The sequence below is a fragment of the Bubalus bubalis genome, chromosome 5, assembly GCF_019923935.1.
Source record: "Bubalus bubalis isolate 160015118507 breed Murrah chromosome 5, NDDB_SH_1, whole genome shotgun sequence".
Taxonomy (NCBI): domain Eukaryota; kingdom Metazoa; phylum Chordata; class Mammalia; order Artiodactyla; family Bovidae; genus Bubalus; species Bubalus bubalis.
Window position 1 is genome coordinate 5,350,583 of NC_059161.1, and position 50,705 is coordinate 5,401,287.

The following is a 50,705-nucleotide window of genomic DNA, read 5'->3' on the forward strand; positions in this document are numbered from 1 at the left end:
AATTTGGAAAACACAGGAGGAAGATATGAAAATCTGATTAGTTACCTAAATACATTACCTAGTGATAACCACTGTTAATATTTTAATTCATTTTCTGCTAATTTTTCTTCAGATATATTTCTTTATAAACACAGGTATCCTTCTTTTTAAATACCTTCTTTTTCTTTTATAGAGGAGAACCCAATCCATACAGATAGATTGGAGTAAGGTTTATGCTATGCCAGTTTTCACTTTCTCTAGGAAAAAATTAATTTCTGTTTAGTAAAAAGGCATTAAATGATTACAGAGAGTGGGTGAAGGGAAATATCTGTAAGAAAATGAGGAAATTAATATTTCCTAAACTCTAGCTCAAAAGTACTTTGTATTATGTTCTATATAAAAAACACTAATATTTAAATAAAAGAATAATTTTATCATAAAATTAGCTAGCTTACTTTTAAAGGATTCAGAATAAACTAAATTAACTAAGAAAGCATGACTTTTAAGAATTTATCAAATTAATAAACATGTATTGATACTTTCTAAATAAGTGGCCCTGGAGTCTTTTTTTTTTTTTTTTTGTAATCCAAATTGTTTTTATTATTTTTTTAATATAGATTTATTTATTTTAATTGGAGGCTAATTACTTTACAATATTGTATTGGTTTTGCCATACATCACCATGAATCCACCACGGGTGTACATGTGTTCCCCATCCTGAACCCTCCTCCCACCTCCCTCCCCGTACTATCCCTCTGGGTCATCCCAGTGCACCAGCCCCAAGCATCCTGTATCTCACATCAAACCTGGACTGGCGATTCGTTTCATATATGGTATTATACATGTTTCAATGCCATTCTGCCAAATCATCCCTCCCACCCCCTCCCACAGAGTCCAAAAGACTGTTCTATGCATCTGTGTCTCTTTTGCTGTCTCACATACAGGGTTATCATTACCATCTTTCTAAATTCCATATATATGCATTAGAATACTGTATTGGTGTTTTTCTTTCTGGCTTACTTCACTCTGTATAATAGGCTCCAGTTTCATCCACCTCTAAGAACTGATTCAAATGTATTCTTTTTAATGGCTGAGTAATACTCCATTGTGTATATGTACCACAGCTTTCTTATCCATTCATCTGCTGATGGACATCTAGGTTGCTTCCATATCCTGGCTATTATAAACAGTGCTGTGATGAACACTGGGGTACACGTGTCTCTTTCAGTTCTGGTTTCCTTGGTGTGTGTGCCCAGTAGTGGGATTGCTGGGTCATAAGGCAGTTCTATTTCTATGGTCCACATTTTTCTAGATCTAAAATTTATATGGAATGATATTGTGAGACTTGCTAATGACCTCTAGAAAATGTCAGTATATTTCTGAATATTTAACAATAGATCCATGTATGACTACTGCTAACTTCTGTGTAATTCTGGACTTTAACAGTTACTTTTAGAATATACTTCTGCCATATTTACCTTGATAAATATAAAGAATGAACTGGACACCAACTTGAATTTCAATTTGAAATTATGCAACATAGGAAAAAAACTAGCATAAGCAAAGTCAACTGACAAACCGTGACCAAAAAATTGAAATTATATTACAGATAAAGGATAACTGGCTTCTCTAAAGAATTAACTATTCAAAGACCAACCCTTTCCCAACCTCCTAAAGAATGGGTAAATGACATGCAAGCAGGTAACTCAAAAAAGAAAGGCAAGTAGCCCATAAATATAGGAAAAGATGCTCAAACATTCTACTTAGTTGAAATTTAGTAATCTCTGTTTATTCTTGGGTTTCTGAAGCAGTAACATTTAAAGGACCTAGAAATTAAATGCACAGAAATACAACTTCCTTAGAATGAAAATTCTCTATCACAAGAAAAAAATGTTCTGTTTCCCACCCCCCAAAATGGAGTAGGTTGGTGAGCAATTAGATAAACAAATATCTGATACCTGAGACTTTGTAACTGCAGGAATCTGTGTGATTTTTTTCTATTACATCAGCTATCTCTGGGAAATACTGTATATATAAAAGATGTCTAAAATATTATATAGCCTAACTTGCATTATTGAGCAAGTCTTTTCAACCCTGGCCTTACATTTTTCATCTGAAAAGCATGGTCTGGAATAACTGGTCTTGAAAGCTATTCCTAATGTTAGCATTCTAATTTTGTTTTATTTTGCTTGACTTTTTGTACAGTTAAGTGTGAGTTGTAAGTTAGTTTAAGTCTATGATGTCTAAATGTACTATCTCCACTATTATAATGAGAAAGGAATAAAAGATTTTATCTTTGCAAACCTACTTGTGGAATATGGTTTGTAATGTTTACAGTGTGAAGCTTCTGAAAGCCAAGAGGAAACAAAGTGAGTGCATGGTCCTTCTGAGAAATGCCCTCCTCTCTGTGCCTGGCGGGGTTCCGGATCCCTGTGTCTGGTGTGGCTCCACAGTAAAGCTCTTGAGGTCACAGACAAGTAAGGTTAACTGACTGGCAGGTGCCTACCAGGTGCAAGCAGAGATGGCAGAGCTCCCAGGACCAACATCAGAAAAGGTGGTTTAATTATTATCTCCTAATGCACTCAGTATGCCAGCAAATTTGGAAAACTCAGCAGTGGCCACAGGACTGGAAAAGGTCAGTTTTAATTCCAATCCCAAAGAAAGGCAATGCCAAAGAATGCTCAAACTACTGCACAATTGCACTCATCTCATACGCTAGCAAAGTAATGCTCAAAATTCTCCAAGCCAGGCTTCAGCAATATGTGAACCGTGAACTTCCTGATGTTCAAGCTGGTTTTAGAAAAGGCAGAGGAACCAGAGATCAAATTGCCAACATCTGTGGATCATGGAAAAAGCAAGAGAGTTCCAGAAAAACACCTATTTCTGCTTTATTGACTATGCCAAAGACTTTGACTGTGTGGATCACAATAAACTCTGGAAAATTCTGAAAGAGATGCGCATACCAGACCACCTGACTTGCCTCTTGAGAAACCTATATGCAGGTCAGGAAGCAACAGTTAGAACTGGACATGGAACAACAGACTGGTTCCAAATAGGAAAAGGAGTATGTCAAGGCTGTATATTGGCACCCTGCTTATTTAACTTATATGCAGAGTACATCATGAGAAACGCTGGGCTGGAAGAAGCACAAGCTGGAATCAAGATTGCTGGGAGAAATATCAATAACCTCAGATATGCAGATGACATTACCCTTATGGCAGAAGGTGAAGAGGAACTAAAACGCTTCTTGATGAAAGTGAAAGAGGAGAGTGAAAAAGTTGGCTTAAAGCGCAACATTCAGAAAACTAAGATCATGGCATCTGGTCCCATCACTTCATGGGAAATAGATGGGGAAAAAATGGAAACAGTGACGGACTTTATTTTTTTGGGCTCCAAAATCACTGCAGATGGTGACTGCAGCCATGAAATTAAAAGATGCTTGCTCCTTGAAAGTAAACTTATGACAAACTTAGACAGCCTATTAAATAGAAGAGATATCACTTTGCTAACAGAGGTCCATATAGTCAAAGCTATGGTTTTTCCTGCAGTCACATACAGATGTGAGAGTTGGACCGTAAAGAAGGCTGAACACCAAAGAATCAATGCTTTTGAACTGTGGTGCTGGAGAAGACTCTTCAGAGCCCCTTGGACATCAAGGAGATCAAAGCAGTCAGTCCTAAAGAAAATCAACCCTGACTAGTTATTGAAAGGAGTGATGCTGAAGCTGAAGCTCCAATACTTTGGCCACCTGATGGGACGAGCCAACTCACTGGAAAGATTGAAGGCAAAACGAGAATAGTGCATCAGAGGATGAGCTGGTTAGACAGTATCACTCACTCTGCCAACTACAAATCGGCACTTGCCAAGAGCATTTGTCAGCGACTGAACAACAAGGGCATTTTCCATCCACCTCTGCAGAGACTGAACCCTCTGTTGCTGCAGCTGCAGACCTTCAACTCTCCCTGAGGGGAATTCAGGGTGGAGAGTGAGGCACCCTGTGCTCTAGGAAACTGGGGGAACATTTCTTCTGGTAGCTAGATATTTTCAGGAACTGATTTCATGATCCCAATCCTTGCATTTCTTCATGGCTAGAAAATCACTAAATCCCTTCATGGTGACATCAGCTCCTCGTGACTAGCAGAAAACCTTTTGTAAAGTAAGAGTTCCATTTCATTGAACTCCCCCTTCACCAAAATCATACACTGACCTTCTCCCACTGCCTCTTTGGAGCAGTCTCTCAGAGCTAGCTGAGGTACTGTCTCCCAGGCTGAAGTTTTCATTTTGCCCCAAATAAAATTTAACTCAGCTCTCCTGTTATGTATCTTTTTAGTCGATGGACATGAATCTGAGCCAACTCTGGCAGATAGTGAAGGACAGGGGAGCCTGGCATGCTGCAGTCCATGGGTTTGCAAAGAGAAGAGGATAGGACTTAGTGACTGACCACCACCAACAACAACAACAAAAAGAGGGGAAAGCCTCTTCCGAGATCATTTACAGGCCCCTTCATACTGCTACCCCACCTCTGAAAAACAAAACGTAAATAAACCAATTTAGGAGGAAAAGGTAACACTGTTTTATGTACTGACATCCCCAGACACCTCCCTCCATGTTACCGCCATTCCTAAAGCTTACAGGAGAGCTACTACAGAGCTCAAAATCTGGTCTACAAACTATCATACTCTCCATTCTTTCCTCATTTTCTTGCTGGCAGTTTGACAAATCTTTGGGGAATTTGGAGGAACCACTAGTGTTTAAGCCCCTACTTCACTCAAAGCCTGACTCTGAAGTTCTATGCCTCCCAGAACCTTAGGAAGTTCACAGTCAATACTCTCCCTTTGAACTCTCACTAAAATGATCTCTTCAAGGCTAAGTGTTAAACAGTGGATCCACTTCAGAGGTCAGCTCACCATTCCTGATTCAGGAAAGTTTCCTGTGTAGACACTCCTTTCATTCCTTTCAGAGACAAATCCAGCTTTGCTCCCGTCCGGGAGTCAGCAGTGAGGAGCTCCACATGTGGCAAAGGTCATGAGGAAGGAGGCTCGGCATACGCAAAGGTGGGATCGAGCCTCAGGAGTCCCCCTGGAAATTCTCGAGTATCTACCCCCAAAACCAGAGTCTGCCTACTTTCTGCTTTGTGCTCTCACCTACACCTCTGACTTTACGGGGGGCTGTCCCCCACTACCTCTCTCTGAAAAAAAGAGTTAACTTATAGCTCCAGTTAATAAAGTTCCTGGGTGTGATAGTGTTTCAACCTACAAACTCCTTTGGAAGTCCTGTAGCCTGCCTGAATAGGTTTTTCTGGCCACATGTGATTGCTCAGAGCCTCCCAACTGTGAGAGGCATGAGATGTTCTAAACTGTCTATATACAGATTCCTTTGAGCAGTTAAAAGATTGATTAGAAATTGTATTGGTGAAGGGTTTTTCACTTGTTGGGCCAATGTTTGCTGCTAAGTCTCCGTATCCCTTACCTGCTGTGTCCCTGGCAGTGTATTGATTAATATGATTGGTGTAAGTAGTAGCTTTAATGTTTGTAACCTTGGACCCTTGAGTTAATTCTTTTTCTTCTTATAGCCTACCACACCTTTGCCCTATAGGAATGCAACTTTAATGCTTTTGGAGGGTGGCACCTGACTAATCACCTTTAGAGAAAAATAAGTTTTCTGAAGGAAGGGTCTTAAAATGTTAACAGGCCTCCGGGCCAGAAGATGACGCAAATCACTTAAACTTTTGCATATGATAAGTTTGTAGGAAGAAAGCCTGGCTTACTGCATGACTCTACCCCTTACCCCATTATCCTCTATGCATAATATGCCGTCTCCCCTTCGAAACTCCTGACTCCACTGGGGCTGGACCCCGGCAGCTCCAAGTACCTAACATTATTAAAATCAAAATTTCTCAGAATTTTTCCAGCATTTGGTAAATCCTCACTAGGGGAGAAGCAGCAGTAATATGTTAAAAGCACTTGACAGCAACATCCATTTATTTCATTCAGTATGTAATGCGTCTTTGTTAAGCACTTAGTATCGGTCTAGAACTGCCTCAACACTGGAAATACAGCAAGAAAACAATCTCTGCCCCATGGCGCTTGTTCAGAAAAATAGGGAACAAGGCTCAAAAACCTTTCAAATGTAGCATCCCTTGAGTCAAATCAAAATAAGTTAAGAAGTCTATGTAAAACTCTTCATTTATATTAAGAATGACTTGATGAACCCCAGAAATATCACTAACCGAAACAAAATTCCAGCAAAGCCCAATTCTTGGATCTAATATAGCACTTGTAACTAGGAAACCAAACAGTAGTCATATTTTTCTCCTTTTAAATTTTCTCATGAGAAAAGAACTTACTTCTAAGACTAGAAATAGATTGGAAGTGTTTTTCAATTTTATTCAGCTATAACTGACATATAACATTATATACTGATAGCTGCAAAGAACAATGAATAGATCTGTTTTCTTAAGTGCCAACACTGAGCCACAAAACATTTCTGTTGTATCACTGTTTTACAACTATAAGAAATAACAAAAACGACAATTCCCCTTCATTGAGTTTCCTATTCCCTGTCTCCTTAATTATACCTCCTTTAATTGTCATCATGGAGTGTCTGAATTTTATAACCCAGGATGCTAAGGTGTTCATTTTATACATCACCTTCACAATTAGTATCTTGTAGGTTCTGCCAAGAATCCAAACATGTGTTGATCTGGGAGGAAGCAGAAATTCCAAAGTTTGCTGAGCCCAGAAAATCTTTAATACAAACTGTTTAAAATATATACAAAGTTCTATAATTACAGAAGATACATTTGAGGTTTACATGAAGAGCTTTCTTTCCTTACCATTCTCTCATACATTAACCTTATGTCATACAGGTTCTATTTCCACCATCCTGTGAACAAAAGAGTAGTTGATATACAGGTTGGATTTTAAAAAAATATTTTTTTTTTACCTGATTCCAAATGTAATAAAGGGTCAATGCAGAAAACTAAAAAACACACAAAAATGAAATATACATAAGCCTATCAACTGTTAATTTTGATTTATTTTCAAGTAACCTCTTTTTAAAAGTGTGTCAATATACTATTTTAATAAAAGGAATGCCAAAAAGCACACACTGATTTAGAGTTTTCTTTTTCAACTTCTGAATATGTCATAGTTTCTCACTTTTTGTACACTTCTTGCTGTACAAAATACCATTTCAAAAAGATACCTATCAAAAAATCTTCTGCCAAATATTTAAGAGTTTATATTTTCTCCAAAATTATACATCTTTGTTTACAACTCTGATGATTTCCTTGGGGTAAATATCAATAACCTCAGATATGCAGATGACATTACCCTTATGGCAGAAGGTGAAGAGGAACTAAAACGCTTCTTGATGAAAGTGAAAGAGGAGAGTGGAAAAAGTTGGCTTAAAGCTCAACATTCAGAAAACGAAGATCATGGCATCTGGTCCCATCACTTAATGGGAAATAGATGGGGAAACAGTGGAAACAGTGTCAGACTTTATTTTTGGGGGCTCCAAAATCACTGCAGATGGTGATTGCAGCCATGAAATTAAAAGACGCTTACTCCTTGGAAGGAAAGTTATGACCAACCTAGATAGCATATTCAAAAGCAGAGACATTACTTTGCCAACAAAGGTCCATCTAGTCAAGGCTATGGTTTTTCCAGTGGTCATGTATGGATGTGAGAGTTGGACTGTGAAGAAGGCTGAGCGCTGAAGAATTGATGCTTTTGAACTGTGGTGTTGGAGAAGACTCTTGCGAGTCCCTTGGACTGCAAGGAGGTCCAACCAGTCCATCCTAAAGGAGATCAGCCCTGGGTGTTCTTTGGAAGGAATGATGCTAAAGCTGAAACTCCAATACTTTGGCTACCTCATGAGAAGAGTTGACTCATTGGAAAAGACTCTGATGCTGGGAGGGATTGGGGGCAGGAGGAAAAGGGGACGACAGAGGATGAGATGGCTGGATGGCATCACTGACTCGATAGACGTGAGTTTGAGTGAACTCTGGGAGTTGGTAATGGACAGGGAGGCCTGTCGTGCTGCGATTCATGAGGTCGCAAGGAGTCGGACACGACTGAGCGACTGAACTGAACTGAAACTCTAAATGGACCTAGTGGTTTCAAAGTCATGTCCATTTAAACTTTTAAACCAAGCAAAAGTGATGTTAAAAACTAAAAGTTTGAGGGTACTGGTTCCCCCGGCCCGCAATGTTTACACATTGGTTGACATTTTTATTCTTTACCAACTATTACCAAGAAAATGTCAACTCCTTTGTTTGCTGTTTAATAACGGTCACATTACTTTTCTTTCCCATTGCTAGTCATACAGGTTTACTCACAACTCTACAAATAAATTTTACTCATTCTTCATTTTCCAGCATTGAGAGATTGGTTCATCAGAAAAGTTGTCACTCACTAATTCCTACCCATTCCAACTCTAATGACATTCATTGCTTCCAGAAATATGGCGCTTAAGGCACCCTTTATCCTTGATTTTTTCATGCATGTGTATTTCATCTTCAATAAAACATTTAGTTAATTCAAAGGCAAGGCCATAGAGTTGGGGCCTCATATGCTAACGGCCTGGTGTTATTTAATAATTTACCTTCCCAGGGTCCTCTCCTGGGAATTACAGGGGAGACTAATCAACTTTTGGCAAGCTGCAGTCCATGGGGTAGCAAAGGATTGGACATGACTGAGCAACTGAACTGAACTGACTTTAGCAGTTGGGAGAGCAATGGCCAAACCTTTTGTGATTTTGATATCTATCAGGCCAGGAGAAACTTTCAGTAGCAGACGTTCAGCCATGGAAATCTCAATTATTGTCCCAAATTATGACTGATGTCAACTAAAAAAAGATGTACAACTTAAGAGTCGTGAGTTAAGTTTTATTTGGGGCAACATGAGGACTGCAGCCTGGAAGGCAGCACCTCAGCTCTGAGAGACTACTCCAAAGCAGCAGTGGGGGAAAGTCAATATATAAAGTTTTGGTGAAGGGGGAGCTCAATGCCATGAAGCAGTTATTTTACAAAAGTTATTTGTTAGTCATGAGGATCTGATGTCACCATGAAGGGATTCAGTGTTTCTCTAGCCACGAGGAGATGCAAGGATTGAGATGATAAAACCTGTTCCTAAAAACATCCAACTACCCAAAGACCTGTCCCACCAGATTCCCTGGAGAACAGAGAGCCTCACTCCACCCTGAACTCCCTCAGGGGTTGCTGAAGGTCAACAGTTTTAGGAGCATGGGGTTCAATCTCCCTAGAGGCAGGTGGCAAATGCCTTTGCTGTTCAGTAGTCAGCAGGGCTCTTGGTAAGTGCCAACTTATAGTTGACACTGACACATGCCAAAGTCTGAGCAAGGGCAGAGGTGTCCTGACACTCTGGATCCCAGGGTCAAACTGGAGTCTTGAGGGGGTGTCTGCTCCCCTTGCCCGAGCTCTAGGGTTCTATTTTTAGGTCTCTGTCCTTTATTCTTTAATCCAGCCTTCCGGAAAACGGACACCGATGACATCGCTACCGCGAGTTTCCGGTCCACCCTTCCTGCACAGGGCGTTAACAGTCCCTTTTAACAAAGCTCGGCCCGGGGGAACCAGCTATTTCCCGCAAGCCGCAGCGGCTTCCGGGTAGGTCCGCAAGAGGGCGGAGCTAGAGGCAGTCAAGGGGCGGAGCTAGAGGCTGTCAGGGTCCCCGGACGCGCGGCCCTCCCCGATCATGGGCGAGGCCTGAAAGCTTGTGGGAGGGGGCCGCCTGCCCATCGGCCCCGCCCCTTCTCTCGAGTCACTTCCGTCCTGGGTGCGCCACGGGGCTCTGGGTGCGCCGCGGGGTCAGGCTGCCCGCGCCGCCGGTGCGTTCGGGTCTTGTATCGCGAGGAGCTGGACTCAGTAAGGTCTCTGCGGAGCAGTCTTGGGTGTCCCGCTGGTCTCCCCGAAAATGAGGGCGTCTTGCGCCCCGCGGAAGGCGCCGCTCCGCCGCCCTGAAAGACTGGCTTCTTCTGGGCGCTTCGCCTGGGTGCTTCTGCTGGCGCCGCTGCTCCTGCTGCCCACGTCCTCCGGTAGTGTGTGCGCCCTGGCCGGGGAGGGGGACTGGAGCGGGCCCGGGGAGCGTGGGGGCCGGCCGGCTGGGAGCTGCTGGGAGCCTTGGTGGCTCGGGCCGCAGGTGCGGGGCCGGGTCCCCCGCGATCGTCAGGGGTTGGGGTGGAAGGTGTACCCAGGGGTGGGTGGGGTGGGCACCACGGAGACGACTTTCCTTGGTGGTGTGGCTGGCGGGTTTACCTGGGGCCGGGTTGCTCCGCCCCCCCCACCCCACCCCCACTCCGCGAAGCTTCCAGAGTGGTTCTGGGACTGATCCAGTCGGTAAGGCGAGAGCAGACCTGCAGGGTGGTGACGGTGTCCGGTGTTGTTGCTAGGCTGCTGCTGTGTCTGCTGGGAGAGTTGGCCCTGTGTTTTTTTTCCGGGGCGGGGTGATGCCTGGTGCCCCGCGGAGCTTGTCTAGGATTAGGGGAGTCCGGGCCAGGTTTGCCTAGGTATGTGCTTCGAGGAAGTGGCCAGTCCACCTGGGCCAAATGCGGAACAGGAAAGCTTCCTGCCTTTAAAGTGGGGGCCTGCGGAGCCCATGTGGTGCCCGTTGTCTATGCTGAGAGCAGGCCCTGGCTAGGGTTAGAAGGTTTGCAAGGGGAAAAGGCGCTTTTTGTAATTCAGGTTAACAGGCAACTTGGTACCCAGTTAATATAGGTAGCAAGGAAAGAGAGCTTTTCAGGCATGAGGGAGCTAAGAGAATGATCAGTAGCTCCAGATGTACAGGCAGGTTAACTCTTAATTACTGAGGGACAGAGAATGAGGCTGAATTTACCTAGAAGGAGGCTGGCTATTTGCTTGAACCTGGTAGATGTTTTGTTTGTTGTTTGTTTGTTTTATTAAGGTCTAGAAATGAGGAGAATGTGAGATAAAATGGATAGGTATAGATGTTAAAGCCTCAGTTTTGAGGACGCAAAGGAAGGTTAAAAATAGGTTGTGTAGACAGAAAAGGGAGTCTTCCGGTTTCACTGAAGTTCTAGTTTTGGTTAGAGACGGTGATTATCCAAAGGTACCACCTGGGCAGGGATGTGGGCCTATGCTTGACTCAGAGACTTATTTTTATAACTTTGGCAAGCAAGTAGGGAGTGTTTACACAACTTTTGTAAGTGTACGGAGGTGTGCAGTTCTCTTGACCCATAGTAGAGACTATTTCACCTTTCTGAAACTCATCTGGAAAACTGGAGAATTTTCTGAATGCAGCCTATCGAATTATATAATGACACCTGTTAAAGTATAGCATTGTGTGTGCGTACTCAGTGTTTTCCAGCTCTTTTGCGACCCCATGGACTATAACTCATCAGGCAAAGCATAGCACTGCAGCCCGGTAATGTTTACATTGTAAATTCTCTAGGAAAAATTGAGTCAAGATACGATTTTTTGATGCTGGCAGTGTTTGAAAATCCTTATAGGAAAAAGAATTCAGTATTCTGAGAAAGAGAGGAAATTTGATTATAAAACAAATACGATATTGGACTCAGTCATTACAGTGTATGAAGCTTATAATCCACTGATTTCCGAAGCAAACGTTCTAAACTGCGTATTGTTGAAAGCATATTTTTCATGATGCATGTTATTGGGAAGAGATACTTGAAGTTAGTTGAACGGTTTAAAAAAACCAATTGACATTTGTTTTTCCATACACTGTATTTGAGAGTCATATCAGAAATTCTCCCTTCTTTTTATGCTTTCAAGATAGTTACTGAGATTGAATGCATAAAGCAAAGAACACATATATAGTTTAATCATATGCATGGTCACTTGAGTTCTTTCTTGGTGCTTCCAGGATATTCTTGAATGATGATGTGTATTTTTCTCTAAAATGGAATTATATAACATTTCTAGCCCATATTCTTTTCTGTTATAAAAAATAGAATCTGTGCCTCAGAGTATTCAGTAAATTTAATATTAATACCTGTGACTTTTTGATTTTGGTTTGTTATGGGCAGTTAATTGAGGAGAATTCATGTATCATGATTAGCAAAGTAGAAATGTTGAAAAATTTGATAAATGTTGAGACAATTAATTTGACATGATGTAAGACATGTTATAAGTGAAATGTTGGACGAGTATTGAGAGAGAAGTTTAGAATTTAGAATATGATGGAAAAGAATTGAGAGGGAAAGGGAATATAGAATATGAGGGAAAGAAGGGTGATATTTCACTTGTTTGGAATTCTCTCAATCTGAAGTAAGACCTAGATCCAGGGAGTAAGTAAGTAAATGTTCCTCAGGGATCAAAATAGGTCTGTCTCTTGTTTTCCTTGTAAGGGAGGCCTCTGCTTTCCTTTAGCCCTTTAGGACTTGATGAGTCTCCATCACATTATTTTATATAATTTTTCTAACAGATCTGTTAGGTTGTCAAGTGCCCAGGTACTTAAAAGGAAGAGGACTTGCTGAAATAGAAATGACATTATTCTAGGGAGAAAAAATTTTCCCCCAACATTCCCCACAAAAACCCCAGAAGTAAAAAACTCTAAAAGCGTACCAGGAGAGTAGCTTTACGTCAGGATATATTGGATAAACAACCCAGCTACCTTAGGGAGCTTCTGAAGGATTGATCTGTGAAGGAAAATGAAATTATATTTAATATCCAGGAGAGCACTTTTTTTTCATGTAATGCTATCCAAATATTTTGATATTTATAGTGTTTCTATATATCACTTAAAAAATGTTCGGTTCACTAATAGAAAACAAATGAAGTATTTTGAAATACTTTGGTCGCTATTTATTTTGATTTATTAATCCCTCAATGCGTATTTTGTATTCACCTCTTACCACAGCATATCTTGAGTTACAACTGAGTATACAGTTTAGTAGAAAAAGAAGGCATCTGATTCCTGCCCTCTGGGCCCATGTCTTCTGAGAGAAAACAACCTGATATGTTTGTGTTTCAAACTCTGGAAGAATAATCTGAGCATAGTGCTATAGGAGACTTCTTAGAAGAGAGGTGAGTTTTGAGATGATGAATTTAGAAAGAAGTGGGGAAGGATACGGACCTATAAACATATTTACATTTCAGAACCAGGCACATTGATGCTGTCTCTTCCATTTACTGCTGAATTAAAATTCATCTTATTCTCCAACAGGCCAGAAGCTCATAGGTTGTTACTTAAAGTAGGCAAGGCACATATAAAATCTTGCTAAGAACTTTTCCGTTTGTCCTGTACTACCTGTCTGTTGCCAGGCCACAGTCCCTGTCTGGTGAATAAGATAAAACGATTTATTTTCATGCTCTTATTCTCTCTATTCCTAGATGCCTGTGATGATCCACCAAGATTTGTCTCTATGAAGCCCCAGGGTACCCTTAAACCCAGTTATAGTCCTGGGGAGCAGATTCTGTATGAATGTCGTCTGGGTTTCCAGCCAACAACTCCTGGTCAAGTCCCGGCTCTTGTTTGTCAGGATAATAATACATGGTCGTCTCTCCAGGAGGCCTGTAAAAGTAAGTAAACAAATCTTTTTTTAATTCAAAAAACTTTTTATTGCTCTAGAGATTTTCACACATTTTAGAGTATGTATTTTACTACTGAAATGATCGTTTTCTCGTGTGAATGTAGGTTTTTAGATAGCCGTGCATTCAGGCTTTGAAAAATCTCCAGGGAATTGTTTTCGTCACAGTTGGTTGCCTGGGTAATTAAGAATCTTATGTGGCATTATAATAGTTAAAGCAAGAAAATAATAATAAAAGTAATAATATTTCCATGAGTTCAAACAAGCCATATAGAATTTTGAATTTGATTCAGATCTATTTTGAAATGGGTGTAAAACAAGTTTGATCTTTTCTTTTAGGAAGACAGTGTCCTACCCTAGGTGATCCCACAAATGGCCAAGTTATGCTTGTAAATGGAAGTACTGAGTTTGGTTCACAGGCTCACTATGTTTGTAATAATGGGTAAGTAGGCTGCTCCTTAGAGGAAATAAGGTAATGTATGACTAAGTCCATTTTCTTTTTTTTTTTTCAGTGTTACAGCTCCATTTTATTTAGAAGATAGCAGGAGAATCCAAGACTCGAAGAGAAGAGAGTGGAGGAGTGCGTGGGGAGGGAGAAAGAGAGAGAGAAAGAGAGAGAGAGCACGCGCATGCACAAGGGAGAGAGAGTCCCCCGACTAAGTCCATTTTCATTTTGCCTCTCTTAAGCATTGCCATCGGAGAAGGTAGTGGCACCCCACTCCAGTACTCTTGCCTGGAAAACCCATGGACGGAGGAGCCTGGTAGGCTGCAGTCCATGGGATCGCTAAGAGTCAGGCATGACTAAGCAACTTCACTTTCACTTTTCACTTTGATGCATTGGAGAAGGAAATGGCAACCCACTCCAGTGTTCTTGCCTGGAGAATCCCAGGGACAGAGGAGCCTAGTGGGCTGCCATCTATGGGTTGCACAGAGTCGGACACGACTGAAGCGACTTGGCAGCAGCAGCAGCAGCAGCAAGCATTGCTGTAAAGTTGATTTCATTTTGCTTTATATGTAAGTCATACTGTAGCCAAATAACCTTGGGCTTTTTATGAAGCTGAAAAGATGAATAACTAATAGAAATTTAAATTGAAGGAAAGTGAAATAGTATAAAATTTAGTATACAGGTGACTACAGGTGACATTGCTCAGTCGTGTCCGGCTCTTTGCAACCCCATGGACTGTAGCCTACCAGGCTTCTCTGTCCATGGGATTTTCCAGGCAATAGTACTGGAGTGGATTGCCATTTCCTGCTCCAGGGGATCTTCCTGACCCAGGGATCGAACCCAGGTCTCCTGCATTGTAGACAGATGCTTTACCGTCTGAGCCACCAGGGAAGTCCACAAAATTTAGTATATGTATTCAACATTGAAAAATCACGGTGACTGTATCCTTGACAACACAGTGCACTCTCTTTGTCAATAAAATGTCCAATTCTGAGATTTGAAATAGGGTTTATGAAACTGGGAAGTGGAATAGCCAACTGTAGTTGTTCTTATATCAAAGTAATCTGTAAGATGTTACCAGACCAAAGTTGACCTGGCTAGCTTAGACAGTAATCTTCATCAGTATCTTTTAGTTGGAAAACCTTATTGTTGAAACTACTACAAAGGAGTGAAACATCTCAAAGAGGTACCGAGTGTTTAATAACAGCCTTTGTTCTACAGGGCTCTGTTAATAGTATATATTAAGCATACTGAGCCTTTTTTAAAAATGTGAATTTAAAGGATAAATGTGATATCTCTGGAAATACAACTGGTTTTTTATTATTGTCTATGTATCCTGGTACTTTACTGAGTTTATTCAGTCAGTTCAGTTGCTCAGTCGTGTCTGACTCTTTGCAACCCCATGAATCGTAGCATGCCAGGCCTCCCTGTCCATCACCAACTCCCAGAGTTCACTCAAACTCATGTCCATCGAGTCGGTGATGCCATCCAGCCATCTCATCCTCTGTCATCCCCTTCTCCTCCTACCCCCAATCCCTCCCAGCATCAGGGTCTTTTCCAGTGAGTCAGCTCTTCGCATGAGGTAGCCAAAGTATTGGAGTTTCAGCTTTAGCATCATTCCTTCCATTGAACACCCAGGACTGATCTCCTTTAGATGGACTGGTTGGACCTCCTTGCAGTCCAAGGGACTCGCAAGAGTCTTCTCCAACACCGCAGTTCAAAAGCATCAGTTGTCCGGCACTCAGCTTTCTTCACAGTCCAACTCTCACATCCATACATGAACACTGGAAAAACCATAGCCTTCACTAGATGGACCTTTGTTGGCAAAGTAATGTCTCTGCTTTGGAATATGCTATCTAGGTTGGACATAACTTTCCTTCCAAGGAGTAAGTGTCTTTTAATTTCATGGCTGCAGTCACCATCTGCAGTGATTTTGGAGCCCAAAAAAATAAAGTCTGACACTGTTTCCCCATCTCTTCCCCATGAAGTGATGGGACCAGATGCCGTGATCTTCGTTTTCTGAATGTTGAGCTTTAAGCCAACTTTTTCACTCTCCTCTTTTCACTTTCATCAAGAGGCTTTTGAGTTCCTCTTCACTTTCTGCCATAAGGGTGGTGTCATCTGCATATCTGAGGTTATTGATATTTCTCCCGGCAATCTTGATTCCAGCTTGTGCTTCTTCCAGCCTGGCATTTCACTTGATGTACTCTGCATATAAGTTAAATAAGCAGGGTGACAATATACAGCCTTGACATACTCCTTTTCCTATTTGGAACCAGTCTGTTGTTCCATGTCCAGTTCTAACTGTTGCTTCCTGACCTGCATACAGGTTTCTCAAGAGGCAGGTCAGGTGGTCTGGTATTCCCATCTCTTTCAGAATTTCCCACAGTTTATTGTGATCCACACAGTCAAAGGCTTTGGCATAGTCAATAAAGCAGAAATAGGTGTTTTTCTGGAACTCTCTTGCTTTTTCCATGATCCAGCGGATGTTGGCAATTTGATCTCTGGTTCCTCTGCCTTTTCTAAAACCAGATTGAACATCTGGAAGTTCACATAGTCAATAAAGCAGAAATAGGTGTTTTTCTGGAACTCTCTTGCTTTTTCCATGATCCAGCGGATGTTGGCAATTTGATCTCTGGTTCCTCTGCCTTTTCTAAAACCAGATTGAACATCTGGAAGTTCACGGTTCACGTATTGCTGAAGCCTGGCTTGGAGAATTTTGAGCATTACTTTACTAGCGTGTGAGATGAGTGCAATTGTGCGGTAGTTTGAGCATTCTTTGGTATTGCCTTTCTTTGGGATTGGAATGAAAACTGACCTTTTCCAGTCCTGTGGCCACTGCTGAGTTTTCCAAATTTGTTGGCATATTGAATGAAGCACTTTCACAGCATCATCTTTCAGGATTTGAAAGAGCTCAACTGGAATTCCATCACCTCCACTAGCTTTGTTCGTAGTGATGCTTCCTAACGCCCACTTGACTTCACATTCCAGGATGTCTGGCTCTAGGTGAGTGATCACACCATTGTGATTATCTGGGTTGTGAAGCTCTTTTTTGTACAGTTCTTCTGTGTATTCTTGCCACCTCTTCTTAATATCTTCTGCTTCTGTTAGGTCCATACCATTTCTGTCCTTTATGGAGCCCAATAAACTCAATAATAAACTGAGTTTATTAGTTCCCACATTGGTATTTTTGTTTATGTGTGTGTAATCTTTAGGGTTTTCTATGTAGTAGAAATATATATATATATTGTTTCTTGCTTAATTGCTGTAGCTAGAGCTTCCAGTACCATGTTGAATAAAAGTGGTAAAAGTAGTTGTCCATGCCTGTTCTGATCAAATTCTGTCAAGTTTTTTTTCTGCCTCAGTTGAGGTGATCATGTGCTTTTTTTCTCTTTCATTCTTTTGATATGGTTTATTACAATGATTGACTTTTTTATGTGTTGAGCCATATCTTGCACTCTGGGGATAACTCTCACTTGCTCATGATGTTTAATCCTTTCAAGATGCTGTTGAGTTGTTTACTAGTATTGTGTTGAGGTTAATTGCATCGGTGTTTTTGAAGGCTGTTGATCTAACCTGCATTGTGTCTTTGTCAAATTTTGCTATCATGATAATGTTAATCTCATAGAATGAGCTCAGAAGACTTCCCTTCGCTTTAGTTTTTTGAAAAAGTTTGGGAAAGATTGGTGTTACTTCTTTAAATGTTTGTTAGATTCACTAGTGAAACCATCAGATCCAGAATTTTTTTTTATTGAGAGATTTTTGGTTATTGATTCTGTCTCCTTACTGCTGCTCCTGCTGCTAAGTCGCTTCAGTCGTGTCTGAGTCTGTGCGACTCCATAGATGGCAGCCCACCAGGCTCCTCTGTCCCTGAGATTCTCCAGGCAAGAAGACTGGAGTGGGTTGCCATTTCCTTCTCCAATGCATGCATGCATGCTAAGTCGCTTCAGTCATATCTGACTCTGTGCGACCCTGTGGACAGCAGCCCACCAGGCTCCTCTGTCCACGGAATTCTCCAGGCAAGAATACTGGAGTGGGTTGCCATTTCCTTCTCCCATCTCCTTACTAGTTAAGGTTCATTCAGCTTATCTGTTTGGGTGATTAAGTCGTGGTAGGTTTTGTGTTTCTAGGAGTTTGTCTGTTTTATCTAGTGCTTCCATTTGTGGCATAAAATTGTTCATGGCACTCATAGTCACTCATAGTATTTTTTATTTCTGTCAAATCAGTAGTGGTGTTACTACTTTTATTTCTGACTTAGTAATTTGAGTCTAATCACTTTTAGTCTATTTAAAGGTTTTTCAGCTCTTGCAGTTTTTGAAGAACCTACTTTTGGTTTCTTTGATTTTTCTCTGTTGTTTTGCTCTTTTTTTTGTTTGTTTATCTCTGTTCTAATATGGCAACTAAACCATAATAAATGTTTATTATTTACTTCCTTCTGCTAGCCTTGGATTTCTTTCTTTTTCTGGTTCCTTAACTTGTAAACTTAGTTTGAACTTTCAGAGGTACCATTTCTTAATGTAAACATTTATAGGTATAAATTTCCCCTTTGGCACTAAAATCCCATAGGTTTTGATATGTTATATTTTCATTCCCATTTGTCAAGGTATGTTTTAATCACTCTCATTTCTGCTTTTAACCATTGGTTGATTTAAAACATACTGTTTAATTTTCACAGTTTGATGAATTTTCAGTTTTCCTTTTGGTGATGATTTTTAACTTCTTCCTAGTGTGGTCAAAGAATATACTTTGTGTAATATCTACCTTTTAAAATCTATTACTTAAAATTAATTTGTAGCATAAAATAAACATAATATTATTTGTTAAATAATTAATTACGTTTGAATAACATTGTTTCCTTATTTATAGCCTAGCATATTGTCTATCCTGGAGAATGCCCCATGTGCTGCTGGAAAGACTGTAGAGTCTGTTTTTGTTGGCTCGAGTGCTTCGTATGTCTCTGAGATCTGGTTGTTTTCTTATTAAGGTCCTCTGTTTATCTCCTGTGTAGTCGTTCTGTCCATTATTAGGTATTATAGTCTCCAACTAATATTGGAGAAATGCTTATTATGTAGGAATGTTTTTTTGTCCTTTCAGTTCTGTCATTTCTTGCTTCACATGTTTTGATGGCAGGTCATTAGGTGCATAAATGTTTATAACTGTTACGTCTTCTTGCAGTATTGAACCTTTGTTAATATAAAATTTCCTTCTTTGTCTCTTGTAACCTTTTTTTTTTTTTTTATTTAAGGTCTGTTTTGTCAGATTTTAGTATACCTACTCAACTGTGTTACGGTTACTATTATCTTTTTCCAGGCTTTCATTTTCAGTTCATTTATGTCTTCTGTTGTCAAGCGAGTCTCTTGTAGACAGGATTTGGTTGGAGCAAGGAGGGACCTATTTCTATTATTGTGCTATTTGTTTTCTATATACTTTATAGCTTTTTTCCTAGTTCCTCATTTCCTGCATTACTGTCTTCTTTTTTGTGTAGTTGATTTTTGTAGTGAAATATTTAAATTCCTGTCTCATTTCCTTTTACGTATATATCCTATGGCTGTATAGTTTGTTGTTACCCTTGGAAATTTCATTTAACACTGTACATGGAAATTCCCTGGTAGTCCAGGGGTTCAGACTCTTCACCCCCACTTCAGGGGGCACAGGCTCGATCCCTGATTGGGGAGCTAAGATCCAAGCTGTGAATCCAATAAGATTCACAGTGTGACCAAAACAAAGCAAAACAAAAAAACATTGTATAGTTACAACACTCCAGGTTGAATTTATACCAACTTAAATTCGATAAATTACAAAATCAGTCCTTTACCGCCCCATACTTGCCCTTTTTGGTTGTTGATATCATACTGCTGTCTACACAGTTAATTGTAATACTAACTTCTACTTTAATAATCTTATTTATTTTATAATTTAGTCTTTTAAATCACATAGAAAACAAAATTTGTAGTTGCAAACCACTGTTTCAGTAATGCTAGCTTTTATAATTGCTTTTATATTTACCTTTGCTGAGTTTCTATGTTTTTTTAATGCATAAGACTTTGAGACCTTTCATTCCCTTTTCAGTACTCCCTTCACATTTCTTCTTGAGTGTATAGTGGTCACAAACTTCTTAAGTTTTTAATTCTGGGAATGTCTTAAATTCTCCCTCATTTTTGATGCTCAGTTTTGCTGGATAGAGGGGTTTGGGTTGAGTTTTTTTTTTTTTAATTATATCAATAACTTTCTTCTGAACTCTGAATTTCTAATGACAAATCTGCTGATAATCTTATTTACGATGCTTGACATACGATGTTTCTCTCCTCTCCTGCAGTTTTCAGTATTCTTTGTCTTTGTTTTTTGAAAGTTTTATTATGGCTTTGTGCAGGGCTCTTTGTATTCATCTTAGGATTTTGAGCTTTTTGACATATTTATATTCATGCCTTTTATGGAATTTGGCAAGTTCTCAGCTGTTATTTCTATAAGAATTCTTTCTGTCCCTTTTCTGAGAGCCCTATAGTGTATATATTGGTCTCCTTGTTGGTGTCCCACAGATTCCTTAGGCTTTATCCATTTTTCTTCAGTCTTTTTTCTTTCTCAGAGTCAGTAATTTCTGTTACCCTATATCAGTTCTATTAATTCTTTCTTCTCAAATAAGCCTTCAGTTTTTCTAGTTACTTCTTCTTTTCCATTAATGTAAGTTTCAACTCAAGAATTTACTTTTGGGTTCTTTTTAGTTTTCTGTCTCTAATTGATATTTCCACTGGGTTCACATATTGTTCTCTAGACTTTCTACATTTCTTCCTTTAGTTCTTTGTCCATCTTAACGGCTGTTATTTCTTCCCAGTTTCACTGAGGCTCCAGGTCCACGGGGCCAAGGTAGGGGGCCGCCTTGTGGGGCAGAGATGAGCCAGTGAAGAGGCTGTATTTGACTGGCCTTCTTGGGGCACAGGTTGTTGGTCTGGCCTTGCTTCCTGTGGCAGGTGACAACGTGTGTGCACAGCGCTTGCGGAGATTGTTTTCTCACAGTCGTACTTCTGGGAAAAGCTGGCAGAGGAAAGGTTTGATGATGCCACCCAACCAAGGGCAGGGTGGATTCTTTCTGGATATTATAGTCTGAGAGAGCTTGGCCCCCTCAGCTGTCTGTCTGCAAAAGTCAGACTCTTGGTGAGGCAGGATGCCCCATGTCTTTGATTTTGACTTTGACCTTCTTCATGGTGACACTCGCCTTGACCTCAGGAGTGATGGTCTTGTCCGTTAGGCTCTTCACAAAGACATGCATCTGTGGGTCTGCTGTCTGGCTGCTTTGTTGACAAAAAGTGGGGTGGCAGAACCGGCACCCCCCTATTTCCAGAGAGAGTGACTTCACAAGACACCCCCTTTAAGGTCTTTGTTTAATTGATCTGTCATAAGGTCTCCTTCAGAAAAAAAAGCTCTTTTCATTTATCTTTCCATTATATGAGCCATAGATTCTTTTTCTGTTTCTTTGTATGCCTTGTGACTTTTTTGTGGAATCGATACATGAAATCTAACAATGTGGTAACTCTGAAAAATCAGATTCGCCCCTCTTTTGTTTTGATTTTGTTTTTGATTATTGTGTGGCGTCTCAGTGCCGATTCAGGTCTTTTCTGAGCCTTTCTCTGGGCGTACACAGTCGTTTTCTAATTTTTTTTTTCCCACGTGGCAATTATTTTGGAATATCCTAGTATTTAATGTCCAGCTTCTGCTAGTGGCTTCCCTGATAGCTCAGCTGGTAAAGAATCCGCCTGCAATGCAGGAAACCTTGGTTCAATTCCTGGGTCTGGAAGATCCGCTGGAGAAAGGATAGGCTACCCACTCCAGTATTCTTGGACTTCCCTTATGGCTCAGGTGGTAAAGAATCTGCCTGCAGTGTGGGAGACCTGGGTTGGAAGATCCCCTGGAGAAGGGAAAGGCTACCTACTCCAGTATTCAGGCCTGGAGAATTCCATGGACTATATAGTCCTGACATGACTGAGTCACTTTCGCTCACACTTCTGCTAGTGGGGGAAAAAAGTGAAGGAGGCCGCAAGGGGTGCTGGATTTCAAATCTCTTGGAAATCACTCGGCCAGTGTTGAAGGAGCTTGAAAAAGCTGGCAGAGGCGTGACGACAGTGGCTGCCCGTCTCTTTTTTGCTCCTCTGGGATCAGAAGCAGCAGTGATAAGAGCGTAATTCCCTGCTCCTTGGAGGGCAGGCCCCTTTTTTCACCCTAGCTCCTGCAGGCTACTTATAAGCTGCTCCAGCCGCGTGTGCACAGAGGGCTGCTGAGATGGGGGGTGGGGAGCTGCCACTGTGCTGAGAGCTGATTGACTGAAATTAAGTTAACTTACCTGTCCAAGTCTTCTCCTCAAAATTGCAAGCCATGAAGAGATTCTAGATTTCCGAAACAGTGGAAATCAGGCAGATTCTATCAGTGACTCTGTCGTCAAGGTGGGGAGACAGATTCCTGTTGCCACCTGTTTTGCCGTCATCCCAGAGTCCTTTACTTAACGTGTCATAATGTAGAGTCAGTGCGTTAACCCTTGGAGAAAAGTCATCTGGAAGTGGGCACAGGCAGATACACTGGGTATTTTTTAACTTGATCAAGTGAAAATAGTGGGAGATCCAGTGAATAGATAGAAAGAGGCTGCTAGGTACCAGGAGACTCAAGGAAGTTGTAGACTTCTTGAGAAACACTATATAGAGAAGTGTCAAAACAAAATAGTAAATGAAAAGCACCAAATAGATCATTTTCGTGATCTTTACCATGAGAGTCCAGGAGAAGAGTGTAGTATGAATTTAAATGATCAGAGAAAATTTCACTGAGTAGTGTTGCTAAACCACTTTACTACTAGAAAGATATAGGCATACCTTGGAGATAAGCGCAGGTTCACTTCCAGGCCACTGCAGTAAAGCAGATCAAATGAGTTTTTACATGTGTTTACAATACATTATAGTCTGTTAATTGTGCAATAGCATTATGTATGAAAAAAATGTACGTTCCTTAATTTCAGAATACTATGTTACCAAAAAGTGCTAACCATAATCTGAGCCCCAGAGAGTCATAGTAGTAACAAGAAAGACACTAATCATAGGTCACCATAACAAATATAATAATAGCAGTAAAGTTTGAAATCTGTGAGATTTACCAAATGTGACACAGAGACATGAAGTGAGCAAACACTGTTGGAAAATTAACACAAGTAGATTTTTCGGTGCAGGGTTGCCACACATCTTCAGTTTGTTAAAAACTCAATAAAGTGAGCAGCAGTGAAATGAGGTATGCCTATATGTCGAGTATTAATACTCTAAAGACTATTAATAAGAACTAAAACTTACCTAGTACTCACTGTGCCAGATGCTAATTCACACAATCCTTAAAACAGTCTCATGAGATATGTACTATTGTCTCCCTTTTCATATATGAGCAAACTGAAGACGTGAACTTTAATGGACTTTGCCAAGCCCAGGTAACAGGTTGATCTTGGGGCTGGAACTTGAACCCAGGCAGGCATCTGTGCACACCCCGCTAGAGCAGCTTCTGAGTAGCCTGTGGGGGGTAGGGTGGGCGAAACCCAAGCTCTAGGGCCTCATCTGTCTGTCCAGTTCTTACGGAGTAGAAAGGTGTGAGCAAAAGCGTAGATGCGAATGTGTGATGCATTTGCCAGATATGGCAAAGATGCCAGACAGCATGACAGAGCAATTTAGACATTTTGCTGTGGGCCAATGTGTATTCATTCAGATGCAGAGACTTTTATTTGATTAAGTTGCAGATTTAGTGAGCATTTCCATTATATTTTGTTTAAGGAACTTCTTTCTCCAGTTACTCTAGTGCAGAAAAACAGCCATGTGAAATTGTTTTCATTATTATGTTCACCTTGTAACTACTAAAGAACATAGTAACTTTTCTTTTCTCATTTAGTTATTACTTACTGGGGACAAGTATTTCTTATTGTGACATTTCTGGAACTGGTGTGAACTGGAGTGATAATCCTCCAACATGTGAAAGTAAGTATGTTGTCGCAATGTAGAGCAGCAATTCTCAAACTTTTGGCCTCAGGACTCCTTTATACTTTCAAATTAACATAGACACCAGTGAGCTTTTGCTTATATGGGTTATGTCTATTGTCATAACAACAATGTGTATAGACATAACCCATATAATGTTATGGGTTATGCTGTGTCGATTCTATTATATTAATCCTGAAAAGTTTTCAAAATAATTATTTATTAATTCATTTTTAAGAATAAATGTGTACCTATTAGTATATAACACATATTTAATGAAAAAAAAAATTCTAAAACAAATAATGCTTTTGTTTTACATTTTTGCAAATTTCTTCAATGTTTGGCTTTAAGGAAAACATCAGGATTTAGTCACTTGAAAAATCACAAAATTTATAGCCTCTGGAAAATTTCACAATATAGTTGTAAGGATGAAAGTGAAAATGACAGTAATAATTCGTATTAATGTGAAGAACTGACTTAGCAAACAGATACATTTACAAATTATGAAGCATTTCTCAACTAGCACTGAGTTCTGTTTTTAATCAGGATCATATTATATCTTTAAATTGTCAGCATCTCTTATGATGAGAACAAAACTTAGTTTGGCCTTACAGGTAAATGTATGTATCTCATGTAGATATTTCATGACTTTAAGAAAATGAGTTTTATTCTAGAAATTCATTTGTAGATTAATAGCTTGAGTTTAGGATAATATATTTTCTCATAAAAAGCTTCTTCTAAATGGATAGTGGATTCACAACTAGCATATAGCAATCATATGGTAATGAATTTATTGAAGGCAATTCATAGGACTTTACTAATGCTGTTTAATCCTTTACCCTTCCCTTTAGTCTTTCATGTTCTCTTTTTTTTTTTCTTTTTAAGAGATTTTGTGTCAACCACCTCAAGAAATTCAAAATGGAAAATACACCAATAGCCACAAGGAAGTATTTGAATACAATGAAGTAGTAACTTATAGTTGTGATCCTTCAAATGGACCAGATGAATATTCACTTGTTGGAGAGAGCAAGCTTACTTGTATTGGAAATGATGAATGGAGTAGTCAACCCCCTCAGTGTAAAGGTAATAATATTTCTATTTATTTCCTTCTTAATTTGTAAATACTGTAGAAACTGTGTAAATAGTTTTACCTATAAGTAAAAGCAGTCATATATGCTGGAGTCTCCTGTTAAGTTGGTTTCTAATTTGATTTAATATCAGTCAAACCAAATAAAAACTAGTTGTGGAGTTTCCAACCTCTCACCCGGCAGGTTCTTGGCATTCCAGTTGATACATGGCAAACCACTGTGCGTTTGCATGAGTTAAGACTGTTTTCCATGAAAGCATCAAAATTCAACACACTTTTTCTTAAGTATTGTCTTGTATTACAAGAAGTATGACAGTGTGGCTGCAGGAAGTGGTAGTATAAATTGTAAGAGATGTAAATTGTCTCATAGATATGATTGATAAGTGCTTGGGAAAATCTTTTTTGTAAAGAATATTTGAGTTGTTAGAGCTTGATCAAAAAGCAGGGAGACACTGGAGGGATTTTTCCTCTTGAAAGAAAGGATCTGCTGAATAATAGCAAAATATTTTCTCAAGTGAAGAGAGACTATTCTTATTACCATATTCTAGACAATAAGAAAATTTTTACAAATCTTGAAGAATTGAAATCATTTGGAGTACATTATCTGATCAAAAATGGGGTGAATGTATAAATCAAAACATAATCTAGTATATCCCCAAAGATTTGAAAATTATGCAAGACACTTAAAATTAATAAATCAAAGACAAAATAACAAAGGAAATTAGAATTTCTTTAAGCATAGTAAAAATAAGATACAAAATATCAGAACCTGTTGGGTACAACAGAAACATTGCTTCAAAGGATGTTTAAAGCATGAAGTTACTTATATTGGAAAATGAGAAAGGTCTCAAATCAATAACCTAAACTTCCACATTAAGAAACTGAAAAAGAGCAAATAAAACAAAAATAGGAAATAATGAAGACAGAGAAAAAGCAAGGAAATTGAAAAGAGAAATAATATAGAGACAGTCAAGAAATCAACACCTGCTTCTTGTAGAAGATCAGTAGAATTGATAAACCTATATGCAGTTTGACGGAAAACAGAAGATACAGATTACCAGTATCACAAGTGAAAAAGATGTCAAGAAATATACTGTAGACATTTAAATGACAATAAAGGAATAAAACAAACAACCTTATGCCTGTAAATATAACAGGTTAAACCTTTCTCTCATGAAGATTTTGTCTTTTGTTATTATGGTATATCACATGGACTGATTTGCTTATGTTGAACCATGTTTGTGTGGAAAGAAATTTTGTCAAATGAGTCAACATCCATTCATGATAAAAACTCACCACATTGAGTACAGCAGGAACATATCTCAACATAATAAAGGTCATTTACAACAAGCCCACAGACAGCATAATACTCAAAGGTGAAAAGCTGAAAACCTTTCTGAAATTCAGAAACAATACAAGGATGCCCACTCACCATTTCTATTCAACATAGTATTGGAAGTCCCAGCCACAGCAGTCAGAAAAGAAAAAGAAATAAATTATCCAAAATAGGAAGGAATAAGTAAAACTGTCACTATTTACAGATGACATCATACTCTATATAGAGAATGCCAAAGTCTTCATAAAAGCTCTAGTTCAGTCACTCAGTTGTGTTCAACTCTTAGCAACTCCAAGGACTGCAGCATGCCAGTCTTCCCTGTCCATCACCATCTCCTGGAGCTTGCTCAAGCTCATGTCTATCAAGTTGGTGATGCCTTCCAACCATCTCATCCTCTGTCATCCCCTTCTCCTCCTGCCTTCAGTCTTTCCCAGCATCAGGGTCTTTTCCAGTGAGTCAGTTCTTTGCATCAGGTGGCCCAAGTATAGAGTTTCATCTTCAGCATCAGTCCTTGCAATGAATATTCAGGACTGATTTCCTTTAGGATTGACTGGTTTGATCTTGCAGTCCACGGGACTCTCAAGAGTCTTCTCCAATACCACAGTTCAAAAGCATCAATTCTTCAGCACTCAGCTTTCTTTATAGTCTAGCTCTCAAATCCATACATGACTACTGGAAAAACTGTAACTTTGACTAGATGGACCTTTGTTGGCAACAATGTCTCTGTTTTTTCATATGCTGTCTAGGTTAGTCATAAAAGCTACTGGAAGAACTTAATATATGAATTCAACAAGGTAGGAAGATATAAGATGAACATGGAGAAATCTGTTGTGTTTCTTTACCCAAATAATGAAATGCCACACCAAGTTAAAAAAAAAAGAATTCCATTTAAAATTGTATCCAAAATAAATAAAAAGCACCTAAAATTGACTTAACCAAGGAAGTGGAAGACCTATATACTGAAAACTGTAAGATATCAGTAAAGGAATCTGAACAATTTTTAAAGAAATGGAGAAATATACTGTGTTGTTGGATCTTGGATTGGAAGAATTAATATTGCTAAAATGACCATATTACCCAAAGCAATCTACAGATTTAATGCAATTGCTTTCAAAATACCTATGACAAAACAAATAATCCTAAAATTTATATGGAAAAGATCCAGAATTGCCAAAGCAATCCTGAGAAAAAGAAACAAAGCTCTAGGTATATCCTTTCCTTAACTTCAGGTTGTTCTGCAAAGCTACAGTAATCAAAGCAGTGTGATACTTGGCACAAAAACTATAGATCAATGAACAGAAGAGAGAGCCCAGAAATAAATCCATACACCTGTGATCAATTAACCTATGACAAAGAAGGCAAGAATATACAATGGAGAAAAGACAGTCTCTTCAACAAGTGGTGCTTCAGAAGCTGGACAGCTACATATAATACAATGAAATTAGATAGAACCATATACAAAAATAAATTGCACATACAAAACAAACTCAAATGGTGTAACAACCAAAGTGTAAAACATGACACATAAAACTCTCTGACAGAATTGTAGTAATATTTTCTTTAAGTCAGTTTGCCAAGGCAAAAAAAAGGGGGAGGAATAAATGGCACATAATCAAATTTAAAAGCTTTAACACAGCATGGGAAACAATCAACAAAACCAAAAGAACCTATGGAATGAGAGAAAGTACTTGCAAATGATGCAAATGACAAGAGGTTAATATCCAGAATCCACAAACACCTCGTGTAAGTCAGTATTGAAAAAAACAAACAACGCAATTAAAAAATGGGCAGACCCGAATCAACATTTCTCCAAGAGAGACATACAGATGGCCTACATGTACGTGAAAAGATGCTCAGCATCATAAATTATTAGAGAAATGCAGATCAAAAGCACAGTGAAGTGTCACCAGTCTTCAGAGCAGCTATCATCAAAAAGTCTATAAGTAATAAATGTTATAGGGGGTGAGGAGAAAAGGGAACCCTCCTAAACTGTTGGTTGGAATGTAAAGTGGTACAGCCAGTAAAGAAAGCAGTCTGGAGGTTCCTTAAAAAACTAAGAATAGAACTATGATCTGCAGACTCACTCCTGAGTATACATGTGAAAAAGCAGTCTCTAATTCAAAAAGGTGCATTTACCCCAGTGTTCATAACATCACTGTTCACAAGACAAACAACTCATGTGCCCATCAGCAGGCAATTGGATTAAAATGTTTTGTGTTTTTGTGTGTGTATATTGGCCTATTACTTGGTTTTTTAAAAAGAATAAAACACATTTCAGCAACATGGATGGACTTAAAACACACACACAAATATTATATGATATCACTTGAATGTGGAATCAAAAAAATAATACAAATGATTTCAGACTCAGATGTAGAAGACAGACTTACAGTTACCAGTGGGAAGAGGGGAGGGAGCAGCAAGTTAGAAGCATGGGATGGTTAACAGATACAAACTGCTATACCTGAAATAAATAAGCAACAAGTATTTAGCAACATGGACGGATTTAGCGAATATTGTGCTTAGTGAATTAAGTCAGACATAGAAAGACAAATACTATATCACTTGAATGTGGAATAAAAAAAATACGAGTGATGCTACATACAAAACAAAAACAGACTCAGATGAAGTAGATAAATATATAGTTACCAAAGGGATTAGGGAGGGACAACAAATTAGGAGTAAAGGATTAACAGATACAAATTACTACACCTAAAATAAGCAGCAAGTATTCTACCATATAGTACAGGGAATTATCTCGAGTTTGCCTGGCTCAGTGGTAAAGAACCCATCTGCCAGTGCTGGAGACACAGGAGACACGGGTTGGGAAGACCCCCTGAAGGAGGACACGGCAGCCTCCTCCAGTAGGCTTGCCTGGGATAATCCCATGGGAGAAGGACACTGGTGGGCAAAGGGTCAGACCCGACTGAGCAGCTGAGCATGCACGCACAGGGAATGATATCCAATGTCTTGTAATAATCTGTACTGGAATATAATCTGGGAAAAAAACAAGTAAGCAAATCGCTGCGCTGCACACCTGAAACTAACACGAGATAGCAAATCTACTATATTCAATAAATATTTTTCCAAAACCTCATGAAGTGTGGTGCAGGCCCCAGGTCCTCACTAGGGTATTATTATACCGAACATTTAAGGAAGGAATAAATAGCAGCAGCCCTATACAAAGTCTTCAAGAAAATTAAAGAGATGGGAATACTTCTTAACTCATTTCATGAGAACAGTGTTGCTCTGATACCAAAACCACAGAAACACTGCAAGACAAGTGTTATACAGTATCCAAAGTGGGCTTACAACTAAAACTTTTTAACAAAATATTAATAAATCAAATCCTTTCTTAAAAAAACAAGAGTGCATCATAATCAAGTGAAGTTTATTCTATGAATGCATGAATGATTCAAATTTAAAAATCAGTGTAATTTACCATATCAAGAAACTTTGAAGGAAAAAAAAAATGACCACCTTAATAGACGCAGAGAAAAAACATATGACAAAATTCATCATCTTTTCATTATAAAACTCAGCAAATGAGGAATATAAGGGAACTGCCTGAAGCTGACAAAAGGCGGCTATAAAAATTCCCCAGCTAATATTATAATTAATAGTAAAAGACTGGTTATGTTTAAGGTAGGAACAAGAAAAAAATGTCTTCTGTTAAAACACTACTCAGCCTGGTATTTGGAGTTCTTAGATAGTAGAACAAGCCATACATATTGACGAGTAAAGGAATAATATAGACTTTATTCAGTTACAAGATTGTTTTTGTAGAAAACTTGAAAGACTGAAGTTTTACCGGGATCAGCACACAGATATCAACCGTACATCTATACACTAGTAAAACACCAATAGAAATTGAAAATTTTCAAGTACTATTTACACCAACTTGAAAACCCAAAATACTTGTATGTAAATCTAGCAACAATGTGAAATATTTAAATGGTAAAAATAACTAAACCTAAGAAATTAAACAAGACTTTAATAAATAGAGAAAAGTCAGTGATTATGGGTTAGAAAATACAATATAATAAGGATGTCTATCCTCTATGATTGATCTATAAATTCAGGACAATCCCATAAAATCCCAGCAGAACTTGACAAAAAGATTGTAAAATTTATTTAGAAAAATAAAAGAACTAGAATTGTCAATAGAAATTTAGAAGAAAGAAAAAAGTCATCTCGTTCTACCTGCTGTCAAGACTTCTGATAAACACTGCTGTGAGGACTGTAATCAAGACAGAGCAGTATTGGTGAAAGGTCGGCCATGTAGAGCGTGGAACAGTAGTGTCCAGAAATACAACCTTTCAAAAAAAACCCCAAACAAACCCTCAACACTATGTTAGCACCATTTGCAAATATTTACTCACAGTGAACCAAAAACTTAAATGTGAAATCTAAAACCAAAAGATTTTTGCTTTAGCAGATAGGAAATATTTGTGCCTTAGTCAAAGGCACAAATACAACTCTTAAATACAACTCTAAAACCATGATTCTTTAAAGAAGAAATGTTAATATACTGCTGCTGCTGCTAAGTCGCTTCAGTTGTGTCCGACTCTGTGCAACCCCATAGACGGCAGCCCACCAAGCTCCCCGTCCCTGGGATCCTCCAGGCAAGAACACTGGAGTGGGTTGCCATGTCCTTCTCCAATGCGTGAAAGTGAAGTCGCTCAGTCGTGTCCGACTCTTAGTGACCCCATGGACTGCTGCCCACCAGGCTCCTCCATCCATGGGATTTTCCAGGCAAGAGTACTGGAGTGGGGTGCCATTGCCTTCTCCGGTTAATATACTGGACTTATTAAAACTCGAAACTTCTACTTCAAATACATTATTAAAAGAAGGAATAAAATGAGCCATAAATTGGGAAGAAACATTTACAAAGTACATATCTGCTAATGGACTTGTATCTACAATATAAATAACTCTCAAAACACAATCAGAAAACAACCCAGTTTTTTAAAATGGGCAACATGAATATAGACCTATTGCACCAAAGAAAATATATGGATCCCCAAATACATGGAAAGTTGCTCAGTGTCATAGTAAATTACAGAATGGACTTTAAAACTACAATGAGATGTTAGTAAACAGCTATTAAGAATAGCTGAACAAATAACCCCAAAACTAAAGACTAACAATACGATTAATAGGCAAGAATATACAGCAGTTGGAACTCTTAAGGCATTGCTGGTAAGAATACAGAGTGATACGAATATTATGGAAGACAGTTTGGCAGTCCCTTATAAGGTTAAATATACACTTACCATACAACTCAGCAATGTAAGTAAAAAGATGTATGTTTATATAGAAACCTGCATGAGAATATTCAAAGCAGCGTTAGTCATAATCATTCCACATTGGAATTAACTCACATGTCCTTCAGCTGGTAATGGATGAACAGCCTAATCTGTATCCATGCAATGGAATAATACTCCGCAATAAAAAGAAATGAGTTCTTGAATCATGCAACAAAGGAATCTCCAGTGCATTACACTAAATAAAATACCCATACTCAGAGGCTGTGATTCTATTAGGACATCCTGGGAGAGCAACGCTATCAGGCAGGAAACAGATGAGTGCTTGGCTGGGTGGGGAAGGTGGTTGAGAACTGGAGGGTTGATACAAAGTGACATGAAGTATGTGGAGATAATGGAATTTTTGTTATTGTGTTGGTAATTACATGATTATTTTGGTGTATGAAAGCTAATACAGTTGTACACCTTAGAAAAGGGTGAGATTTACTGTCTGCACTTTGTATCTACTAAACCCAACTGACAAGAAAATCATTAGGTGCAATTAGGAGCATATTGGCCCAACAGTGAAAAAAAAATCAGGGAACCTGAAGACAGGGCAATAGAAATCGAGCATGGTTTGAAAAGAAAGATTAAAACAAGAGAGAGAGACAGAAACCTTTGGGAGAAAGAGCAAACAGCTGAACATACATCTAATTGGAGTTTCAGAAGAGAGAACAACGCAGGAAATCATTTCAGAAATACTGGCTGAAAATTATGTAAATTTGATCCCAAACAACAACCCCACATATCTGGGAAATTCACTGCCCTTAGCAGAATAAATTTTAAAAATTTACCAAGAAACCCCCAATTAAGCTAAGCACAGCATGTTTGAACTCCTGGAGACAAAAGAGGCAGCAGCCAATGAGAGGGAGAAACAGACAGGAAAGCTTGTCTCCTTTTTCTTCTCACCCCAAGGTGAGAGTGACAGCTGACTTTCATGGAACTATTGAAAGTAAAAGACAATTTCTGCTAATATGCTGAAGGAAAAACAAAACCCCAAAAAACAACACTTAATGTAGAATGCTGTGTGAATTTGTCATTGGTCAACTTGGATTATCCTGGAAAAGGGAAAGGCTACTCACTCCAGTATTCTGGCCTGGAGAATTCCATGGACTGTATAGACCATGGGGTCATACTCAACTGAGCAACTTTAACAACCTGGATTATAAGAATTGATAAGGAAGTTCTTCTGGCTGAAGAGAAATGATACCTGACGGAAATTCAGACCCAAAGAAAGAGAAAGAACACTCTTCTGGTTTAAAAGGCTGCATATTATCTGCCCCTTATTTGTCATTTGGATTTAATCTCATAAGATGTTCTCTTGAACTCACTACTCAGGCAAGTGTTTTCTTGATTTTTTTTCCCCCAATTCTGCCAAACCCATTAATAGATACTAAAGTCAACTAAGACAGGATGAGTACTTTTTATGAGTGGAGTAGAATGGGACAGGAGAAGGCAATGGCACCCCACTCCAGTACTTTTGCCTGGAAAATCCCATGGACGGAGGAGCCTGGTGGGCTACAGTCCATGGGGTCGCTAGAGTTGGCCACGACTGAGCGACTTCACTTTCACTTTTCACTTTCATGCATTGGAGAAGGAAATGGCAACCCACTCCAGTGTTCTTGCCTGGAGAATCCCAGGGACGGGGGAGCCTGGTGGGCTGCCGTCTCTGGGGTCGCACAGAGTCAGACACGACTGAAGTGACTTAGCAGCAGCAGCAGCAGCAGAATGGGACATACCACTACTAAGATTATTTCAGGCCTGTTGGTTTATATACTGGTTGACAGCATAAAATGCGTTTCTTGATCTCTGATTGTAGCCCAGAATGTTTGGAAAACACTGCCCTAACTCCACTGACCTTTATTTCTTGAACTTCCTAGCTTCTGTGTGCTGTTGCCTCCTGAAAACTTTCTTTTTCGTATCTCGGCATGGCTAGCTTCTTTGCAACTTAAATTTGAGCTCAAACGTTACCTTCTCAGAACAGCTTTTGCTACCTTTCTAAAAGAGTAAGGTATATAATCAGTGTCAGAATGATCTTAAAAAAAATCCTCAAACTGAAGAAAATTACTTTTGACCTTACCCTGAGTTTGTATCTGGTAGTCAGACGGTTCTCAAAACTTGTCAGTAATGGAAAGAAAATGTAGAAAAGCAAATGAACTATGACAGTCTGTTCTAGGTTTTTAAAAAAAAAAAAAACACATTGCTAGATTTCTCTAGATCCCTTTACCTGGAGTTCAGATGCTCAAAGGTTTCTTTTTTCTTTTTTTCCCCCAATTAGTATCTTTTCATTTCTTTCCTGTTTCTTCCCCCTGGAATTACTTTGCACTAGTTTTTCTGGTCCCGTGTAGAAGCGGCTTTCCATTAATTCTGGAATTTCTCAATTTTTCAGTGGTCAAATGTGTATATCCAGCCATTGAACATGGAACGATAGTCTCAGGATTTGGACCAAAATATTACTACAAAGCGACGGTTGTACTTAAATGCAATGAGGGTTTTAACCTTCATGGCAACAGTATAGTTGTCTGTGGTGAGACCAGTACTTGGGAGCCTGAGCTACCAAAGTGTATTAAAGGTAAAAATACTATCTTCCTTTTGTTTTTGTTCTTTATTTCTTTCACATTAAATATCAATGATGCAAGAAAAACTGAAGAGAAACAATGTTCATATTTAACTGTGTTGTATTCATTTCTATGATAGTTGTATGACTTCAAATTCACAAGAAATCTGCTGCAGCGATTTTCTGCCTTTGTAGGGTCTTAGCATTTCATGTACATAACACAGGTATATAAATGTCTCTTGCTAGGCATTCTTAAATGTAAAAATGGATAGCAGTCATTTTTCAGAGTAAACTGAAGCATAGGGAGTTTTACCTAAATAAGTCAAGAATGAAAGGCATAATTCATGTGAATGAAAAGACAGTATTAATGCCCAAATTTTTGATTCAGTCTCCATTATTTTGTTTTCTAGTGTCGATTCCTTCCAGCACCCACTCTCCAATTCCTAGTACCCAACCTCCAGTTCCTAGTACCCAACCTCCAGTTCCCAGTGTCTCAGGTTTAGTAACTTCCTACATATATTTTTTTCAAAAATCTTTTAAATTCCTGGTGAAAATGCCAGTAGTAACTCCCAAATGTTTGATCCTATCTGCATTTTTTTTTTCCAGTGTCGACTCGCAGCACCCAACATCCAGTTCCCAGTGTCTCAGGTTTAGTAACTTCCTACATATATTTTTTCAAAAATCTTTTAAATTCCTGGTGAAAATGCCAGTAGTAACTCCCAAATGTTTGATCCTATCTGCGTGTTTTTTTTTTTTCCCAGCGTCGACTCGCAGCACCCAACATCCAATTCCCAGTGTCTCAGGTTTAGTAACTTCCTGCTTATATATTTCAAAATCCTTTACATTCTTTTGATTTTTTTTCAAAATCTTTTAAATTCCAATGATTTATACTCATTTATCAATTTTAGTAATGAAATATTCACAGCCTTTTTAGTTCTTAGATTGAGTGATTCTGAAATTATGTGCAGTCTGCAGATATAAGCAGATAGCAAGTTAAGTAAACTTTAATATGTTTACTTATGTGTAAAATGATTTCTAACCTTCCTTACTTGAGTTCAGTTCAGTTCAGTTGCTCAGCTGTGTCCGACTTTTTGCGACCCCATGCACTGTAGCACGCCAGGTTTCCCTGTCCATCACCAACTCCCGGAGTTACTCAAACTCGTGTCCATTGAGTCGGTGATGCCATCCAGCCATCTCATCCTCTGTCATCCCCTTCTCCTCCTGTCCCCAATCCCTCCCAGCATCAGAGTCTTTTCCAATGAGTCAACTCTTCGCATGAGGTGGCCAAAGTATTGGAGTTTCAGCTTTAGCATCAGTCCTTCCAATGAATACCCAGGACTGATCTCCTTTAGGATGGACTGGTTGGATCTCCTTGCAGTCCAAGGACTCTCAAGAGCCTTCTCCAGCACCACAGTTCAAAAGCATCAATTCTTCGGCTTCCTTACTTAGTGATAGTAAATTTAAAGTGGGATTCATTTAAAGCACTTAGCATAGCCCCTGGTATCTATAAAGCTCTTAAAAGGCAGTTTGTACCAGTTACACTCAGATTAATATTAGTGTAGAGGAAGGTCCACAGGTTCTATTTTTTAGCATGTATGTTTTCTGTGTCATCAACACGGATGATTTATTCATTTTAAAAGTGATCTCTTGACACCTGTACAGGGTGTCTTCTGGGTCCAGGACTGTTTCCTTTCCCAGGCTGACCAGCTTGGTTCTTTTTTATAAACTGGGAGATTACCATTGTCTCTAGAATGAGACTAGTATTTCTACCACCTCCGTCACTCCCCCACTCCTAACAATTATTGTTTTTCTCTTTACTGAGCGTTTTTTGTTTTGGATGTTTTTGTTTTTGTTTTTTGAGGGGAAAGGGGGAATTGGCAACAGAAAGTAAGTGGTATAACAACTAAAAGGCAGAAAAAGCCCTTGTTTATTGGAATGAAATGGAGGAATTCTAGCAGGGACTGCTGATCAGCTCCTCTGCCTGAGACTTGAATGAGTATTTTGATATGTTGGAAGGAATTGTTTTCCTAAGTTCAGGGCTGCTATCTCTGGCTTGTATTTAGTTGCCGCAGAAGCTAGAGACTAGAGGAAGGGTGGAAAGAGCATCAGTCTGGGCAGACTTTTAAAGAGTTGACATAAAGGAAAGTGAAAGTCAAGTCGCTCAGTCGTGTCCGACTCTTTGCGACCCCATGGACTGTAGCCCACCCGGCTCTTCCATCCATGGGATTCTCCAGGCAAGAATACTGGAGTGGGTTGCCATTTCCTTCTCCAGGAGATCTTCCTGACCCAGGGATCGAACCCAGGTCTCCTGCACTGCAGGCAGATGCTTTAACCTCTGAGTCCCAGGGAAGAGTTGACATAAGCATTTCATAAAGGATTTATAAAGCACTGATACAGTTTAAAAGAAGAATTCTGAGGACAGATGTACAGTGAAGATAAAACTATGGATTATTTTAAAATATCAAAAATCAAAATTCCTCATGAGACTGTCAATCATTTTCTGTCATCAGTTAGTATGAAAAACATCATTAGCAACATATAATGGTGGTCAAGTAGATCAGATTTTGCAAATATGAAAAACTGTAGGCAAAATACTAACTGGAGAAGGATACAAGTTATGCAATAGGAAACTATATGGATGGTATTTTTTTAAAGAATCATATGTTTATTCTGAGCACGTTATTTTTATGGTTTGTTATTAGTTAACTTGTAGGATTTCCATTATATACAAAGGCACAGTGAACGTTCCCATGCAACATTCTTGTGCACTTGGGTAAACATGTGTTTAGGTTAACTTTACAGAAGTAGAATTGCAAAATTTAGGGAGTATATGTATTTTTCATTTTGAGAAATAATTCATTTTGAGAATCTTTATAAAAAATCAAATACCAAATTTAAATCCATAATTTTGTATGGATAAGGCTGGAGAATTGAATCTAATTTTCTGCTCCAGATTCCAAGCCCACTTCTCTAACCATGACTCCAGGACTAAGTCATCCAGGTTCAGTGGCTGAGCTTTTTTTTCATCTACACTTATTTATTCATGTCCTTCTTTAAATTGTTCTACATAGCTTCTGAAATTTCTTCAGTGTTTGTGTACCTTCTTTTTTCATTCTGATTTTGTTAATTGGGGCCAACTTTTTCTTGATGAGTGTGGCTATGTGGCTGTAAACTTCCCTCTTAGAACTGCTTTTTGCTGCATCCCATAGATTTTGGATTTGTTTTCTTGTTTTCGTTTTCTCCAGATATTTAAAAAAATTTCTTCCTTGATTCAATCAGTGATCCATTGCTTGTTTAGTAGCATATTGTTTAGCCTCCACAAATATACTTTTCTGTTTTAGTTTTAAGTATAATCACATCGAATCCATAGGGTTATTCTGACACCACAGTAATGATAAATTTGCTTGCTGTACCACAGAATATTGTCCTAGGAAATGTTACTGGACAAGAAGTAGAATGCTTTGGTATTGAATATAAATTTATAATATTTTGATACTACTTTTAATGACAAACATTAATGTAGTTTATATAAGGAGAATGAAATTATAAGAGTTTTTGTACAAAGTGAAAAAAATCAAAACCTGTGAACTTAGAGGACATTAAGCTCTATTGTTTTTTCTTTTCTTTTTAACTTGCATTTTTTTCCTTTCTTCTAGGAGATCCCCCCCGTCCTACTGAAGCATCACCCCCTAGCGGTGCTGAGGGTTTAGGTATTATTTTGTTACTGATTATAACCCTGTGTCATGTCATAAGGCCCTAGTTTTCTGTGTGGAAATATTACCATTGTCTATAATTAGAAAAGAAAAACATGTTAAAAATTGGTGATAATTGTTCAATTTGTAGTTGTAAAATTGCACATTTTAAGGAATTTTAAAGGTGCAGATCCTATGACATATTTAAGGGGTACTTTTAGACACATGTAGATAATACAGATTTTAGGAGGTTGCTCAACTTAGGATACCTAATAATAAGTTTACTTTTTAAAATAATAATATGGCTATACGTAGTCTAACACATATAACATTTAAGTTATTTTCCATGTAATAGTTTTACTTTGTAATGGCAATTTGTAGATGAATTTTCTTTCTGTTGGTACCTTGTGAACACAAGCCTTGAAGTACTATTGTTGGGTTAGTTTTTCTGTACAAGGGTGGGGTAGCACACTTAATGTTTGCACACGTAGTTCACACAGTATGTGTAAGAGAACTTGATGGAAGTATAGTTGTGGCAGTTACATGAACTATAAAGATTTACTGATAAGGAAATGAAGAAAAATAGCTTACTATTTTTAGACTAGTTTAGTTAGTCTTTTTATAAAATGCACTTTAGGCTTGTTATAGTTTCCCTGTGAAAACTGTGCTCACACTGGCACTCTGCCAAGAGAATCCAGTGCCATCTCAGGATGTTTACACTCGGTAATGTTTATGAAATAAAGAGCAGAGCTGTACAGGACATTGTACGCTGTGTTACCTGCTATACGTTACAGATAATAAAAGTAATGGCAGTTTAGAAGCAGAGGTGCTACTGACCACCGTTTCTAAGAATTAAGATTTGGTGGTATATTCAGTGCCCTCTGGATAGTCAAAAATGCATGTTTACGCTTCTGTGCATAGTGTTATCCATGTGCCCTGGTGTTCCCTTTACAGTCTTAATTTGCATTACTTTCAGCGAGTCTCCCTAGGGAGTTAGGGCCACGTCTTCATCTGGGGAGAAAGTGGGGTAGGAGCTGTGGTGATACAATGAAGACTCTTCATGGGTTCAGATTTATCCCACAGACTTCAGGGAAAAATAGACATTAAATGTCTAACTTAAAGTCGTAAGTAATAAAAGAACTGAATGTCGAACTAAACCATCCATAGTTGGATACTCACATTTTAAAAATGGTTTTCCTCCAAACTAGTGAATTCTAATTGTTAACCTTCACTAAATAACCTGACATGGTAGCCAGAGCAAACAGCAGTGAAAAGTGTTATTCCTTATTAAGAGTGTCACAGAGTTAGTGTCCTAACTCTGGAATCTGATCAGAAGGGTTCTGTGGTGCAGATAACCTGGAAACACCAGCAGTTGTGCTTAAACTAGATTGACAGTTTTTTTCCTTTGTGGTTACGGATGGTCTGGTGAAAAAAAGTGCAGCCCCTCCTAGGAGATGCCAGATACTTAACTTATCTCCCAAACTGTTTTCATTTTTCACAGGTGCAGGATACATCGTGCTAATCATTGTGGCTGTACGTAAGTGTCAATAAGTTTGATACCAATGGAATCAAAACATTGCTCTGAAGAAGTGTAGTTTTGTGTTTTTTTTTTTAGGGTTTTTCAATATTTATAGCTTTATAGCTTGAAATTAAGTAAAACAGGAAAACCTGACTTTTTACATAATACACTACCTTGTATTAGTGTTACTCTATTCCTGTCTATTCTGCCTGTCCACATACTAACAAACTCTAAATAATATATGTTGTTTCAAAGGTGAGTTTTCTTCATATGAGTTTTCATCCCAAATATGCTTTGGGTAATTTTGTAAATTAATCAAGAATTTCTGTGACTTACTGTATACTGTTTAATCCAAAGAATACAATATACTGAAGAGTCCAAATGGAATAGAAATGTATATGTGCTTAAATTAGATACCATTTTCTGGCCATGGGTATCTGAAAGCCGAAAATGAAAGTGTTAGTCACTCAGTCATGTCTGATTCTTTGCAACCCCACCAGGCTCCACTGTCTGTTCTAGTCCAGGCAAGAATACTGGAGTAGATTGCCATTCCCTTCTCCAGGGGATGTTCCCAACCCAGGGATTGATCCCAGGTCTCCTGCATTGCGGGCAGATTCTTTACCATCTGAGCCTCCAGGGAACCTCTGATCAGCATTCATTTTCTTCTGCTAGATTTTGAGTCTTGGCAGTGATTTCTCCTGGTCACGTGACATTTGTCTCCTGATTTCTCGTAGTTATTGGCATTGGATTATTGTTCTGCCTGTACCGCTGTTTTTGCAGACAAAGGAAGAAAGGGTAAAGTACAGCATGCTCCTTCATCTGTTGCTCCTCCTCACTGTTGACACTCTTTCGTGCAGTTTTTGTTTGTACTCTGTATTATGTGTTTTTTAAAAATTGCTCCTGCTTGAGTGTGCTGTGTGAATTACACATCTTCGCTGAAAATGTTTTCACCTGTTTTTAATATCACTGCTGTAAGAGTAATCTGTGCAGGTCGCATCAACTAATTATGATGTAAGAAAAATTTCTGTGGGATTTGAGGTATAAGTGCTGAAATGAATCATGGACCGCTTTGGGGTCTTCTCTACTCTAGGCATACCCAACTTCCTAGATTGGACTAATGACCAGGATTACATATAAAATGATTCCCTGTGGAGACTTTGATAGCTGTAGTCACTGCAGTTTTGACGGTGCAAGTTTTCAGTTGTCTGTATAATTTAGGTAGGTAGTTGTAAGAAGCTACATAGATGTCTCCTTCAGATACCAAATTTGTTTTTTTTCTTTTAGATTTGTTATACAGTTAAACTGGAGAATTTAAAGCAACATCATTTGATTTCCCTCTTATGTTCTCTTAATTTACTAGGTTGAAGTAAAACTGATGGGGTTAAACTAAAAGTTGCTGAGAGGGTAAGATTTACAAGGAACCTCATGAACTTTGTCTTTTTATCTATAAAAATGAAATAAGGGAGAGAGTTAAAATTGCCAAAAGGTACAAATATATAACTTGTACCTTTTAAACATCATTTTAAATTTTAATGAAGTAATTTAAAATCTAATGAAAGACTTAGAATAAAACTGGAACATAGACCAAAATTAGTGCTTTGATATTTCTAATTTTTAGTGATTTTTTTCCCTATTGCTTTGTAAATCAAACTAATAATTAAAAATGAATGGTATTAATGGCTTTATGATATTTATATTCCTTTTATTTTAATCACTGCATTTGGACTATGTAATAAAAGTACATTCTTCACTCATAAAGAGCTAAATATATATTTTTTTAATTTCTTGGTCATCTTTTAAAAATATCCACAGTGCCTTCATTTGAACCTTGAATCTTATATTTATAGAACATATAATATGCAGGTTTGATTTCTCTATCAGTAGTATATTTTTAAAACTGCATATACACAGGCGGTATAACATGGAAACACCATCAGTGAAATATTTGACAAGTCTAAAATTTGTTAACTAGAAGTAACCTCTAAAGAAAGCAGAACAAAATAGCTTTCTGCTCCTTACTGGCCTTTGTGTAAAACATCATTACACGAAAATACAGTTTCCTAACAAATATTAGCCAAACTCTGTCTACCAGTGAATGAGTCTTTTAAAGCTAAACAAGTATCTGAGCATCACACCCCCAGGTTAAGGTATCAGGGGCATTAGAGTTCTGAGATCCCATTTCTAAAGAGTTCCCCAGTGAGGCTGCTGCTGCTGGGCCTGGAGGACACTTAGAGAAAGCAGAGTGTAGACTGTTACCGATGTGCCCATCTTTAGCTTTGAAGAAGCACCATCAAGCTTATTGGGAAATGGTTCACCTGTTCAAGACAATGAAGTGGATTGTTTAAAGACTCCACATTTTTGTTGCATGCCTTTTTAAAAGAATGTGAAATAATACCTAGCTTTAGTTTGCTTTTCTTTTAAAAAGGTAATTATTTTTATTATTGATATATTTTTTGCACTATTGAATCTCCATTCTCCCCCACCCCAAATTGCTTTCATTGCTTTGGAAACTCCCTTACAAGACTGTAAACTATATGCAGTTCCTTCTCTATTTGTAGGGATAAATCTGGAAGCAGGATACCAGGCGCAAGAATTGCTGTTAATGGGAGTTCCCTGGTAGTCCAGTGGTTAGAGCTCACACTTTCACTGCCTTGGGCAGGAGTGCAGTCCCTGGTTGGGGAGCTAAGATCCTACGAGCCTCAAAACAAATCAAAAACACAAATTTGCTGTTAAAACTTGATACAAAATGGATTCAATATGAACTTGTATTTTCGATAATTTGGGAACACAGTTACCGTCCTACAGGATTTATACCAAAGCATGAAAATAAGTAGTTTTTTTTGTGGAGGGGATCTTAGGTCCTTGACCAAGGATCAGACTCAAGCTCCCTGCATTGAAAGAGCAGAGCCTTAACCACCGGGGAAATCCCCTAAGTAGTGTTTTGTGTGTTTTTTTTTTAAGATCATTAAATTATGAAAAATGGCCACAAGGTTAAAGCATTCTGCTATAGTTTTCTGTTTCTTAGCTCACAACAAAGAGGATAGGGTCCCAGGTGAGCTGACAGGCTCCATGTGCACACGCCTTCCTTTTCCCGCACAGCTTCCTTTCCTAACCAGCTCTTCTACCACACTTTCCAGACTTGGATCCACAGCCCTTCGCTCTCTCCTTTGCTCCTGCCTGAGTCCTGTTTGCATGTCCTGACTATGTGGTTCCAAACACCAGATGTCTTTTGTTAACATGAATGTTTTCAATTATTTGTGGTGAATATTTTTTTTTTCATAAATGGATCAATTTTCTCTGCTTGGGTTAAATCATCACGGGATAAGTGAGAGTTTGCTAAGTTCAGTAGAATTATTGAAATAATTTATGTATTTTAGTAATAGTAACTAAATACCTTTTTTCTTTTTTTCCATTAAGTATATTTATTACTTGTGCAATTGTAAACTATGTTATCTTAATAAAGATTGATCGAGAAATGTTGTAATTTTTAAGTTGTCTGCTTAAATGCATCTTACTGAAGCTTTTTTCGGATATACTGTAAATGGTAAATCCAGTTCAGCTGGTGGTGAGTGTAACGACACGGTCCAAAACTTGAATGGTCAAATTAACTTGAACATTTTTCTGCCTGGTTCTCAAATTCTTAACCATTCAACAAAGGCCTTAAAATTTTTAAGCAAGAACTAGTAAATAAAAAAGATTTTGTAATTAGTTGAGAGAGCGTATTTACAAAATTTAGAAGCATCCTAGAAAAATGGGAAGTCATATAATGCTTTATAGAGGTCTTCCCTCAGGTGGAAACAGTTGTGCACAAGAAGAAACTGTCCTTGATGCAAAAGATGCATCTGAAAATGGAGGATGTCATAACATCAGTTTCTGAGACAGTGTTACATGGGATTAATACAGGCCCCATGTATCGCCTCAAAGGCTGTGCTGCTGGAGACCAGGACTGTGTCTCCCCATACACTCTCATTCTGAGAAAACGAGTGTACATTATTCACTTGAGACTAGGCGGTTTCAGAAGTAAACATTATATGCAAATTTAGAGTCTGTTTACCTGCTGTATGATCTATAAGACTGCAAGGGTAAAGTTGCTTCTTGCACCAAATTCTTGGTTCAACTTCCTAATGAGAATCAGAAGAGACATAGTGTATGGGCCTAATTGTCAGCTTTACTTCCCTTCTCCCCCCTCATTGATTTTTACCCCATTTTTATGCCACTCTTGCTCCTTTTGGTGTGACCTCACTATTTTATTCAACACTTTCCCCTTCCTCTGTTCAGCACATACGTAACTGGTGAGAGCCACAGACAAGACATTTTATTTCTCTCTGAGAAGAGATGAGAGAAACGTTTGCTTTTATCATTAAAAGGTATCTGCTTTCTGTTGCATTTCTTTTCAGAGATGTCCTTTCTTCTGTAAAATACTTGATGAACATTTAGATATCGATATCCTGAGCTGAGCTAAGTAGACAGTAGACAGCAAGGAGGACATTTGGATTCTGGTTCCCCTCTTTGAGATTAGTGGTATTTATATTTTCTCCTTCCCTGTTTTAATGTAAAATAATATGCACTGACAGGCTTTTGCTTTGACATAGGCACCAACAGAGAGTAATGACCCTTTGACCTTTGGTCAGACTGTGACAAGTATTTTATATAGCCATTTCTTCAGGACTGTTGTGGAGAGCAATTCAATAGTTAGGCCTATCAATGAATCCTTGAAGATCACTATATTCTTCTATTTGAAGTGAATAAATACACTTTTTTTTCCCCCCTAGTAGTAGTGGAACACTTATTTTCTTAAACAGAAATGCAATATATGAGAAGAATAAATAAGCATTTATATAAACCTAAAGAAACAACTCAGCTCTACCTTCTAGCAGCTGTAAATCCAAATCTGGGGGAATTTTTTTAGTCTAATGGGAAATAATCAGATAGTAGGTCCACTTGAAGTTCACTTTTAGGTTTTTTTTTTTTGACAGAAACCAAACTACATTTTATGTAATTTTGGTAAAGAATTTCAGTTTCAGCTTGTAAATATTAGTTCTATAAAGGCATTTAACTGTTTCCCTCAGCCACTATATTTTTAGCATATAAAAAAGTAAATAAATCAGCACCAGCAAAAAGCCTCAAATTTTATGTGAAATGCATTCCCTTTAGCCATTTAATCCCCTCCATCTCTGGCTCTGAATGAAATGAATTGGAAGTTCTTTTTCTGCCTGAGTGTCTCTGCATAGCTAGGAAGAGAGGAGATAGACTTCCACACTCACGTGCAAGGCACTACCCTAGGTGACAGTCATGAACTTGAGAGCAGATTCCACAAAGACCAATAAGATGGGCAGTTCCTTAGTAAAAGCAGAGCGATGTCTTTGATCACAGGAGCAGAGGGGAAGACAAAAATATACCAACTACCCCGCCCTATGTATCTGCTCTGTTCTCTAAGGAGTCCTTTGAGGCTCCAACCAACCAGGAAAGCAGTTTTCAGACAGTCCATGAGCTTTCAAATTGTCTGTAAACGCTTGAAGTTACCTTAGTGAATGCTGAAGGTAATATGACATAACTGTAAGTAGTAACTCACTTTCACATTTTAATCATCTTTAAATAGCTTGATGTTATATCCAATGAGTTGTTTCTTTAACTTTATGTAAATGCTTATTTATCCTTCTCATATTGGATTTCTGTTTAAAATTCTATTTAAGAAAATAAGTGTTCCACTACTATTAGAGAAAAAAAAAAAAAGTGTATTCACTTCAACAAATAGCAGAATACAGTGGTGTTGGAGGATTTAGTGAGAGGCCTGACTGTTGAATCGCTCTCCACAACAGTCCTGAGGGCACGGCCAAGTAACAAGCACCGCGCGGCAGCGCTGGCTGGCTCATAGTGAAGCCTCCCCCTCCAGGGGAATAATGAAGTCTCCGGCGTTCACACGGTCAGCTCGTCATGAGGCAGGCACCCGAGGGTTCGCTGGGCCGACGCGTCCGCGTTGGGTTGTAGTCTGTCTGCTGTAGTCCGGTTCCGAAGCAGGAGTGGAGCTGCATTTCCCAGCTCCAGAGCCGGTGGTCCTGCATGGCTGCTGCGAATGTCAAAACTGGCTCCTCCTACGTAAAGTGAGCTCGAGTGCACAGTTACACATCAAAGACTTCATGGGGAAAAAATGTACAACCCATGGATGTTGGGTTACGTAAACTCTATGAAAGTTAATTTTCTTTTCCCTTTTTTAACGTGGCTTCTAGAAAATTCAAAATTCCCTGTGTGACTTGCATTATATTTCTTTGGAAACCGCTGGACTTGAATAACAGGGTTTAGAAAGATGTTCCTTGTTACCAAAAAAAAAAAAACAAAAACAAAAACACCAAAACAGTGTGATGTGAGTTTTAGTTACTTAGGAGACTCTAACCAGAATATGTGATTTCCTTGACAGTGAGGGGTAAATGAAGCATTATTGAACGTGAACACTCAGAATCATTCATTACCTTTGTATAAGTTTCATCTCAAAGCTGGATTTTAAATTGAATATTACGAAAACGTGCTTCTCTCTATTCTCTCCCGTTGGTCCTAAATTAAGATAGGAGGATATTTACTAAGTATATGCGACTGCCCTATTTCTTGTCTTGGAGGAAATCCAAGCTACAATACAGAATTAGAAAAAAGAGTTTGTAGAGTGAGCCTGGTTGAACATTGGAATAACTTTAAAAAATCATTTATTTCCTAGTTCACTGACTCTTACTAGTATGTAGCTGTTTTTTTTTTAGTCTTCCCTATTCTAAATGGGCTTCTGGAATTAATGTATGTACTTCATTATTAATTATGTTCATCTCTGATGCTGTCTTCTTAACCTTGCTTCTTAGGAAACCAGAATGTCACGGTACATACTGTTCTATTCCCTTATAGGAAAGCAGAATGTAGCGCTACGTACACCACTTATCAGGATAAAGCAGCCACTCCAACAGAATAGATGAACTGAACCGTTTCCAGGAACGCATGTATCATTCAGCCATGAAAATGAAGGAAATCTTGCCATTTGCCACAATACAGATGGACCTTGAGGGGATTTTGCTGGGTAATAAGTCATATAAAGAAAGACGTGTGTACTGTCTGATCTCACTTATACGTGGAATTGAAAAAAACAAGCTTTCACAGAAGAAAAATGAGCTTTGTCGATGTCAGCGGTGGGGGACTGGTGGGGGTGGGTTTGAGTAAAGGTGGTCAGAAAATACAAACCTTCAGTTATAGGGTGAGAAAGTACTGGGTGTAATTACAGCACAGTGGCTACCGTGAGTTACTCAGACTGTATTTATATTGGCAAGTTGCTAAGAGAGTGGATCTTAAAAAGTTCTAATCACATGGAAGAAAAAAGCTTTTTGTAGGTATTGACATTATCGAATCATGCTGTACACCTTAAACTTAACGCAATGCTCTCTCTCAATTTTGTCTCAATACTGAAGGAAAAAAAGTATAAAGATTATTTGCTGCTTTCTTACACTGTCAGAAATAAAACTGCTAAGCGATAGCCATAGGAACATTAAAACATTTTAATGTGGCAGAAGTATAGTCACTATTCTTTAATGCTTCTTTGAAACATGTATGAATTAGGTTTAAACGCCTTGCCTGTTTTTCCTTAAATAGCACTGGATTTATGGGGTAGGTCAACATGGCATTCCTGGTAGTGTTAAGGTAGGGAAATGTGTTTGTTTTTTTTTCTATAAGATCTCCAAACTCAGAGAACTATATTGCAAAATGACATTACATTTCATTTGCAAAGAAAGTGATTTTGGAATCTTTTTTTGTTCAGAGGTGATTACCAATTCTTAAGGTTCATTCTTTGAGTTTCTTAACTAAGAATATTACTGGAAAATACTCTTACATTGAATAGATTAAAATGCTATTTTTAAAAATGTGTAACCTCGTGGTAATTTAGAGATACTGTTGAGTTTTTATCTGGCATTTGTTCTTCACCCCTTTTATTTATAATAAGCCAGTCTGAGAAACCAAGAATTCAGCATCAGTTTCAGGCTTCTATACAAAGTTAGAGTACTCTTAGCACCCATGGCAATAATGCCAGCTCAGGACAAAGTGAACGCTGTGGCCTTATAGTTTTCTTAAGAAGAATTCCACTTTATTATTATTATTATTGTACTATAGTTTTGTTTTGTTTTGTTTTGTTTTACACAACGTTGTGTCTGTTTCTGCTGAAGAATTCTACTCTCTAAGAGAATTAGAATCCACTCTAAAGTCTGGCTCTAGGGGCTTTTCTCTGCCCACTTGGATAAAGATATGTCTGTCTTTACACATGTCATCAGAATGTAAGCAGTTTTGTAGGGAATAAATTCATCAGATAACCTCAGGTTGTATCAGAATCTTAAGTCTTTATGGGCTCCTCACCTCATCTGTAAAGGGCAGAGTAAAAATGAAGCCCTGTATTTCAGAAAAGCAAACTCAACTCCGTGGATTAGCTGTAGGTCACGCAAAGGGAAGGAAAAAGGAGACAGCTCAGGGGGGTCTGGACACTAGGGTGGAACAGACCCCAGCCCGCTTCTCTGTCCTCACGCCAGGGGCCACAGAGGAGGGACTCTGCTCTGACTCAGATTTTTACAGGTTTTGTTTTACACCTTAAAAAAAAATTTTTTTTTTTTTTTTTTTTTAAATTTTTTGGCCATACCTTGACATGCAGAGCTATCCAAGCTGAGATCAGACCTGTGCCCCCCACAGTGGAAGCAAAGAAACCCAAGCACTGGACCACCAAGAAGTGGAAGTCCTCACACTTCATAGTTGGTAGCACAAACTGGGCCAAAGAAAAGTTGCCTTAGAAAGGTACGAATGAGGACTCAAGGGTAAGCAAGAGTAAATGCAGGTTTTCTCCCTGAGAACATGTTTGTAAGGCCCTCTGTTAGTGGTCCTTCCCTTTGTAATCTTGGGTAAGGCATGTGGAAGAGAAGTTTGAACAGAATACATTCAGGAATTCTGAGACAAATCCAGAGTTGAAGTTCTGCTGCACCCTTTTTATCACATACTCTTTAAGAATCTAACAGTTTCTCAGAAGCATGGGGGTGGCTGTAGTACATATTTCTTAAAACCTCAAGGAAATGCTTTCAACCAAAGTTTATTGTGCTTACCAAAATAGACTTTCACAATAGTTTCCACTTCAAATTTAGTTTTTCCAGTGTAACATATGTAAGATTGAAATATGTGTACATATAAATAATGTTCTGTCAGCAAATAACTTGTCAATTACTTAAATATATGGAGAAACCATTTTTTTTCTAGAAATGTCTGTCTGAATGAGAGGGAAAAGTGTATTTGAATTTAAACTTAAAACTGCAAGAGTGAGTCCCCAGTGGAATGAGACGTCTCATGTCTGTATTGTTTTCTGAGAATTGAACCTTTGAGTCTGTTTAAAAAATAAAATGTCATTATGGAGAAGTTTCATTTGTGATGGTGCATTTATTTCCGGAGTGTTTTATCTCAGGTGAGAGTGCGCCTCTAATCGGGCCCACCTTCTGGAAGTGTTCCCCTCCCACAGTCACCCCTTCTAGCCCTCCAGTCTCAGAGCCTGAAGTCTGTCCAGGCTTCTCCCCTCCCAGCCTGCCTCGTGCCTCCCCTGCTCATGGCGTTCAGTCCCACCTTGTTACCCGCAGCATAATGTCCATTTCATGATGCTTGAAAACTTTCTGCAGTTAATGCCCAGCTTTTCTCCACCTGCAGCACTTCACATAGCCTGCTCTCAGCCAGCCAGGCCACCCATCCTGTGCTCACTGCTGTACCCCTGGCTCGCTGTTGCCTGAAGGCCTCTGGTCCTGTCTGATCCTGGGCATCACTCAGGCCCAGTTCACAGAATCCATCGTGTGCAGCCCTTCCTGATTCCCGCCTGGCTCTCAGCCTTCATGATTTCCTGGCCTTGAGGGAACACATACGTCTATGTGTGTGGTAGAAGACGTATCTTCCACATCACTTTTACACACGGGTGTAGCTGAGTAAAAACCCGGGTCCCAACCATGAAAGCATAGCATGTTTCTGAAGCACGGCTGCACTCTGGAATCCCCTGGGGATTTTTACTAATGCCTGGGCGCCCCCACCCCCTCCCCCTGTCACGCTGTTGACCTGGGGTGTGCCTGGGCATTAGGCATCTGTAAAGCTTCCCAAGTGATTATAATATCAGCTAAGGGAGAACCTCTGCGTTAGTGGTTCTTCAGCCTCAGAGTCCACGTCTGCAGGTGAACTTGCACATACAAACTTGTAACGACAGAGGTAAGTGTTTATATTTGCAAGAAAAAAATGTGTTTTTGTAATTCAGCCTGTTAAGTCAGAAAATGACTACGACTTGAATTAAGATCTTGTCACCCAGCTAATCCGAGGAAGCTATCTGGTTAAAAACAAAGGAAACAATCTTTATAATGCCAACGCTGAGAATTAGCTTGCCTATAAAGAAAAAACATTTTGCCAAATTTTATTTACCTGTAACCTGAGATCCAACCAGTCCATCCTAAAGGAAATCAGCCCTGAATGTTCATTGAAAGGACTGAAGTTGAAGCTGAAACTCTGATACTTTGGCCACCTGATGCGAAGAGCTGACTCATTTGAAAAGACCCTAATGCTGGGAAAGATTGAAGGCGGGACGAGAAGGGGATGACAGAGGATGAGATGGCTGGATGGCATCACCGACTCAATGGACATGGGTTTGGGTGGACTCTGGGAGTTGGTGATGGACGGGGAGGCCTGGCATGCTGTGGTCCATGGGGTCACAAAGAGTTGGACACGACTGAGCGACTGAACTGAATTGAACCTGAGGCTACTGTACTATTTTTGGCTGGGCTGGGTCTTCTTGCTGCACAGGGCTCTCTAGTTGCAGAAAGCAGGGGCTCCTCTCTGGTTGTGGTGCACAGGCTGCTTCTGTTGCAGGCGTGTGCTCTACGGTGCACGGGCAGCATAACTTCTGCCACGTGGTCTTGGTAGTTGTGGCGAAGTAGCTTAGTTGCCCTGAGATGTGGACTCTTAACCAGACCAGGAACTGAACCCTGCACTGGTGGGCAGATTTTAACCAGTTGTCCTCCAGTTGCTGTATTTTTTTTTTTTCATAAGATATACTGGGAGAGCTTTTATGGTGATAATGAAAAGTCTTCGTCTTCCAGAAATGATACAAAACTGCAAAGTGTTAGTCGTTTATTCCTGTCCGACTCTGCGAGTCCATGGACTGTATACCCTACCAGATGTCTCTCCATGGAATTTTCCAGGCAAGAATGCTGGAGTGAGTTACCATTTGATCTTCACACACATTTG

General features: G+C 39.0%; 1 protein-coding gene across 39 annotated transcripts; it reads left to right on the top strand.

Moving 5' to 3' along the window:
* The first annotated feature begins 9,735 nt into the window (after positions 1 to 9,735).
* On the top strand, positions 9,736 to 48,851 carry LOC102404366 (membrane cofactor protein). 39 transcript variants are annotated; one of them, XM_044942643.1, is made up of 14 exons: positions 9,736 to 10,035; positions 13,310 to 13,498; positions 13,846 to 13,948; positions 23,855 to 23,940; positions 24,826 to 25,023; positions 34,059 to 34,241; positions 34,637 to 34,723; positions 34,833 to 34,874; positions 34,988 to 35,029; positions 37,883 to 37,936; positions 39,420 to 39,451; positions 40,110 to 40,232; positions 40,798 to 40,841; positions 46,280 to 48,851. In XM_044942643.1, the coding sequence occupies exons 1-13, from the start codon at positions 9,915 to 9,917 to the stop codon at positions 40,825 to 40,827; spliced, it is 1,290 nt and encodes a 429-aa protein (XP_044798578.1). In that variant the 5' UTR covers positions 9,736 to 9,914; the 3' UTR covers positions 40,828 to 40,841; positions 46,280 to 48,851. The 39 variants fall into 39 exon arrangements, 36 of the variants coding, with proteins under 36 accessions (XP_044798578.1, XP_025141123.2, XP_025141124.2 ...); XM_025285338.2 differs by having other exon boundaries at positions 46,323 to 48,851; XM_025285339.2 differs by lacking the exon at positions 46,280 to 48,851 and adding an exon at positions 42,575 to 42,921.
* Positions 48,852 to 50,705: the final 1,854 nt, after the last annotated feature.

Excerpts from the sequence above, each read along its gene's own strand:
- LOC102404366 (XM_025285334.2), top strand. The coding sequence starts at position 9,915 with ATGAGGGCGTCTTGCGCCCCGCGGAAGGCGCCGCTCCGCCGCCCTGAA. Across the intron at positions 34,242-34,636 it reads GCTACCAAAGTGTATTAAAG|TGTCGATTCCTTCCAGCACC; the intron begins GTAAAAATACTA and ends TTTGTTTTCTAG. Across the intron at positions 39,452-40,109 it reads TCGTGCTAATCATTGTGGCT|ATTTTGAGTCTTGGCAGTGA; the intron begins GTACGTAAGTGT and ends TTCTTCTGCTAG.